Raw genomic sequence first — 68,540 nt, forward strand, 5'->3', positions numbered from 1 at the left:
CCAGATTCTGGTAATCTGTCAGCTGTCTACACAAACCAAGAAAAGAACCAATACTTAGTTACAATAGGATCCCCAAAGTAGGTAGTTTTACTGTGTTTTATATCCTACATTGAAAACTGCCTTAGTAGTCTTGACATGTAGGTGGCATCAAAAGTTACTATTTGTTTATTTTTTTCCTCAAAGCAGTTACTGCAACTGATGTTAAAGGTCACAATATTTGACAGACCCATCATACCAAACCTATGCTGATACTTTCAGAACAATTTTCTAAATACTTTCTACATACAGGCTAACCTCATAAATATCAGTTAGCATTAGATAGCAAGTCTAGGTTATGATGCTTTATTTAGAAATTTTACAAATTATTTTCTCCAGAATCTTTATGTACCATAGAAAATATATGAAAATAAATTTTATTTTTTTGCATTAGAAAGAATGACTAAAATGATGACCAACAGTTTAGAATGACTAAAATGATGACCAACACTCTTTCTCAATTCTTATAAAATTGACCAAATTTTATTATTTTAGGAGAGCAATAGCTACCCTTTATACACCATAAACTTTCTTATAATAATTATTTTTCTTTTATTGGTTTTTTATTTACATTTCAAATGTAAATTCCCTTTCCCAGTTTCCCAGACAGAAGTCCCCATCCCATTCCTCTCCCCTTCTTCTTTAAGGGTGTTCCCTCTCCCCAACCACCCCACCTTCATGCCCCTCCAACATTCTCCCACATTGGAGTGTCCAGCCTTGGCAGGACCAAGGGCTTTTCCTTCCATTGGTGCCCAACAAGGCCATCCTCTGCTACATATGCAGCTAGAGCCATGGGTCTGTCCATGTATATTTTTGGGTAGTGGTTTAGTTCCTGGGAGCTCTGGTTGGTGGGCATTACTGTTCTTATGGGGTTGCAAGCCCCTTCAGTTCCTTCAATCCTTTCTCTAACTCCTCCAATGGGGACTCTGTTCTCAGTTCAATGGTTTACTGCTACCATTCGCCTGTGTATTTGTCATGTTCTGGCTGAGCCTCTCAGGAGACAGCTCTATCAGGCTCCTTTCAGCATGCACTTCTTGGCTTTATCAATATTGTCTAGTTTTGGTGGCTGTGTATATATGGGCTGGATCCCCAGGTAAGGCAGGCTATGATTGGCCATTCCTTCAGTCTCTACTCCAAACTTTGCCTCCATATCCCCTCCTATGAATATTTTTGTTCCCCTGTTTAAGAAGGAATGAAGCATCTGCACTTTGTATGTCCTTCACTTGAGCTTCATGTGATCTTTGGATTGTATCTTGGGTAATTCGAGCTTTTGGGCTAATATCCACTTATCAGTGAGTGCATAAAATGTATGTTTTTCTGTGATTGGGTTACCTCACTCAGGATATTTTCTAGTTCCATCTATTTGCCTATGAATTTCATGAAGTCATTTTTTTTTGATAGCTGAGTAGTAATCTATTGTGTAGATGTACCATATTTTCTGTATCCTTTCCTGTGTTGAAGGGCATCTGGGTTCTTTCTAGCTTCTGGCTATTATAAATAAGGCTGCTATGAACATAGTGGAACATGTGTCTTTGTTGTATGTTGGATTATCTTTTGGGTATATGCCCAGGAGATGTATAGCTGGGTCCTGAGTTAGCGCAATGTCCAATTTTCTGAGGAACCTCCAGACTGATTTCCAGAGTGGTTGTACCAGCTTACAAATCCACCAAGAATGGAAGGATGTTCCTCTTTCTACACATCCTCGCTAGCATCTGTTGTCACCTGAATTTTGATCTTAGCCATCCTCATTGGAGTGAGGGGGAATCTTAGGGTTGTTTTGATTTGCATTTCTCTGATGACTAACAATGTTGAACATTTCATTAGGTGCTTCGCAACCATTCAATATTCCTTAGCAGAGATTTCTTTGTTTAGCTCTGTACCCCATTTTTAATAGGGTTTTTTGGCTCTCTGGAATCTAACTTCTTGTGTTCTTTGTATATATTGGATATTAGCTCTCTATCAGATGTAGGATTGGTAAAGATCTTTTCCCAATCTGTTGGTTGCCATTTTGTCCTAATGACAGTTTCCTTTGCCTTACAGAGGCCTTGCAGTTTTATGAGGTCCCATTTGTATATTCTTGATCTTAGAGCATAAGTCATTGGTGCTTTTTTCAGGAAATTTTCCCCAGTGCCCTTGTGTTTGAGACTCTTCCCCACTTGTTTTTCTATTAGTTTGTATCTGGTTTTATGTGGTCCTTGAACCACTTGGATTTAAGCTTTGTACAGAGGAATAAGAATGGTTCAATTTGCATTCTTCTACATGCTGACTTCCAGATGAACCAGCACCATATGTTGAAAATGCTATCTTTTTTCCACTGGATGGTTTTAGCACCTTTGTCAAACATCAAGTGACCATAGGTGTGTGGGTTCATTTCTGGGTCTTCAATTCTATTCCGGTGATCTACCTGCATATCTCTGTAGCAATACCATACAGTTTTATCACTATTGCTCTGTAATACAGCTTGAGGTCAGTGATGATGATCCCCCCAGAAGTTCTTTTATTGTTGAGGATAGTTTTCACTATCCTGGGTTTTTTGTAATTTTAAATAAATTTGAAAATTGCTGTTTCTAACTCTATGAATTTGAGTTGGAATTTTGATGGGGATTGCTTTGAATCTGTAGATTTCTTTTGGCAAAATGGTCATTTTTACTATATTAATCCTGCCAATCCATGAGCATGGGAGATCTTTCTATCTTCTGAGATCTTCTTCAATTTCTTTCTTCAGAGACTTGAAGTTCTTGTCATACAGATCTTTCACTTGTTTGATTAGAGTCACACAAAGGGATTTTATGTCATTTGTGGCTACTGTGAAGGTTGTTGTCTCCCTAATTTCTTTCTCAGCCTGTTTATCGTTTGAGTAGAGGAAAGCTAATGATTTGTTTGATACCCAGGCACTTTGCTAAAGTTGATTATTAGGTTTAGTAGTTCTCTAGTGGAAATTTTGGGGTCACTGAAGTATACTATCATATCATCTGCAAATAGTGATATTTTGACTTCTTCCTTTCCAATTTATATCCTGTTGATCTACTTTTGTTTTCTGATTGCTCTGGCCAGGACTTCAAGTACTATATTGAATAATTAGGGAGAGAGTGGGCAGCCTTGTCTAATCCCCAATTTTGTTGGGATTACTTCAACTTTATCTCTATTTAGTTTAATGTTAGCTACTGGTTTGCTGTATATTGCTTTTACTATGTTTAGATATGGCCCTTGAAATCCTGATCTTTCCAGGACTTTTATCATGAAGGGGTGTTTAATTTTGTTTAGTGCTCTCTCAGCATCTGATGAAATGATTATGTGGTTTTTTTCTTTGAGTTTGTTTATATAGTGGATTCCATTGATAGATTTGCAAATATTGAACCATCTCTGCATCCCTGGGATGAAGACTTCTTTTTTTTTCTTTTTTCTTTTTTTTGGAGCTGGGGACAGACCCCAGGGCCTTGCGCTTGCTAGGCAAGTGCTCTACCACTGAGCTAAATCCCCAACCCGGGATGAAGACTTCTTGATCATGTGTTTTGGATTCAGTTTGCAAGAACTTTATTGAGTATTTTTGTGTTGATATTCATAAGGGATACTTGTCTCCAGTCCTCTTTCTTTGTGAGGTCTTTGTGTGGTTTGGGTAAACACATAATTGTGGCTTCATAGAACGAATTTGGTAGGTGCTCTGTCTGTTTTTATTTTGTGGAATAGTTTGGACAGTATTGGTATGAAGTCATCTATGAAGGTCTGAAAGATTTTTGCACTAAGCCCATCTGGTCTTGGGTTCTTTTGTTTGGGAGACTTTTAAAAACTACTTCTATTTATTTAGGCAGTATGGAATTGTTTAGATGGTTTACCTGATCTTGATTTAACTTTGGTACCTGGTTTTTTTTCTAGAAAGTTGTCCATTTCCTCCAGATTTTCCAGTTTTGTTGAATACAGGCTTTTGTAGTAGTATCTGATGATTTTTTGAATTTCCTCAGATTCTGTTGTTATGTCTCCCTCTTGATTTCTGATTTTATTAATTTGGATACCTTCTCTGTGTCCTCTGGTTAGTCTGACTGAGGGTTTATCTATCTTGTTGATTTTCTCAAAGAACAAGCTCCTGGTTTTGTTGATTCTTTGTATAGTCCTTTGCATTTTTACTTGGTTGATTTCAGCCCTGAGTTTGATTATTTCCTACCTTCTACTCCTCGTTGTTGTATTCCCCCTTTTTCTTTGTTCTAGAACTTTTAGGTGTACTGTCAAGCTACTGATGTATGCTCTCTCCTATTTCTTTGTAGAGGCACTCAGAGCTATGTGTTTTCCTGTTAGCAGTGCTTTCATTGTATCTGATGAGTTTGGGTATGTTGTTCCTATATTTTCAGTAAATTCTAAAAAGTCTTCAATTATTTTTTCCTTGACCAAGTTATCATTGAGTAGAGCACTGTTCCACTTCCATGTATATGTGAGCTCTCTGTCCTTTTTGTTGTTATTGAAGACCAGCATTAGACTGTGGTGATCTGATGGGATACATGGATTATTTCAATCTTCTTGTATCTGTTGAGGCCTGTCTTATGACTCATAATATGATCAGTTTTGGAGAAGGTACTATGAAGTGCTGAGAATAAGGTTTATTCATTTGTTTTAGGATGAAATATTCTATAAAAATCTGTTAAGTCCATTTGGTTCATAACTTCTATTAGTTTCTCCATGTCTCTGTTTAATTTCTGTTTCCATGATCTGTCCATTCATAAAGTGGGTGTTGAAATCTCCTACTATTATTTTGTGAGGTGCAATGTGTGCTTTGAGCTTTAGTAAGATTTCTTTTATGAGTGTAGGTGCCCTTGCATTTGGAGCATTAATATTCATGATTGAAAGTTTATCTTGGTGGACTTTTCCTTTGGTGAATAGGAAGTGTCTTTCCTTATCTTTTTTGATAACCTTTGGTTGAAAGTCAATTTTATTTGATATTAGAATAGTTACTCCAGCTTGTTTCTTGGGACCATTTGTTTGGCAAGTTATTTTCCAGGCTTTTACACTGAGGTAGTGTCTGTATTTGTTTCTGAGGTTTGTTTCCTGTATGCAGTAAAATGCTGGGTCCTCTTTACATATGTAGTCTGTTATTCTATTTTCTTTAATTGGGGAATTGAGTCCAATGATGTTAAGAGATAGTAAGGAATAGTGATTGTTGTTTCCTGCTATTTTTGTTGTTTGAGGTGGAATTATGTTTGTGTCTCTATCTTCTTTTGGTTTTGTTTCAAGGAGATTATTTTCTTGCTTATTCTAGGGTGTTGTTTTCTTCCTTGTGTTGGAGTTTTCCATCTATTATCTTTTGTAGGGCTGGATTTCTTTTTCTTCCTCCTCCTTTTCTTTTGAGCATCTAATGATCCTTTCCAGTTTATGGCATTAATTCCTTCTCCATTGTCCCCAGAATGAAACTATTTGCAGGTGGCAAAAATTATGCCCCTCTGAGAGCACTAGACCATCATAGTTAATGGCTGCGAACAAACTGAAGAAAACCCACATCCCAGACCTTGTATTAAAGCAAAGAAAACATACATAACATAATTGGGTTTTTAAAGAAAACAAAATTCCCACTACAGTGCTTCATGTGTAAGGATCTGGATTCCAATCCCTAGAATCAGGTTAAAAGCCTATGTAGTAGCCCGAGTCTTTAATCCTAGTTTCTATAGTGGGGTAGGAGAAACAGATGGGAGAATCCGTGGATTCTTGTGGATAAGCTAGTCTGGCACACTCAGCAGTGAACATGAAGAGCAGTGTTTGAAAAAAAGTGGCAGTTAAGTAGCAAGGACTGGCTCCTGAGGTTGTCCTCTGATCTCCATGCTGAGGTATGTGTATACCTGCACTCTCACACATGTTCATGCACATTCCCTGTACACCAAACCTGCAAATACAAAGATAAAACAAAAGGGTTCATTCTGTTGCTTGAAATTGGAACAAGTTTAGATGTTATGATTTCAGTTATTCTCGTGTCTTGGAGAGAGAAAAAGAAACAGTATCTGTTCCGTCAGAACAATGAGAGGAAATAAATCTAACACATCAGGTTGTGGAACTTCATGAAGCAACATTAATGATGTTGTTGTTGCAGGATCAATGGAAAATGGATGTAGCTGGAGTGGGGACCCAACTAGTTTGCCCAGTCACCTGATTCCAGTTCTGTCTCTTCAGGCTAGTACTGTGCTGGAATAGGAGACAAGATGGGTAGAGTTTACTCCACCTCAGGGTCATATCACATCATCACCTGCTGGTTATTCTGGAACTCTGTTTTGCTATTTCAGTTGAATTTTCAGCTTGGTAGAATAAAATTCTTCTAAATAGAACTTTCCTGTAGTTTAAATAACTTATTTCTCCTTGTTTTTGAAAATGAAGAATGAGGACATCCTAAATGGATGGAACTAGAAAATATCAACCTGAGTGATGTAACTCAGACCCCAAAGGATATGAATAGCATGTACTCACTTATAAGTGGATATGAACCAAAAATGTACAGAATATCCAAGATACAGTTCACAGAACTCGGAAAGGTTAACAAGCCGAAGGGCTCAAGTGAGGATGCCTCAATCCCACGTGGGAGGGAGAAGAAAGCAATCATGGGATGGTGGAGGGAGGATTCTCAGTGAAAAGGGGGATAGGGAAGGGAAGAGGTGGACATGAGCAGGTATTAGGTGGGGGAGAAATGACTGAAGTCCTTAGGGCCAGCAGAAAGAATGGAATCAGACAACCTTGGGAGGTAGGAGGTAGGGGGACCTTCCAGAATGTACCAGAGACCTGGGAGGTAAAGAGATCTTCAGACTCAAAAGAAGAGACCATGGATGAAGTGCTCTACCATGGGGAGAGAACTTGTAGAGCTCACTTCCAGCAGAAATACACGGCATCAAGTGAGAGATGGGGTTGCCATCTGACAGTCAAAAACTCTGACACATAATTGTTCCTGTCAGAAAGAAGTGCAGGGAAAAAAATGGAGAAGAGCCTGGGGCAAAAGAGGTCCAGTGACATGCCCAAATAAGACCTATCATGACTGCCCTCCAAAAGATCCAATGAGCAGCTGAAAGAGTTGGATACAGACATTTATACCCAACCAATGGACAGAAGCTGCTGACCTCTGTGGTTGAATTAGGGAAAAGCTGGAAGATGAAGAGGAGGACCACCCTGTAGGAGGACCAGCAATCTCAGTTAACCTGGATCCCTGGGATCTCCCAGTCACTGGACCACTAACCAGGCAGCATATACCAGGTGAGATGAAGCACCCAACACATATATAGTTGAGGACTTCTGGGTCTGGGTTCAGTCAGAGAAGATGTATCTAACCCTCAAGAGAATGGAGGTCCCAGGGATAGGGGTTAGGGAGGATGGGATGGGGAGGTGGGGACATCCTCATGGAGAGGGGGTTGGGGTCAGGAGAAGGATAAAATTTAGAGTGTAAAAAAAGATTAAATAAAATTTTAAAAATTAATTATTTTTATTTAAACTCTTCTCCCAGATTATACCAAATAATAGAGGAAGCATCATCTGAAAGAAGACGTAGAGATTTATATCTATCACTAAGTCAGATTTGTACAAATATCAGCTCTGTTTTCAGAAACGGGGATTTCTACTGAGTGATTATATTTTATAAATTATTATTCATATCTTTGAATTCCCCTAACTTTTCACACACTTCAGGGCTCCTGCATTTATTTGTCTTGAATGAATGTCAGTTCATGCTTTTTCAGTTTAATTGATTGATGATCCTTGACTTTTCTGCCTAAGACATTTTTGGTTTTTTTTTCTTGAAAGTCATTTTGAGGTTAAACATGCTGTATATTTAGGGAATGAGGTGTTCTTCAAGTCAGTTATTGTATCCTGACATATAATTTGTATCTGGACATTTCCTGTCCTAAAGTTTACTTGAAAGCACATTGTTCAAATATAACTCTATTCAGGCAAATAAACTTCTATATTTAAAAATACTGTTCATGGTTCTTCAGAACTTTTAAGTACACAGCACTGTAGTCATTGAGTGACACAATCTTTGTTTATTCTACAGCCAGGTTTGAGTCTCCTCAGGGAGAATACTTTCAATATATCTCACCCAAAGGCTCGGGGATCTTTGAAGAAGAGGAGGCAGGAAGATTATAAAAAATGGGTGTGGTGATAACTTGAAGGAAATAGTGTCTTTCAGACACAACAGGGCAGATGTGCACTTAAACTCACAGGGACTGTAACAGAATACACGAGACATTTACAAGCTCCAGCTAGACAAAATTCTAGCAAGAAGTGGTAAGGTGCACATGTAATAAAGGTACTAACTCAGCAGTTATTGGTATATTTGATTGCCTTAATGATGAAACCACTGATAGTTGACCATGAAGTATGGCTATCTCAATACCAAAAATAAGTAGACAGTACAAAATGGGTTTAATGAAAAAAAGATGATAAACAAAAAGTAATCTCTCAGTTGGAAGAGAGAGTGAATAAAGTAGCAAGTAGGGAGGATTAGCTGGGGAATAATCTGTTGAAATAGATCATGTGAAATTCTGAAAGTATTAGCCAAAAGATGCACAAAAATAATTTTAAAAATTCTGCCTGATAGTTCCTGATAACCTGTGTATTTTGTTCCATGCCTTTCATTACTTTTACAGATTTATCAGATATTTTGATCTGTACCAATCCAATTAGTTTATGTTTTCAAAATTGGCATGTTTATAGGTTAAATTTGTTAAAACATTTCCTCCTTGCAAGATACGTATTTGAAAACTAGTAGCCTTCAGAAAATATGGAAGTCCTAGATGGGCTGAACAGAAACTTCACATATTTTTCCCATGGACATGTCAGTTACTTCAATAAATGACAGAAGGTTATGCACCAAACATGTTACATTAACATGCCTAATGTTGAGCCTCTCTTTTCCACTGGTGCCCAACTGTTCAGAAGCCCACAGTAGATCTTTTGGTTTTGAGTTTTGTAGATAACAAAGGTTTCTATGAAGAGACTAAAGGAAATTTTGATGGGAGATTCAAAAGAAAGGAAAGCGTATTTATCCAGAAGTTCAGTCACTAAAAAGAGTTTGTAATCATCAAAATGTTTTTCACCTTTCACTCTCTACTTTAGAATGTGATGCAGACTCAATTGTTACAAACAAGAGCAAGCAAGTTATTCATAAGCCTTGATTTAAAATTACGTTAATTAAAACATAAATACACTATTCCTCCCCTTACCTTTCCTAAAAATGAGGAGTGAAACATTTAGGTTTGAAAATACTTGTAGCATGTGGTCATGACTCAGTAGAATCTTGCGTATCTACTGTACAATGATGTTAACAAATTCTGACTTATGAAATTACAAATTCAATCTCAGAAACACCAAAAACCCACCAATTGATTTTTGCTAATTAAGAGTATTCAGGCTCCTTTAAGCAGTTGTGTCCACAGAAATGAAAGAAATAGCTCAGAAAATAAATAGAATTTTGCAACAGCCTAGCAGTTCACTAAAGTCTGAGCCTGTGTGAACTCAACCAGCTCTGTGTAAGGTCAAAGGCCTGTAATCCCAACCCCAGCCCATTCTCAGTCTTTCACCACAACCTTGGTTTTCTCTCAACACAAACTTGGACTTTCACCTAAAGCCTGAGACCTTCAAGTACAGTTCTTTCATAATGCATACCATATCAGACAGGTCAATGTGAGGTCGGAGAACTGCAACTCCAGCACACTATCCCTCCCCGGGCTCTAGGAATTCATCTACTATGGGAATTCTTATGCAAATCCACTTGCCAAATTGAGATCACCTGACCTACTCTACCAGCAAAATCTCCATGTGTCTTCTTAGGACATCTAGCCTTACAGAGGCCAGAATGCCCTCTAGACCAAGCCAAGAACTCACACAGCTCAGTGTCACATGGTTACTCTAAACTGTAGAATCTACTTGTCTACCTGCTTCCAGTCTTCAAGCTCTAGAGCCCAAACCACAGCCTGATCTGGAGCCAGAGCCAAAGCAATTCTTCCATCTAAAGCCAGAGCCCCACACAGGTTTGAAACAGTTGTCAGAAATAGCAGTGACACAAAGTGACTGCCCATCCCAGAGGAAACTCTCAGCAGTAAAACAACCTCAGAGCTAAGGTAAGAAGGTAAGAGTCAATGAAAGAAGCCCAGTAATCAGGAGCAGACAGCTGGAGAGTGGATGGGAGGGTAGGGTAGGCTGGGAGGAACTTGGAGGAGTAGAAGGAGGTGAAACTGTAATCAGGACATATTGTTTGAGAAAAGAATGTCTTAAATAAAAGAGGAAACATTCTTAAAAGAGGAAGAAAAAAGAATGAGGAGGGGACAGTTTGATATCCAAAAGGTTATCAAATTTTCTTTTCAAATGTAGAATCATGATCTATTTTCCATATTTTTTAGGAGGAAGTATAACTGTAATCATTTCTAAACCTATTTTTAATGATGGTTCTTAAATGCTTTAACCTCCCTTGTAGCCCACCACCCACCGAAGAACGGATACAGGTTCTTTGGAGCAAGTCTCATCTCTGTTGTCTGGAAATCAGCAGTTCAGTTCACAGATTAGCAGCGGCTGCTCAATCCACTCACAAACACTTTACGGATATACTAGCAGTCCAGTTTGGTTAGAGTCAGAATAGCAAACACAAATCAGCAGCGGTGGCATGACCTAGCAGGGACAGCCAGGCCTTGGCAGGAGGGACCAAGAGGGACACCAGGAGAAGTTCTCAGCTGTGCCTCTCCTGAGTGAAGATCAGTGAAGACTCGAGACCCACAAGTATTGCATAGCCAGCCATATAGCAAGCCAAGCTCTGTCTCAGTAACTGTCCGGCGAGTCCTATTTATACTCTCCAAACATCATTTGTCCTCCATGGGACTTACCTCAGCACATGCATCTATCTCAGCTGACATCACTCTGCCAATCAGCCTGAGTGCGAGGAAGCAGCAAGAAACTGCAGCACACCCCCAGAAGTTTTTTGGTCTATTTCTGTCTATGGCACCTTGACAAATGCATCTCAGCTACACAATGTAAGTTGGACCATCATGCATGTCGTTAGCATAGAATTCTTTATCATGTGTCCTTTCATATGCTTGCTTTAGCACAACATCCTCTCTCCTGTATCTGCTTCAGTGAAACATTCCCTCACAAGTCTGCCTTAGCCTTTCACCTGTGTCCTCTTCAGGAAAACACTCCTTCATGTGTTTGCCCCAGCAAAGCACGATCCAACTGACTTTCCAAAGAACCCTTAAGTTTCTACTTCAAGGAAGTGTGCCATGGGGGGTGGACTTTGATGCTTCAGAAAGAAGCTCAAGGAAGGTCCAGTGTCTCTCTCTTTCTGCTGCCTGTGGATCTGGATGTAGAACTCTAAGCTACTTCTCCAGTACCATGTCTGCCTGTGTGACACCATGCTTTCCAGCATGACAATGGGCTAAACCTCTAAAACTGTAAGCAAGCCCCCAAAGAGCCTGTCTTTTCGCAGCAATAGAACAGTGGTTAAGACAATGGGGATCACTGGTGCCTGCCACTTTTGATAAATACCAACCCAAGAAGGTCTAGAGAGCCTAGAGACTCTAGACACTGCAGGGATAGAAGGAAGAACAGAGCAGGGCGCCTTGGGAAGGAAGGGTGTCTGCAGAAGGTGGCATCCAGAACACAGTACATGAGATGGGCCAGGAGGTGCTCTTTCACAAGGTAACTTCAGCATGGACAGATCCAAGTGAACAAGAAAAGAAAACAAGTGACAGGAGTTTCTTCCTGGCCCAGCCTCTGGTTAGAACAATTCCACAGTGCCATGTGGCATATGTTGCCTGTGTTTCTTCTGCCCCTTCATGCAGGAAGGCCAAAGGATAAGGAAGGCTCACCCACAGCACAAACACTGACTAGTCCAGGTAAGATATTTTCTAAGTCACTTTAGGGAGATGTTTCCTCAGCTTGCTCAGGCTTGCGCTCAGTGGGGATTAGATGGGATCACACCCAGAAAAGCCCAATTCCTCTCAAAGACTGGCATGGAGGGGGATGGAGTGAGAGAGTGGCAAACACTCCCCACTATCGAATAGAAATCTCTTCTTAAAACTCTGGTAAACACTATAAACTCCCCCGAAAATACACATTTGACCAGGACCTGTTTTGTCTGCAGTTAGTGAATAGTCTTTAGGAACCTACGGAACCGGGATTTGGGTACAAGTGCTAGGAGACAGGATAAATAGCTTTACTGCCAAATATTCACATGCCTGAAGGAACAATGTGTTTATGGACAGGAGTCAGCAAACTACTTAAATAGAAACAGACCAATATAGGATGGCCCTTTCAAGCACTGCAGAGGGAGTGGTACCCTGACCCCTAAGCCCCTGCATGTGTCCCTGGCAGCAATGGCTTGGGACTACCATGGACGTATTCAGTAGTCTTGGCCTGATGTCTTCCTCTTTTCTCTTTGTGCATGTTTATATGTATGCATGTTGGTGTGTGTACATATGCATGTGTACACATTGTCATGAGTCTCTGGAGGTCAGAGGTCAACTTTGGATGTTCCTCGGATGCCACCTACCTTGTGTTTTGAGATGGCGGTCATTGCACTAGCCAGAAGTTTGCCAAGCAGGCTAGGTTAACTGGCCAGGGGTCCTGTCTCCATCTCCATGTTTGGATTACAAGCAAACATCTGCCACCACCCCCAGCTTTTTTATAGGGGACATAGGGCATGGGGAACGGGTGGGTTGGAACTCATCTTGTATACAAGCACTTTTCTGAATGAGCCATCTCCCCAGCCCCTGATGTCATCTTCCCTTTTTGCTGCATTGAGCATCAAGCCCACTGCTGCAGCCATTCATCCAGGTGAGTGCTCTGACTTGAGCTACATCCCCAGTCCCATTGGCCCCATAGCTGTATGTAACTTAAGGCTACTTAAACCCTTGCTCCAGATCCCCAATCAATCTCTCCATAGCTCCTCTGCTGAAGAGCGGAGGATGCTCTGGCTGGGGGCAGGCCTTCTTTCTGGTCTTCATGCAAATGACCCACTTTTTAGTAAACTAGCATTCTGGCTCTGTAGGATAATCTAGGGGTGTGGCCAAACCCTCTTCTTTTCACCCCTAGGGATCAATTTGTTTATGCCTCTGAGCCTTCTTGGGAGGTAGCCAGTAAACTCCAATATGCTGAGACTGAGATTTCACTTCTTATTAAATTCCTTTGAAATATCTGGGGACTCTTCTTTTTTTTTTTTGATTCCTTTATTTTTTTTCTGTTTTCTTTTTTCTTTCTTTTAATTTTTTCTTATTAACTTGAGTATTTTATTTACATTTTGAATGTTATTCCTTTCCTGTTTCAGGGCAACATCCCCCTAATCCCCCTCCCCCCCCCTTCTTATGGATTTGCCCCTCCCCACCCTCCCCCCATTGCCACCCTCCCCCCAACAGTGTAGTTCACTGGGGGTTCAGTCTTAGCAGGACCAAGAGCTTCCCCTTCCACTGGTGCTCTTACTAGGATATTCATTGCTACCTATGAGGTCAGAGTCCAGGGTCAGTCCATGTATAGTCTTTAGGTAGTGACTTAGTCCCTGGAAGCTCTGGTTGCTTGGCATTGTTGTTCATACGGGGTCTTGAGCTCCTTCAAGCTCTTCGAGTTCTTTCTCTGATTCCTTCAACGGGGGTCCCGTTCTCAGTTCAGTGGTTTGCTGCTGGCATTCGCCTCTGTATTTGCTGTATTCTGGCTGTGTCTCTCAGGAGCGATCTACATCCGGCTCCTGTCGGCCTGCACTTTTTTGCTTCATCCATCTTGTCTAATTGGGTGGCTGTATATGTATGGGCCACATGTGGGGCAGGCTCTGAATGGGTGTTCCTTCTGTCTCTGTTTTAATCTTTGCCTCTCTATTCCCTGCCAAGGGTATTCTTGTTCCCCCTTTTAAAGAAGGAGTGAAGCATTCACATTTTGATCATCCGTCTTGAGTTTCATGTGTTCTAGGCATCTAGGGTAATTCTAGCATTTGGGCTAATAGCCACTTATCAATGAGTGCATACTATGTGTGTTTTTCTGTGATTGGGTTACCTCACTCAGGATGATATTTTCCAGTTCCGACCATTTGTCTATGAATTTCATAAAGGCATTGTTTTTGATAGCTGAGTAATATTCCATTGTGTAGATGTACCACATTTTCTGTATCCATTCCTCTGTTGAAGGGCATCTGGGTTCTTTCCAGCTTCTGGCTATTATAAATAAGGCTGCTATGAACATAGTGGAGCACGTGTCTTTTTTATATGTTGGGGCATCTTTTGGGTATATGCCCAAGAGAGGTATAGCTGGGTCCTCAGGTAGTTCAATGTCCAATTTTCTGAGGAACCTCCAGACTGATTTCAGAATGGTTTTACCAGTCTGGGGACTCTTCTTTAAGGGAGTAATTAAAAGCTGCAGTATCTACATGAGTATATAAAAGATAACACACACACACATAACACACACAAAACACACACACACACACACACACACACACACACACACACACACACACGGAATATTTTTGGGAATGGGGTTTAGACCTGGAGATTTAACCCAGAGGCCTTACACATGTTAGGCAGAATCTTTTATCTCTGGACACATCTCCAGCCACCCCATAATTGGGCCAGGCTTGGCTTGAACCTGGAATCCTTCTGCCTCAGGCTCCCAAGTAGCTGAGGTGCTACAGGCCTGTGCCGCTAAGCCCAGATTCCCTACAGTATTCTATTTTACTTTAATATATATTTCTTTATTTGCACATGCGTGTGCCCACTTGTCTGTATGTGCACCATATATGTGAAAGGTCAGGCAGGTCCAGAATTGGGCATCAGAACTCGTGGAACTGGAACCATAGAGAGTTGAGAGCTGCCCATTGTGGGTGCTGGGAACAGAACTCAGGTCTCCTGCAAGAGCAGCAAATGCCACTAACCCCTGAGCTGTCAACCCAAACCCAACTCTCCATGTTTACTTTGGTCTCCCAGGTTTGCTAGAAAGTCACCCTGTACTCCAGGCTGGCTCCTAACTTTTGAGACTCCCTCCTCCCTGGCCTCTCACATACTAGGATTGTATGTATGTATGTGAGCCACCAGGCCGAGGTTGTTTAAATTTTTTTTTTAATAAGCCTCTGTATTAGGGAAGTGACCTCCTCTAAGATCCATACATGAGGCTAGAGGTGTAGCTGGTTGAGGAAGGGTTTGCCTAGCATGCTTGGCTCTCTGAGTTTCGTCTGCAGCACTGTATAAATTGAAGAAGGTAGTGCTCAGGGCTTAGACACAGGAGGATTCAAAGTTAAAAGTCGATCTTGACTATATATTAAGTTCAAGACCAGTCTGGGTTAGATGAGACCCTGTCTCAATACCAACAAACAAACAAACAAACAAACAAACACATGTTGAAACTATAACATTATAGCCTGATATGATGACACTCAGGGGTGTAGCTTTTGGGGAGCAGTTTGGTGAAGAAAAGATCACGGGAGCACACCCTAGGATTGTTTAGAGCCCTTGTAGGAAGAGGAAGGGATAGGAGATGTAACTCAGGGGAAGACTACCTGAAGGAAAGGAAGAAAAGCTAATCTGTCTTTCTACCACGTAAGGGATACCACACAGCAGGAAGATGGCAGCCATCCAAACTGGGTAGCCCACTAGGAGCCAACTCAACACATTTCATTTTGTGGAGGGTTTGCTTACTCATTTGCTTTATTTTTGGTTTTTCAAGCATGGTTTCTCTGTGGAGCCATAGTTGTCCTAGAACTTGCTTTGGAGACTAGGCTGGCTTCGAACTCAGACATCCTCGTACCTCTGCCTACCAGTGCTGGGATCAGAGGCATGCATCACCACACTGGGCTTCAACTAGGCTTGAGTTTGGCCTTTCTAGACTTGCCAGCAGTGGACTTCAGTGACTGTTTCTGCCTCCTGTCTGTGTTATTATGTTACTGCTGCCTGAGCTGAAGAGAGAGAGAGCAGCTGTTTATCACAAAGTAAGAGGTGGGGTGGGAGCTGTAAAATGTGAGAGGGGAGGAAGAGGGGCCAAGATAAATTAAAACCCAAAACAAGAGAAAATAAGGACTTCAGGCGGAGATGCAAAATGGAGAATGTTGTGGTAAGATTAAAAAGGAACATTTTCTATCAGTTCTTGTGAGCTGGATCCACTCACCCCAGGTGCTACCCTACCACAAGGTCAACAAACCGCCCTCTTCTGGCTGTCTCCCTTTAGCCGCTCCTTCCATGTGGTTTCCACCACTACACACCACACACACACACACACACACACACACACACACACACACACACACACACACACACACACACACACACATCTCCTTCTGCAGGCCCTTGCAGGCAACTGAACCAGATCCACATGCTTAACTGCCTCTCAGCCATTTCTTTCACATGCTGTCGTCTTTAGCCTGGTTCCAGAAACTTGTAATTTAGCAATTAGATTTATACATTGAATTCCCGTTCCACAATACATACATACAAATTCACTGCCAATTAATAAAGATTTAAACTGCCCTCCAAGATAAGACAAAATCCACCCAGTCCACCTGGACCTAGCCCATCCTACTGTGGTGTCTCCTTCTTGATTCTACTTTTCATATTTTAATAACAGATATTGGTCAATAATTTTCTCAGGAGTAAATACAGTCCAAGTTTATTTGCATCTACTTTCTGTAGTTTATGAAGATTCTATGGTAAATTATTTCCAAGATAAATAAATAAAACACCATAAGCCAAAGACATTATTCCTGGTTTCATCAGTTCTCTATGAATGATTCCAGGGCTGAGAGAAGAAGATATATCATCTTACAGATGATAAACTTTGCTCTGATGCATGTTCAAAGCCTGGGACCAATAAGATAATTATTGCAACTTCTAGGACAATTACTCAGCTTTGAGGAATTAGTTAACCATTGTGATGACTACCTTCTAGTTGACAACTTGACTGTATCTGGAATAAACCACAGTCTAGAAACGTAAGGCACAACCGTGACCCACATCTTGAGGCTGGAAATAGCACTCCTTTAATCTAGATCTTGAGGCACACCTTTAATCTGGGCCATGTCTTCGGCTAGAGGCCTACATAAGAACAATGGAAGAAGCAAGGCTTTGTTCTTCTTTGCCTGCTTGCACTTACTTTGCCAACACATGTGTTGGCGCCTATTTCTTCAGGATTCCAGCTTATACAGAAGACCAACTGAACCACCCAGCCTCCTGGGACGGAGCAACTACTTGATTCTTGGACTTCCTATTCACAGCTGGCCATTATTGGGTTAAGTGGACTGTGCCCAGTAAGTCATTCCAATATATTCCCTTCCTATAGAGAGATTCATTCTATGAGGTCTGTGACTCTAGAGAGCCCTGACTAATGCAGCTGTGGATGGGACCCAAGGACGAAGATCTCACTGGGCATGTTTTGTAAGGCTGGGTATAACACAGTCATATTGTCTACCAAGTGAAATCTCATTTCTTGTTTGGCAATTTATTTTATTGCTGTAGGCTTTTGGCTGTTTTCAAGGGTCTGGATAGTGTTATTTAGCCAACATCAAGTAGATCATTGATGTTTCCATAAGTGAATGTGAAACTTCATACTGCCACACTTTTATTATTATTTTTTTTTTGGTGTTTTTATGGAAGTTGCATTTACTTGAAGTTGTACTTTATTATTATGAAAATGAAACTAAATAAGAGGATACTTATGTCACGTAACATGGAGGAATAAATCTGGGGCCCAACTATGAGTTTCAACCTACTGAATAGCATTAATGGTGCTAGAGGGTACCTTTTTATGCTCTCAGAGGAGAAAAGTGATCGTCAATAAATATCACTCAGCTACAACCCTGAAACCTGCAACAGTAACCTGCCTGCAAGACATAGTTGTGGAACAGTGGTACAATTGTTATGGAAGGAGCCAACTATGCTTTGTTAGAATTAAGGCCTACTCTACAAGTTCTAACCCATACCTGACACTGTTCGTGAGGCCTAGAACTTGGGACTAGATAGGTCCTGGGAACCAGGGGGAACTTACAACTCTTACTCTGCTAAAGCAACATAGCATTAGAATGACTCTGAATGAAATATCGCTATACCCAAAGATCAGGCCCTTGTTCAACTTTCCTGTCACCTCATGGGTCCATACTATTTCCGTTGTGTCTCACCCCCCAATCCAGAACTCTATTATTTAGATGCTGTGGGGGAAGCCAGGCACTGCGGGTCTGTCTTTCCAAGAATTTCTCACCTTCCATACTGAGAACAATGAACTACATGCAATGAGTCACAGGCCAGATGAGCCCTCTCCTAAATACCTGCTGAGTGCAACTTCCCTAGGCCCAAATGTCTCTACCCACCACTTCCCCATAGGTTATCCCTTCCTAAACTCTATCCCCAGGCTTCCACAGAAGTTAATCTTTGGTCTCAATGATTCAAAAAGAAACAAACCACACAAGAAACACTGACAATCCTGACCAAAAAACTTTATAACAAGCGTTCTTTCAAAGTTTGTTGAAAATGTAATGATTTATGTTCTGGGGTGGTGGACCCAGCTCTGGATGAAGGTCAGGCAGCTCGGGCTGAGCAGAAGTGACAGAATATGTCAACTCAGCAGCATCTGGGATGTAATGCCCATTAACATTCGCACTGGGGACTTTGAGACTGTGTGGAGAAATCGGGTCACAGGTCGCCACATTAAAATTCATCAGAAAAGGGATATTCCGGGTGTCCCTGGCCACTAAAAAAGAAAAGAAAAATGTAAAACATTAACACTTGGATTTATTTCTATGGTGGCAAAAGCAGAAATCTATGACGTTATCACTCGAGTTGACCACGTTGTTTTCCTGCCAGATTGTGGAATATGCTATTTTTTTCATTTTCATAAACTTGACTATGAAGAAAATGTTTTAAAAATATTATAACTGAAAATTTCAAATTAAATGTCCTTGCCAAGATCAGAATGATATAGGGAAACAGACATTCACAAAATGCTCCTTTCTTTTGGCTTCTACAGTCAGTCTGCCAAAGCACAGAGGCAAAATCGGGCCACATTTCATTCAGCCAGTAAAGCCGTAAAGGGAATATCCTGTTATTGTGAGTCTGAACATTAGCCATTACACAATAATGTGGAAAATGCAGCTTTTAATTCATTCATTTTTATGCACTACCTGTCAAATGCAACACATTTTGTTTCATTCGGATAAAGAATGTCATTGATAAGATAGATTTCTCTGTCTAATGAGCAAGGTTATCAGATAATTTGTAGATCTTTATGCCTTAGCAAGCTTAAAAACATAAACTGACAAAAATCATTACTTACTAAACTATTTAATAGGTGGCCGGAATTCCTGAGTGTTTGCCACTCCCTGACTTGCCACCCACTGTCCCATGTTATCCTTCATTTTGGTCTATTAATAAATAACACATTTAGCAATGATAGTACATGTTTGTCTTTGCAAACCATTTACCCCTTTAATACCATGGCCTCCGTGGGGCAATATGTGTCAAAACCTGGCGAGAAACATTTTTAGTGACTGTCTTTAATCAATGAGGTGTTGCCCCTGCCCCAATTATTTTTCCCTTGGTTTTACATCTCTTTCTGCATAACTTTTATATTCAGTATTAACATTTTTAAGTCAAAAATGAAAAGTAACAATTGTTAAAATAACTATATTAATGGCAGCTTTCAAAACACCAATGAAGTTTTTGGTTTTCTGAACAAGCATTCACTGGAAAGGAAAAGACACAAAGTAAAATAAATTGTGGCATATTAATCAGAGTGACTTACAATGGAGCAGGTGCATATCTTAAATTTCTGTCCAGGCTATCTAGGATTTTCATATCTTCTGAAGGCAGCTCAAATTCAAACACCTGTTGAAGAATTAGCAACACTTTAGGACACTCCACATTTGCGATTCTCAAAACCCAAGTGAATCACATTTTATTCTGGAAGGCGATTTTTTAAAAATATACAAAACATGTTCTAAAATGTATTAAAGATGTCAAGAAAGGTACCCAAGTATTCAAAGTATGTCAGATAGCAGATTAAAGAAACAATTTTTCTCACATGATGAAGCAGCACAATATAGACAAAGGGAGCTTCAGCTGATGCAAATTTGATGCTATTCAAAGACCACAGAGATGGTTTCCAAGGACACTAAAGCAATTTTCTGAACCATAAAATTTGAATATTTATGTGAATGCAATCAGCTTTCTATAATCCACATGATGAACTGTCAAAATATTAACAATGGTCTTTACAACACAATTTCATCCAAGAATTAGACAAGTATTAATTTTATAATTTCCAAGGAACAAAGGGTTTGACTTGTAGAGGATATCCTCCATGAATATAAAATAATTTTTACTAATTTTTTAAAAACTAATCCTTTTCTTTCTCTAAAAATTAGTGGTAAATAAATACAACAGAGGAAGGTAGGGAGAGATAAGGAAAACAGAAGGGGAAATGAGAAGGGAGGAAGGGAGGGAGGGAAAAGAGAGGGAAGAAAGAAGGGAAGAAGGGAAGAAAGCAAGCTGAACTCTAACACTGGATCCACCTAGTAAAAAGCAGTGAGTGAACTTTTCTTCAGATTTTAAAGAACTAAAGAACTGAGAATACAGTAAGTCATTGTTTTTGATAGATGAGTAGATGTACAATATTTTTTGTATCCATTCCTCTGTTGAAGGGCATCTGGGTTCTTTCCAGCTTCTGGCTATTATAAATAAGGCTGCTATGAACAGAGTGGAACATGTGTATATGTTCTATGTTGGAGCATCATTTAGGTATATGCTCAGGAGTGGTATAGCTGGGTCCTTAGGAAGTGCGATGTCTAATTATCTGAGGAACTTCCAGACAGATTTCTGGAGTACTTGTACCAGCTTGCAAATCTACCAACAATGGAGTAGTGTTTCTCTTTATCCACATGCTCCACAGCATCTGGTGTCACCTGAGTTTTTAATCTTAGCCATTCTCACTGGTGTGAGGTGGAATCTTAGGGTTGTTTTGATTGCATTGCCTGGATGACTAAGAATGTTGAACATTTCTTTAGGTACTTCTCAGCCATTTGATATTCCTCAGTTGAGAATCCTTTGTCTAGCTCTGTACCCCATTTTTGGTTTTGTTCTTTTTTTTTTTTTTTTTTTTTTTTTCCGGAGCTTGGGACCGAACCCAGGGCCTTGCACGTGCTAGGCAAGCGCTCTACCGCTGAGCCAAATCCCCAACCCTTCTGTACCCCATTTTTAATAGGGTTATTTGGCTCTCTGGAGTCTAACTTCTTGAATTCTTTGTATATATTGGATATTAGCCTTCTATCAGATGTAGGATTGGTAAAGATCTTTTCCCAATCTGTTGGTTGCTGTTTTGTCCTAATGACAATGTCTTTTGCCTTGCAGAAGCTTTGCAGTTTTATGAGGTCCCACGTGTCAATTCTTGATCTTAGAGCATAAGCCATTGGTGTTTTGTTCAGGAAATTTTCTCGTGTCCATGTGTTCAAGGCTCTTCCCACTTTTTCTTCTATTAGTCTCAGTGTATCTGGTTTTATGTGGAGGTCCTTGATCCACTTGGACTTGAGCTTTGTACAAGGAGAAAAAATGGGTCATTTTGCATTCTTCTACATGGTGACCTCCAGTTGAACCAGCATCATTTGTTGAAAATGCTTTTTTCCACTGGATGGTTTTAGCTTCTTTGTCAAAGATCAAGTGACCATAGGTGTGTGGGATCATGTCTGGGTCTTCAATTGTATTCCCCTGATCTACCTGCCTGTCTCTGTACAAATACCACACAGTTTTTATCTCTATTGCTCTGTAATACAGCTTGAGGTCAGGGATGGTGATTCCCCCTGAAGTTCTTTTATTGTTGTGGATAGTTTACACTATCCTGGGTTTTTTGTTATTCCAAATGAATTTACAAATTGCTCTTTCCAACTCTATGAAGAATTGAGTTGGAATTTTGATAGCAATTGCATTTAATTGCTTTCAGCAGAATGGCCATTTTTACTATATTTATCCTGCCAATCCACGTGCATGGGAGGTCTATCCATCTTTGGAAATCTTCAATTTCTTTCTTCAAAGACTTGAAGTTCTTGTCATACAAATCTTTCAGTTGCTTGATTAGAGTCACACATAGGTTTGTAGGTTATTTGTGACTATTGAAGGTTGTTATTTCTCTAATTTCTTTCTTAGCCTGTTTATTCTTTGAGTAGAAGAAGGTTACTGATTTGTTTGAGTTAAATTTACACCCATCCACTTTGCTGAAACTTACCAGGCTTAGTAGTTCTCTGGTGAACCTTTTGTGGTCAATTAAGTATACTATCATAATATCTGCAAATAGTGATATTTTGATTTCTTCCTTTCCAACTTATATCCCTTTGACCTCCATTTGTTTTTGATTGCTCTGGCTAGGACTTTGAGTACTAAATTAAATAAGTAGGGAGAGAGTGGGAGCCTTGTCAAGTCCCTGATTTAGTGGTATTGCTTCAAGTTTCTGTCCATTTAGTTTGAAGTTGACTACTGGTTTGCTGTATATTGCTTTTATTATGTTTAGGTATAAACCTTGAATTCCTGATCTTTCTAAGACTTTTAACATTAAGACCTTAAGGGGTGTGAATTTTGTTAAATGCTTTCTCAGCATCTAATGAGATGATCATGTGGTTTTGTTCTTTGAGTTTATTTACATAGTGTATTATGTTGATGTATTTGCATATATTGAACCATCCCTGCATTCCTGAGATGAAGCCTACTTGATTATGATGGATGATCGTTTTGATGTGTTCTTGGATTCGGTTTGCAAGAATTTTATTGAGTATTTTTGTTTTCATATTGATAAGGGAAATTAGTCTGAAGTTCTCTTTCTTTGTTGGGTCTTAGTGTTGTTTAAGTATAAGCATAATTGTGGCTTCATAGAAGAAATTAGCTAGTGCTCTGTCTGTTTCTATTTTGTGGAATAGTTTGGACAATATTGGTATGAGGTCTTCTATGAATGTCTGATAGAATTCTACACTAAACCCATCTGGTCCTGGGGTTTTCTCAGTTTGGAGACTTTTAAAAACTACTTATATTTCTTTAGGAGTTATGGGACTATTTAGATGGTTTACATGATCCTGATAGAACTTTGGTACCTGGTATCCGCCTAGAAATTGTCCATTTCTTCCAGTTTTCCATTTTTTTTTGTCAAATATAGGCTTTTTTAGTAGATCTGATGATTTTTTGAATTTCCTCAGATTCCGTTGTTTGTTTCTCTTTTCATTTCTGATTTTTCTTAATTTGTATATACTCTCTGTGCCCTCTGGTTAGTCTGGCAAAGGTTTATCTACCTTGTTGATATTTTCAAAGAACCAGCTCCTGGTTTTGTTGATTCATTGTATACTTTTTTTGTTTCTACTTCATTGATTTCAGCTCTGAGTTTGAATATTTCCTGTCATCTGCACCTCTTGGATATATTTCTTTCCTTTTGTTCTAGAGCTTTTAGGTGTGCTGTCAAGCTGGTAATGTATGCTTTCTCCAGTTTCTTTTTGCAGGCACTCAGAGCTGAGTTTTCCTCTTAGCACTGCTTTCATTGTATCCCATAAGTTTGGGTATGTTGTGCCTTCATTTTCATTAAATTCTAAAAAGACTTTAATTTCTTTACTTCTTTTTTGACTAAATTATCATTGAGTAGAGCATTGTTCAACTTTCGTGTAAATATGGGCTTTCTTTTGTTTTTGTTGTTATTGAAGACCAGCCTTAGTCCGTGGTGACCTGATAGGGTACGTGGGATTATTTCTATCTTTTTGTATCTGTTGAGACCTGTTTTCTGACTGATTATATGGTCAATTTTGGAGAAGGTACCATGAGGTTCTGAGAAGAAGGTGCATCCTTTTGTTTTAAGGTGAAATTTTCTATAAACATCTGTTAAGTCTATTTGGTTCATAACTTCTGTTAGTTTCACTGAGTCTCTGTTTAGTTTGTTTCCATGATCTGTCCATTGCTGAGAGTGGGGTGTTGAAGTCTCCCACTATTACTGTGTGAGGTTCAATGTGTTCTTTGAGCTTTAGTAAGGTTTCTTTTATGAATATAAGTGCACTTGCATTTGGAGCATTAATGTTCAGGATTGAGAGTTTGTCTTGGTGGATTTTTCCTTTGATGAATATGAAGTGTCCTTTCTTACCTTTTTTGATAACTTTTGGTTGAAAGTTGATTTTATTCAATATTAGAATAGCTACTCCAACTTGTTTCTTGGTACCAATTGCTTGGAAAATTGTCTCCAGCCTTTTATTCTGAGCTAGTGTCTGTCTTTGTCATTGAGGTGTGATACCTGCATTCAACAAAATGCTGGATCCTCTTTACATATCCAGTCTGATAGTCTATGTTTTCTTTTTTATTGGGGAATTAAGTCTATTGATGTTAAGGAATAGTGATTGTTGCTTCCTGTTACTTTTGGTATTAGAAGTGTAATTATGTTTGTGTGGCTCTCTTCTTTTGGTTTCTTTGCAAGGAGATTACTTTTTTGCTTTTTCTAGGGTGTAGTTTCCCTCCTTGGGTTGGAGTTTTCCATCTATTATCCTTTGTAGGACTGGATTCGTGGAAAGATATTGTAAATTTGGTTTTGTCATGGAATATCTTGTTCTCTCCATCTGTTAATGGAGAGTTTTGCTGGATATAGTAACCTGGGCTGGCATTTGTGTTCGTTTAGTGTCTGTATGACATCTGCCCAAGGGTCTTCTGGCTTACAGTCTCTGTTGAGAATTCTGGTGTAATGCTGATAGTTCTCCCTTTTATGTTAATTGGCCTTTACTCCTTACTGCTTTTAATATTCTTTCTTTATTTTGTGCATTTGGTGTTTTGACTATTATGTGATGGGGGGAATTTCCTTTCTGGTCCAATCCATCTGGAGTTCTGTAGGCTTCTTTTATATTTATGGACATCTCTTTCTTTAGGTTAGGGAAGTTTTCTTCTATAGTTTTAATGAAGATTTTTACTTTCCCTTTAAGTTCCCTTTGCTCTCTTCTATACCTATTTTCTTTCTTTTTTTTTTTATTATTATTAACTTGAGTATTTCTTATATACATTTTGAGTGTTATTCCCTTTCCCGGTTTCCGGGCAAACATCCCCCATCCCCTCCCGCTCCCCTTCTTTATGGGTGTTCCCCTCCCCATCCTCCCCGCATTGCTGCCCTCCCCCGAACAATCACGTTCACTGGGGGTTCAGTCTTAGCAGGACCCAGGGCTTCCCCTTCCACTGGTGCTCTTACTAGGATATTCATTGCAACCTACGAGGTCAGAGTCCAGGGTCAGTCCATGTATAGTCTTTGGGTAGTGACTTAGTCCCTGGAAGCTCTGGTTGGTTGGCATTGCTGTACATATGGGGTCTCAAGCTCCTTCAAGCTCTTCCAGTTCTTTCTCTGATTCCTTCAACAGGGGTCCTGTTCTCAGTTCAGTGGTTTCCTGCTGGCATACGCCTCTGTATTTGCTGTATTCTGGCTGTGTCTCTCAGGAGCGATCTGCATTCACATTTTGATCATCCGTCTTGAGTTTCATTTGTTCTAGGCATCTAGGGTAATTCAAGCATTTGGGCTAATAGCCACTTATCAATGAGTACATACCATGTATGTCTTTCTGTGATTGGGTTAGCTCACTCAGGATGATATTTTCCAGTTCCAACCATTTGCCTACGAATTTCATAAAGTCATTGTTTTTGATAGCTGAGTAATATTCCATTGTGTAGATGTACCACATTTTCTGTATCCATTTCTCTGTTGAAGGGCATCTGGGTTCTTTCCAGCTTCTGGCTATTATAAATAAGGCTGCGATGAACATAGTGGAGCACGTGTCTTTTTTATATGTTGGGGCATCTTATACCTATTTTCTTTAGGTTTGATCTTCTCATTGTGTCCTGGATTTCCTGGATGTTTTGGGTTAGGAGCTGTTTGCATCTTACATTATCTTTGACAGTTGTGTCAATGTTTTCTATGGTATCTTCTGCCCCTGAGATTCTCTCTTCTATCTCGTGTATTCTGTTGGTGTTGTTTGTGTCTATGACTCCTGATCTCTTTCCAAAGTTTTCTATCTCCAGGGTTGTCTTCCTTTTTGCTTTCTTTATTGTTTCTATTTCCATTTTTAAATCCTGGATGGTTTTGTTCAATTCCTTCACCTGTTTGCTTGTGTTTTCCTGTAATTCTTTAAGGGATTTTTTGTGTTTCCTTTTTAAGGGTCCTATTCGTTTACCTGTGTTGTCTTGCATTTCTTTAAGGAAGTTATTTTTGTCTTTCTTAACATCCTCTATCATCATCATAAGATGTGATTTTGAATCCAAATCTTGCTTTTCTGGTGTATTTGGATATCCATTATTTGCTTTGGTAGTAGAACTGGGCTCTGATGATGCCAAGTAATCTTTGTTTCTGTTGCTTAGGTTCCTGTGCTTGTCTTTCACTATCAGGTTATCTCTGGTGTTAGCTTGTCTTGCTGTTTCTGTCAGTGACTTGACCTACCTGTAAGCCTGTGTGTCAGCACTCCTGTATACCTGTTTTCTCTCAGCCAGATCTCAGTACAGAGAGCTGTGGGGCTGGGTCAGCTCTGGGCACAGCAGAAACTGGAAGGGTCCTGTCTGAGAGTGCTCCTATGAGTCCTGAGGCTTCTAGGCAGGTTGCTTGGAACAGAAGAATTGGTCTTACCTCTGCTTTCAGGTGTGTCAGCACTTCTGATGACTGGTTTTCAGCTCTGGGAGTAGCAAAAACTGGAAGAGTCCGGCCCCTAACTGCTCCTAGGTTTCTGTGCACAGAGGGCACAGAGGGCACTAGGTGGGTTCCTCTTGGGCCAGGGATATGAGCAAAAGTAGTTGTCTCCTCTGAGCTCTCAGGATTGTCTGTACTTCTGAGAGTCCAGTTCTCTCCCCCATGGGATTTGGGTACAGAGAGCTGTGGGACTGGCTCAGTCCATATTTTCAACTCTTAATTAAAATATAATTACATACTTTCACTACCCCTTTTCTCTTCCTCTCTAGAAGTCTCACATATATCCCTGTTAGTCTCTCCCATATTCATGTTCTCTTGTTCTATCACTACATATATACAAATACACACACACACACACACACACACACACACACACACCCTGCTTAATCTACTCAGTATGTAAATATATAAAATATCCAATAAAAAAGAAAATTAAAGATCATCTGCATAGGCAAATCTTCAAGAAAAAAATATTCACTTAGTCAGTGAAGCAACTTCACAAGAAATAAATACATCCACATTACAATGTATGAGTATAGGCCCGGAGAGAGGGCTCAGTGGTTTAGATCACCAGCTTCTCTTTCTGGGCAAGTTCGATTCCCAGTGCCCACAGGGCAGCTCACCACCATCCACAACTGTAGTTCTAGGACGTATGATACCATTTTCTGCCTTCTGCCAGCAAGCACCAGGCACGCACAGCTATATAGATATATATGCAGCCAAAACATCTATATACATAAACTTAAAAATGAGTAACAAAAATAAAATAAAAAATAAAATATGTGACTATGCAGGCAGAGTACAAAATAAAGCAACAATAATCATATCAAAATAGCTATCCACACTTACAGTCTCATTTCAGCAAAGTGCAGAGATCCATTGCAAAGGAGCTGTTCACAGTGCATGTCTGACTTAATGCTGGATCCTAAATCTGTGTGCTCTCTCTAAATCTAAGTCTATCAAGTTAGCTTGACATTTGTGCTTAGTTCAGAGCACTTCTGAATGCAAATGAAATTTCACATGTTTAGGAAATGCTAAGGAGAGTGACTCAAAAAACAAAAATGCCTTGAGAGATTTCAAAGAAGAAAATAGTGGCGAGATAGTGAGACAGTGTATAGAGTCCCAGATGTCCACGGACTCCCTACTCACCTGTATGTTCTCTTTTATCTCATTCTCTTTGTAACTCTGGGCAAGAACGACAATTCCACGTTGAAGTTGGTAGCGAAGGGCAATCTGAGCAGAGCTTCGCTGGTGCTTTTTTGCCACATCACAAAGAACTGGATCATTCAAGAGAACTGGGGAGCTTGGGTCTACCCTGGAAGAAGAGGCAGAAATCTTTAGTTTCAAAAGTTGAGAGTCTTTAGGAGGCTTTGGAACTCATAGGGTACCTTCTCAAATCCAGGTGTCTTCAGAGGACTCCTTGGACCAGCTATATTTCCACCATTGAGATCTCCCACAAAATGCAAATTCTACCCTCTCTCTGAGCAAGTTCAAACTGAGCTTCTGAAATTTGAGTTTATAGTACTGGAAAGACTTCCCCAACTGGTGTTTGAAGTAAATGTCTTACCATCGTTTAGGTCGTTGAGATCCAAGAGCACAGTAGGCAACTAGAACAATGTCCCTTGACTTACAGTAGTTCAACAGCTTGCTCTGGTTCAGGTAGAGATGGCATTCCACCTTTAGATGGACAAAGATATATGATTATATGAGCTTCTAACGTTAATGTAACAGAGAAACATTAAAGGTAAGTACCTTAATAAGAAAATGTAATGTGTTTAGTTCATCAATATAATTTCCTCTGTGTCTTTAACACTTAATTTCATTTCTATATTATCGATATGACACAAAATAATTTTCCTGTGACAATCCAGTTCTATGAATCATATCTTGGAGTTTAATTCTGTTTTGCATTACAAACAGAAAGCATAGTGTTGGCTTGAAGATGCCTCTAGAAATCACTGAGAAATTTAAATATAGGCATATTCAAATTATGTAAGAGAACTATTGTTAATGTCTCTAAACAGAAATGTAACAATGTCTGATAACATCTTCATCTTGGGAGATGTTTTCTACGCTCTCTGAAGGTGAAAATCAAAGGATGTGCTTTGAGGAAGTTCATAAGAATGTTGCAGTAATAAGGCAAGGGACATGGTGCAGTGGGTTAAGATCTTTGCTGCCAAGCCAGAACTGAGATTGCTCCGTGAAACCCACATATTATCTTCTGTCCTCCACATATCTACCATAACACACGTATACACACACACACACACACACACACACACACACAAACATAAACACACACACATACAAGCATAAACACATACACACAAATGTAATTTTAAAAATTAAAGAAAATACTTATATTTCTGTTTTACATTTAATTTGTATTTACTATATTATTACATATTTTACATGGTGTATATATTATATTTTTATAATTATTTTTTGGTAATCTTAAACATTTATTGCTTCTCTGTGGTACAAACATTTAAACTCTTGTGTATTACATCTTTTCTCTTTGTTTTTTTAAATTGGATATGAAATATTTATATAACTCTAATTAAATATTTTATACCATAAGTATAATTCAAATAATATAAATATATGTAAATGTATACTTAATATATATTACAAAAATAGATGTATATTCATTTTATTTAATTAAAAAGTAGTAAAAAAAGTATGTATATATACATATGTATATATATATATGGAGGTATATTTTCCAGATCAGGATGAATCTACTTTTATCCTTAAACACGCCTACTGACAACTGCTTCCAGAAACACTTTAATTCTTCACATTCTGTACCTCTTGGGCACAGTGGTATGCCCTCATTTTCACAAAATTTTAATAATCCAAGACTATATTTTAGAATCTCTAAGTATCACTGATCTTAGAATCTTCTTTTCTATGAAAATAAGATGAATTAAAAAGCGGCAACCAGACTGGAGGCATCAGAATAGAAATAGGAAATGTGAGGTAAAAAGTTCTCACCTGGTTGCACACAGGCTTGTATTTGAGGCCCGGCTTATTCAGAATTTTCTCCAGCTGCCTGCGGTTAAAGTTGGACACCCCAATGGACTTGGCCAATCCCGCATCCTTACACTTTTCCATGGCCTAGGAATGAAAGAGTTATTTTGTTTGTTTGTTTGTTTTTGTTTTTGTTTTTTGTTTTTCTACAGAAATTCTTCATTTTATTTATGTGAGTACACTGTCACTGTCTTCAGACACACCAGAAGGGGTCACCAGATCCCATTGCAGATGGTTGTGAGTCACCATGTGGTTGCTGGGAATTGAACTCAGGACCTCTGGAAGAGCAGTCAGTGCTCTTAACCACCGAGCCATCTTCCCAGCCGGGAAGAAGTTGTTAAGAGTTGTATTTTTATCAAGATAGTTAAAAGAACAGTATCCAACTCTTCACATATAGCTCATTGGCGGAGCCCTTGCCAGAGTGTGAAAGACCCTGAATTTGATCATCACACTAACACTGAAAAAGTCGTCCTGGGGAGACACTGACTGAATGATCCCTGGCACTGAGCGTGAAAAAACCAAAAGACTAAAGATAAACAGAGGAAGGAAGTGTCAACCATACAGAATCCCTGGGTCCCCCCTAAGAAGCAGTGATGACCACACTGAGTATCATGGTAGAATCTAGTCATTCCTGTTGTCCTGAATACCCCACTTCCCACTATAATGTCGTACGAACTCCAATAACACAATCTGTAAACATGAAGAAAGCCTACACCCATAGGCACATTCCAATATTCTCCTATACCCGGTGGTCCCTCCCTCACCTCCGTTGTTCCTCTTCCAACTCACCTCCCATGTGGCACAGAGATCCACTGTGTCAAATAATGTTTTCCCATTCTCATCTACTGGAAACATATCTTCCCCCGGCTGGAACAGAAACAGTCTGCATGTTGATCTGAGTAAACATGGGTGTCTCATAGGAATAGCTAGAACTGGAACACTAAATATTAAGCAGAGCATCATTCTACATATTTATATTTACAGAGTGATTTGCATATGGAATTATAAGGAGTATTTTTAGGTGCATGATTTAGTCTCTTGAATAAATCATGTATTTTTAAATATCTATTATTATTATTATTATTATTATTATTATTATTATTATTATTATTATACAGTATTCTCACAGATCTGCCTGAGGTCTCCTAGCTGTTATCTATTATTTTGTCACTTCTCATTGATACTTCTGTGTCGGGAGCCATTTTGCCTGCTTCTGTGACAGCCTGTCTGGCAGAGTCAAGTCAGGCCAGGGTCTGCTGGCAGATTTCCTGGCCTGCTGATACATAAAACAATAAGAGAGGATACACTTGAAGCTCAAGGAGGGGAGCTGAATGTTCTGTTAATCTTGGAGGAAGGAACAGGGAGGAATAGGGAGGCCTCCGGATGGGTACAGATATCGAATATACACCAGCCATTGTCTCTGTGGGTGGTGACATTGTATCCCACGATGCTGTAAAGTATATAAAGCCTAAGAGAGCTAAATTCAAATCTGCTGCAGCACCGACTGGACAGTCCTCCCATTTCTAACCTTTGTCTCTGAGTCTTCTTTTCTGTCTTTTCTATAATCCTCACTCCTGCCTCAGAGGACTGTTCAACTTTGTACTGGCAGGACCAGTACACAGTATCTGCTGAGGTATTTCTCTATCCCTGAGAAATTCGGTAGTCATACAAACTTTCTATTATTTCCAGCAATAATGAATTTGAGTCCTGACCCTGGCCATTCAGGGGTCTTTCTCTATCTGGGCAAAAGGCAACTAGATTCACTAACGATGTAAATCAGGGTGATATTCAATACTAATTTTGACGGTAGAAAATTCACAGATGCTATAAGAAGGTAATAACCCAGAAACTTGAACTATCTGAATGTCACAAGGAAAAACTGAATAAAATCCAAATATCTACTAATGCAATATAAGAAATGCTTCAACAGTGGCATTTTTGAAGATCAGTTCTAAATCTATAATTCTAGAAATTGTTTGGGCTTCCCATGTTATGATCTTTTGTCTAATCTACATCAAATAGAGTATATAACACAGCAATTGAGATTACAGGAAAATATAATAGAAACCTTTCTTGATCATTGGGAAAAATAGTAGCCCCACCCTTGCCAAAGTTGATCAAGTCTGGTCATTTAAATTGCTTACCTTCATTTGCATTGGATAATGTATAATATAGAGGTCAACATAATCCAGTTGGAGGTTTTTCAATGATTTTTCCAAGCTAGATAGAACCATCTCTGGTCTATGGAAAGTGCACCAAAGCTACTTGCATAAAAGAGTGAAAGTAATGCTGGATTAGTAAATTCTTCACATGTGGAGGTTTTGTGTTACATAATAGCGATACATTTTGTACTATACAGAAAGTACTAATAAATAAATTTTTTTGTTCTGTGGCTTCCATTAATGTGATTTATCCATATCATCATCATTATAAGATGATTTCAATCTTTCAAAAATGATAGAAATTTTCTCAAAAGATCAAACTCCCATCAACTAATAATAATCTTCAGCCTCTGTATTGTATCCTACAGAGATAAGAAACCGATTATTTATCTAATTATTCAATCTTCTCTTCCATTAAGGAATTGGCAGCCTATACCATTGAACAGAAGAACCATGTGAATGTTCTAATCTGTGATGGATACAAGTACATTCACTTTAATCATTAATATGAAAGTTGCTTTTTATTGCTATTTGATATTTAAAGGTAAAAAATAGTTTTTGGAAAACAACATATTGTAAAGTTATCTAGGAGATATAAAAGTCACAATGTCATAGTTTATTGAATCCACAGCCCATGATAAAATATAATCAAGGCTTGGAAAAACAAAGGACTTTGAACTATGCATATATAGATAGTAGGAAGCCATAATCTTTTTGCTTTTCCCGTTGGAACTCACCTATGAATTATATGCAATTAAGAGTTGAACAAGAATGTATATTTTACAGATTAATAATCCAATCAAGTAAGTGTTTGCTTGCTTATATTACATTTTAACTAATCTGTACACCTAAGCACTGCACACACAATACCTTTGTAGTGATGAATATATCTTCTCTTTTCACAATGCCAGCTGCAATCTTGCTTTTAATAGCCTGCCCTACATGGTTTTCAGTTTGGTACACATAGGCAGTATCAATATGGCGGAACCCAGCCTCTATAGCTAAATGGATAGCCTCCAGTGGCTTATTTTCAGGAACCTGAAGGAAGAACAAAGGAAGTATTTAAAGACACAAAGGGGAGTGGCACAAGTGGATCCGATGGTCAGTTCTCTAAGGTAGAAGGAATTATACATTCTGAGGGCATTTTCATACTGCCTTAGTGCTTAATAAGAGTCTTGCTCCTGTCCACTGAAATTCCTGTCCACTGCCTGTAAAATAACAGAATCTACAACAGGAATTGTGAAGATCAAATACACAAGAGTGATTCAGGAGAATCATCTTTTCCTCATATCTCAGGTTAGGTGAGCTTTTGAGGTAGTGTTAATTTCACTGGGTCTTTCCTGGGTAATCACCAGAAGTTCACATCCATGACCTTTGCATACCCACATAGCAATGGTCCATCAGTGACATCAGATCCCCTCAAATAGACCTCACATTCAGTGATTATTCTAGAAAGGTTTATGGGGCTGAGTATATAGGAATAGTCCTGTTACAATTTATGCAGTGGGTCACAGGTACAACAACACAGAGGAAAGGTTCTTGGAACAAAACAGAGAAGAAATACAAGTTTAGTGCTAGATTATCTGTCTTCCCCCTTATTTTCTGCATCCAATTGTAACAATATATGGGAAATCTCATCTGTTTAGAGAGAGCTGGTTGTTCCTCATTTTGTAAACAATTATCCATGTTGGGTTGTTGGTCCTTAAAACAGAAGTTACTTTATTTAGTGAAGATATAACCTGACTTAAATTCAAAATTATTGCCTACTTTGCCAGATTTGCGTAATGCTGCAAACAGTCATATGTTAAAGAATAGAGTCAAACCTCTTTTGCAATTATATTAAAAACTTCAGAGCAGAGCACGGTACACTACCTTGAATACCAATGCTCCCAAAGCAGAGGAAAGTCGATCTCTGTGAGTACAAGGTCTGCCTGGTCTACAAGTTCTTCTCTCCATGAAGTTATAGTCAGTGAAATGGTGACTCTCAGTGCACAGCCCTGAAGCCTCCTCAGGTTGTCTTGCTGCCAACCTACTCAGGCTGAGTCTTCGTGACACTTGCCTTCTCTTTCTTTTTCTAAATTATATTTTGGATTAATTTTATGTGTGATTGTTTGCCTTACATTATGCCTGCGAATTACATGCAGTCTGTGCCCTTGGAGGCCTATGTTGGATTACTAGAATCATGGATGGTTGTAAACCACCATATGGCTGCTGGGAATCGAACCCTGGTCTCTGCAAGAGCAACCAATGCTCTTCACCATTGAGCCAGCTCTCAAGCCTTGCCTCTTTCCCTTTGTGTAGTCCACTTTTATCCTATAAAGTAATTAAGTCTCATCATATTTCTTCACTCTTGCTCTTTGAATATTTCTGACATGGTAAATTGCATTCAGGGCAGTTTGGCCATTGGTACTCCCTACATATCTTTGTCAATCTTAGAGATAAGAAACGTATGAATTCAAAGTTAAAGGAATAATTCACTTATTTTAAAATTCCAGAATCTAAGGAAGATTTGAAAATATGAAATTCCTTCCAGGTGTGCAGACTCTCCTCTTTGGTCACTTCATTTCAGAGAACCTTCTGGACTACTGCATTCTACACTGAAGGCACAGTAGCAAAAACCAGCCAGCATGTCACCCTTACCATTTCCACCATCATCCCTTTGCAGTGTCCCCTCAGTCCCCACAATTGAAAATCATAAATGGAGGATTTACTTAACCCAAGTGCAGCATTATCTGTGAATTTTACTGACAGCTCCCCAACATAGATCTGCAATAGTCCTTGGACATTTTACAAACATTCACCATGCTGATTTCCCTAAGTCTTATATTATTTAATAGGGGAAAATATACAAACAGAGGAAGCCCCTCCTCCCTCCTCTGCCATTAGCAGAGAATCAAGGAAGGTGATGGTGTTCTGGACTGGTAACTGATTCTTCTAGCAAGCCAAGACCAATTATTGAAATTATTGGTAAAACCTTGATACAGAGCAAAGTCAAACTATCTTCTACCTTGCACAGTAAAACAGAACCAGTTGATTCCCACAGAGTCACATAGGAAGTAAGTGACTTGACAGCTTCATCTCCTCTACCCACCCTCAGACAATTGTCTGTTGACCTATCCACCACAACACTACTATTCTTACCTCTTCCGGTTTGTAGGTGCCAAAGCCCAATGCAGGAATGAAGTGGCCATCGTTCAGTTTTACAAGTTGCTGTTTGGAACTCATTGCTTACCACTCTTCTTTCTAAGCAGGTTCTGCAGCTCCTGAACATTTGTAGAACAATTAACTTCTTGGCTAATGGATAACCAGAGGCACACCTCCTCTAATGACAATAATCAGTGTTATCCTATGATTAATGATTAAACAATACTTATGGCTGTGTAATGGTTAACTAGTGACAGGTTAATGGTTAACCAATATAAAAGGGAAGATAGGAAATTTAGAACTACTTCACCTGTGACTTGGTACCATTCAGATCATGGTACCAAGATAAAAGAGAATTTGTGGTGAATCATTAATATCCATGATTTGTTTTAATTAAACTTTTCTTTTTGATGTATGAATTACTGTCAGTTTAAGGGACAATCACTAATTGTTTTCAAGATGGAAATCTTGCAGGGATGGGAGTGTCTCAAGTCTCTCCTTGTTTCAAGCTCAACAGCACTCTAAGTTTTTATGCACAACGATTGAGCAAGCAGTCTAGCATTGAAATTTAGCAAACAAGAAAGCAAGGACAGACTTCAGAATAAAAGCACACCAAGCTGGGCAACAGTGGTCTTGATTCTGACAGGCACAGCTTTCTCTCTCTATTGTCTCTTTCCTATATTTTTCTCAGTGTAGCCACTTTTAGAAAAGGGGTCTTTATCTTTTGAAAGTCTATTTTACCCAAAACTCAGTGTAATAAATAAGAGATAGAATTTAGATAACCATAAAGTTGAAAAGCTCACTAAGAAAAAGTGTAACACCACTAGGCACACACTCTCATACGAGGACATTCCTGAAGGCAGTTTGACCTTATCCAGGTAAAGTCAACCATCCTTGCCTGTTGTTCTTTCTGTCCTATTTGGGAAGCCTAGCACTGACTCCGTGAGAGTGAACATAGCCAAATGTTATAACCTATTTCATCCACCACCAGCATCTATAGAACCTACTGAGGGCTCAGATTTATTCCAATTAAAATGACCATTGCCGTGGTATAATAGCCCTGAGTGTACAGTAGGAGCACTCATATTTTGGTGATAACTACCAGCTGTCTAATTGTACTTAAGACACACTCAACAATGGGGAAAACAGTCCTGGTGTTGAAATCCTAGTCAACTACCTAGGACGAGTGAAATCATAGACCTTTGAGCCGAACCTATAACCACCACTTTATTAAACCATTATAACACATAACTACATTCTAAATACTTGTTCTTATTCTCAAAGTTAAATGTAATCTGTATTCCTCATCAAGAAAACTTCTCTATGAAGCAGATTTAGGCCATTATAGAGAGAAAATCACAAGTAACCAACACACGCACACACCACACACACACACACACCACACACACACACACACACACACACACACACACACACAAACACATCTGTGGAGCCCAGTCCAAACTAACATATTTACAACATAAGTCTGGTACATAAGCCTCAGGTGTTACATAAGACTCCTTATATCCTGATTTGAAGACACCATTGGTCAGCTAGCCTCCTCTCAACATTAGGCTCTTGAAAATTTTAGGGAACAGGGTCAGTGGTTCACTTCCTATTCCTTGCAGGGTGAGGGCACGGTCACAAGGAACATCCAGATGAGGAAGCATAGACTTCTCCAAAGAAGGTAAGGTCAGTGAGTCTTCCAAAGAAGGTGATTGTGATGGTCAAGATTAGCATCACTCAGTTACCAGCAGTTACATTTTGGGGATAGGAAGTTTTGAAGACACCAGTTATAGTAAGGTACTAAATAAAACAAGGATCAAAGACACAAGACAAAAATCAAACATGAGAAAGATTTTGGGAGCCTGTTTGTATACGTAACACATAATTTATTTTTTAACTTAAAAAAGACTTGTTTCCTTTAATCCAGTGTAGGCTATGATGTGTCTGATGTGGCCCAGGAGAGGTGTACACTTGAATGCCAGAAGAGGGTATCGGATCCAGCATACATGGTTTTAAGCCACCATGCTGTTGCTGGGAGTTGAACTAGGGACTCTGGAAGAGTAGCCGGTATTAAATCCTGAGCTGTCTCTCCAGCACAAAGATTTGCCTGGAATCTTTGAAGGTGCATTGATGCTTTTTTGCATGCATGTGTGTTTCTGTCAGAATTCCAGATCCTCTGGAACTGGAGTTACTGACAGTTGTGAGCTCCGATGTGGATGCTGAGAACTGAACCCAGGTGCTCTGGAATAGCAGCCAGTTCAACAATACCTTTTGAATAACTATTTAAAAAAGTAATCTGTTGAATTCTGGAACAAACCAATTTGATTGCCCACCAAAAGAGGGTCAGGGACTGAATATGGACAACAACATGAGAAATGAGAGGCTATCCAGGCCCATCCCTGTGTAAATAATGTTAGAAGAACACCTGAAAATATTTTATGGGAATCAAGAAAGGATTTATCTGGTGAGGCCAGAGGTTAGAGTGGGTGGAGGAGATGAAGCTGTCAAATTACCTACTTCCCATGTGACTCTGTAGGAATCACCTGGTTCTGTTTTTTTCATATTGATTATTGGTTTCATATGATTCTGAGTGTTACTGAATGTTATATTCTGGGAGGGTGTGGCCATTATAAGAGCTCCCAAAGACCTTGAACAATGAATTATCACACAAGAAAAGGCACACACACACACACACACACACACACACACACACACACACACACACACACACAGAGAGAGAGAGAGAGAGAGAGAGAGAGAGAGAGAGAGAGAGAGAGAGAGAACAAAACCCACTTGTCTGCTAATCTTTTAATTGCAGATTGGGACATGAAATGTCTGTCCCAGGGAAGGACTGCGAGAGATGATTGCAAATGGTTACTTTTGCATGGAGGGTCAAAAGCAAGGACAGAGAAACTACTGGTGCCTGCTGGACAGACTTGCTGATGAGTGATAGCAGGCTGCACCCAGGACCCTTGTGCTACCACCACCATGCAAAGTATTTCCCAGACATGAAAATGGGTATCAATGAGCAACAGAAACCAGTTCTTTCTCAGCTCAGAGTGATCACTGCTGTCATTCATAAATAAGACTTTCAGAGAGTACACCTAATATTGAAGGGCTACCACCCTTTCAAATTTCAAATAGTTTAATGACCTCCATGTTGCAATAAGACCAGATTGTACTGAATTTCATTCCCCACAAAACTTTTTAATTAATATCATTTGTAAGTGCTAAAAAAAGAAGAGACTAGCTCACATGATAAAAACTTGATATTGTGATCCAATCTGCATCTTTTGCAGAAGTTGGAATTTCCTTTAAGGATACAAATAAGAACAAAAAAACCTTTTTCTTTCTTTTTTCCCTTGCAAAGAAGATCAAGCAGGATGATGGTAGTGCATTTAACATAAGAGACTTAAACATAAGCCTCTATTTTTATAAGTTGCTATTTTTTTCAATGCCTGAAATACATGTCAATAATTGTAGTATGGTATTTATTTTGGCTTCCATTTAAAGACAAGTCTTTTACCCCCAGTTCATAGTAGAGTCAGGCTTTATTGCAAAAGGAAACAGGTTGCCTTGCCCCAGTTCTTCAGGGTGGAGCCTAGGGGGTATCCAATGGGATAGGATAGGCCTGATTCCCCGTCTTACAAATAGAGGAAAAATGAATCAGAAAGGTAGAGGCACCACCTCAAGTGAAGTGACCTTGTCCACTAAGCAATCCTCCAACTGTGGTTGGGGTCACATATTTGCTATGCCTGCTCTAGCCTCCAGGGGGCAGTTCTGGATCTCTTTAGGTGTCACCAGGGAACTTCCTCTTGAGACTGAACAGTGACCACTCTCTTGATCCTCAACTCTCTCCCATCATGCTTGGCCTATCCTTCCTATCATCGACCAGCCCATTCAAACATAAGCTCGATGATCCGAGTTTCTCCTTCAAAATAATGGTCTCCCTTTACAAGTGATTAGACCTAGTGTTTGAGCTTGCCAGTTTACTCACAACTTAGCTGGTACCCTGTCGTCAAACAATGGGGTCCCTGCTTTGTTTAGGGGTGAGGATTTAATAGGCTTTTTAAGGAATACACACAAGCTGGGAGCATGGCTCAGTGGCATAGTCTGTGGCTAGTGTGTACAGGGCTCTGGGCTCAATTCCCATTACTTGAACTCCTGAGGTAGCTTGGTTGGTAAAGACAACTTCTGTGGAAAACTGGAAATCTGAGATTGATCCCGCAGAGCTCACATAAAGATGGAAACACAAAACCAACCTCCAAAATCATTCTTTGACCTCTCCATGCATGCCATGGCATACATGAGGCATAACCACCATGCACGTTCAGACACAAAAGTAATGAACATAATATTAATTAAGAATAATAAAGTAATTTCAAAGAAAACCACAAGTATCTGAGCAATAGGAGTAAGAATCCCCCTGTAAGGGATGAAGGCAGTTAAGGGTCAACAACCTTCAAGTTTCCTAAGGCTATGCCAGGGTTTCATAAGAAAGGGAGGTTGCTTGGTTAAAAAGACATTACATTCTGCAGCTCTGAGAACAAAGATCCTCCAGACCTCATCCTTATACTTAAAGACTTGTATCTTTCCCAGGTAGCAGATTGCAGCATCAGAAAAACCAGCTCTGGAGACTTTTGACATGAGAGAGGAAGGAAAAGGGTTTCATTTGGGCAAAGGCTGTAGGAAAAGGAACAAGTCGAAGTCCTTGTTTATTCCAAATTATCAGTAAGTATCACACAAAGAACAAACCAAAGGCAGCTGTCCTTAGGTTGTTGTTTCAAAAAAAATGACAGAAAAAAAATAAAAAGAAGAGGAGGAGGAAGAAGAGGAAGAGGAAGAAGGAGAAGGAGGAAGAGAAGAGGAAGAAGAAGAAGAAGAAGAAGAAGAAGAAGAAGAAGAAGAAGAAGAAGAAGAAGAAGAAGAAGAAGCAGCAGCAGCAGCAGCAGCAGCCATAGCAGAAGCAGCAGCCATAGCAGAAGGAGTAGAAAGAGAGAAAGAAACCCACAGACTGGGTGGCAGAGGCAATTAAAAATGGATTATAAGTAGTGACAGAAGAGAAAGCAGAGAGGGAAAAGCACTAAAGCTAAAGGAGTCTCATATCAGATAAAGCAACAAAAAGAAAGTTACTCAGTACACGTAGGAAACATGAAAGAAGTAAGAAGAGACAAGTAGCAAAGAGAAGCAGAGTCCTTGGGATGGGTGGGCTAGGGAGGGGAGAAAGGTCCCCTTCAGCTAAAGATACTGAACCTGTATTGAGCACCAGATGTCCTGGGGGAGGTCTCCAGCTTTACTCTTGGTTCTTCTGAATTCCAATGTGAATAATGTAGATGGAATGCACAACAGAGAGAGCAGCCAAGAGTTTCATATTAGAAAACAAGGAAGTAAGACTTCTCTTCAGAATAAGAGCAGGCTGAACCCAGCAGCAATGCCTGGAGCCTTGCAGGCAGGGACTTCTATTTCTCCTCTAACACTTTTTCTGCCTCTCTTCCAGCGAGGACACTTCTAGAAAAGAGGCTTTGTTTAGAAGCCCATTTTTCCTCTGTATAAAAGAGTTGTTGGAAGTTCAAGAATATATATAGGATTTTAATTACACATAAAATTAAATAAATTCACTGGGCATGCTTCCCTGGGCATGCCTGTTTAGGCTGACCCAACAACTACCAACTATTTTTATTTATGTCCTGTTCATGGGTATAGGCATGGACTTGTCCCTCCTGCCTAAATTTTATGTTTGTTTAAATTTCAAATCTTTTTGCCATAAAGAAGTGGCTATATATTTAGTCCAAACAATTTTCTTACTTTTTCTAGCTGTAATTTCAAGGGAGGAGCATCTTGTTACCTAGTGAACCCAATAATCACAGTCACAGAGATTTTTCTAGGCGCAAAACATCCATTAGCTCCCTTACCATAGAAGCCAGAAAGCTGCTGGTCCTTTTAAGAGTGCCTTGTGCAGACAATCAGTCCCTAGCAGGGCTTCTGCAGCTGTGCTGGACTCCAGGACTCCAAAGGCCAAAGGCCAAAGGCCAATTGAGACTGCTGCTGCTCTTTTGTTTTGAAAATGAGTTAAAACTAAATTAACAGTTGATTGACCAACCATTTTTTCTTTGGAACATGAAGCACAAAACAATCAAACAATGAAACAAAAACAGAGACATGGACAGATTGGTGCGCCAAGGACAGACAATAGACAGAGGGAAGAGAACTAGATGTCCCGCCAAAGGGACCAGATATCTTACCTAAGGGACCCAGAACCAGAACTAAGCATTCCTCCAGTAGGAGCCAGAGAGGAAGCAGGATGTCTTCCAACCTCCTCCTGTCCAGAGGAGAGCTCTGAAACAGCTTACATTCATTTTCCTTCTCTTTCACCAAAGTATCCTTGGATAGGTGGGAAGGAGTGCTCTTCTCAAACTCATTCTCTCTCTCTCTTTCAAGTCTAGAGACTTAACTATCTCTAATTGGGGTACAAAGACTTAAAGCATCTATGAGAATTATCTTGGCTCCTCTAAACACACACACACACACACACACACACACACACACACACACACACACACACACACCATTTTACCACTACCTTGTCTCTTTTTACAAGGTTTATTCACTACTGTCCCAAATCTTTACCTTCCTTTGTGCACTTCCTCCTGCAGTGTTCTTCACTGTGTCCTGCTTACTGGAGCTCCAACATTGAGGTGCCATTTGACTAAGCCTGCTCAGTCAATCAACAGGTTCTCCAGGGTAGGAGTAAGAAAAGTGACAATTAGACAACACTGTAGTATGACCCCAGCCAATTCTGAGGCTCAAGACAGTTTATTTTTTCCAGTCTGTGTTTATACCACCTTTAAGTACATGCAAAATAATAAGATCATTTCTGGGTCAAGGAACAAGCAAGGCAATAAACAAAATCCTTTAAACAACTTTCTAGAAGCTGGTCAGGATGACCAAGGCAAAAGGACTGCCACACAGACCTCACTAGAGCATACTCTGAGCTTTGCATTAATGCAAATGTACATGTTCTTAATCTGAGCCTATTTCTTGAGTCCTGGACAAAAGTCAGATTCCCACCTTGAGCTTACTTCTTTTGTCTTGGCCTGATGTCAAATCTCTGCCATGTTTCTAAAAGTGGCCCCCAAAAACTCTCCACACTTGATTACACAATACAAGAAACAATGAGCCACAACTACAGGTCTCACAGAAGCTATGATATTCTAAAGAGTTACTTTGTCCCTCTGCAGCTATCAGAATATTAAAAACAATGGACCACAAGAAGTTAGAATTCCCCCCAGCAACCTTACACTTGGAGAAGGAAGGGCTGAGATTATGGGATTAGCCAGGTGACAAACCTTGTCAGCAGGAGAAAGATTTATGATATATTTAGAACATCTTTCAGGAGAGTAAGACCATATCTTGAACCACAGTAAATAGTTTTACATGCTCCACACAATGTTAGTAGTCATTTCACCTGGGCCAACAGAGATGGGATGTAAAGATTTTCCCATCTCTGTCTCCTACCCAACTATAGAGACACTGGGATTAAAGACTCAGGCTACACACAGGCTTTTAACCTGGATTCTAGGGATCTGAATTCAGACCCTTATACTTACACATGTACCACTGTAATTAGAATTTTGTTTTTTTTTCTTTTTTTCGGAGCTGGGGACCGAACCTGGGGCCTTGTGCTTGCTAGGCAAGCGCTCTACCACTGAGTTAAATCCCCAACCCCTTGTTTTTCCTTTAAAACACAGTTATGTTATATGAACATATTTTTTTGTTTTAATCCCAGGTGTGGAATGTAGGTTTTCTTCAGTTTGTCCACAGCTATTAACTATGATTTTCTAGTGCTCTAGGAGGTGCATAATTTTTGCCAGTTGCAAATAGTTGAATTCTAGGGACATTGGAGAAGGAATTAATGCCATAAACTGGAAAGGAGCAATAGGTACTCAGAAGAAGAGGAGGAGGAGGAAGAAAAGGAAGGGTGAGGAGGAAGAGGAGGAAGAGGAGGAAGAGAAAGGAGAAAATGGAAGGAAGAGGAGGATAAGCATAAAAAGAGGAGGAGAGAAAAGAAGGAGGAGGAGAAAGAAGATGGGGAGGAAGAAAACAAAGTGGAAGAAGAGAAGAGGAAGGAGGAGAAGGAATGAGAAGAGGAAGAAAAGGAAGAAGAGGGAAATGAGAAAAGGAGGAAAAGGTGGGGGAGGAGTAGGAGGAGGAGGAAGGAGAAGAAGATGATGAAGAAGAAGAAGATGATGAAGATGAAGAAGAAGAGGAAGAAGAAGAAGAGAAGAAGAAGAAGAAGAAGAAGAAGAAGAAGAAGAAGAAGAAGAAGAAGAAGAAGAAGAAGAAGAAGAAGAAGAAGAAGAAGAAGAAGAAAGCAGCCGCTGCTCATTCTACTACTCCTGCTACTGCTCTGCTGGCTGCTTCTGGTTGCTGTTGCAGTTTGACAAGAAGTTGGGGATATCCTGATGGACAATGATTAGAGTAGGCCCAAGAGACAAAGTCCCTAATCAGCAGAGAGCAGCCTATAGAGGTCTACTCCCCCTTTCTAACCTTCTTTCTCTCCTATCTACTTTTAAGGAATTGGGAGGGATTAGGGTGGAGAAAAGATCAGAAGGAGGTAGAGGTATAAGAACACAGTAAAATAATTTAAAGTAAGCCAACAAAACATTTTATCCACAGAGCCATCTCCTCAGCCCACAAAGCCTCCTCCTAATCAGGCATGCACTGAAACAGTCAGATATCTTACACTACATGCTCACAGTAGTACACACAGAGAGGGCATTAAAATGACAATTGAGTGTTTCTGACTTTTTGACTCTCAAGAATCCAAGTTGAAAATTGAAAAGAAAAATAAGCTTTTCAACTTCCCTTACTTGGCAAGTACATTCTTGCTTAGTAATTATTATGCTTAGTCATGACAGTGTAGTGAGAACATTGCAGGAAAAGAGCAGTAGAGTCATGATTAGATGTAGAATGATTTACTACTGTTGTAAACTGTGTGCAAACTGAACCTTAGCACCAATTATGACTTTCACCTGTTCTACAGCTATCAGAATCTATCAGTGTGGTCAAATCACAGAAGACTATGTAATGTGAGAGCTCGTAAAAATAATTCATAGAAGAATTGGGAAGCATTGCATGGCTGTGAATGTTAGAGCATTTGTATAGGATTTGAAAAGTTGTCATAATGTGAAATAATTGTAAGTGGAGCATATAGATTTTACATCAATGAAGAATGTTTACATACATGAATAAGGCTTTTAATGAATTTTTTCAAAGAGCAGGGAACATGTTATCATCCACGGTCACATTGTTATATTGTATGTGTGATAAAAACAAGAAGGCTTGAAGTTTTAAGCAGTCATTATTTCTGAAGTTTTGGAGGGTACGTGGTTGCTTTATGTACTATTTGCTTTCTCAGGAATTATAAACACATTTTATCATGTCCAATTCTAAAAATGGTTTCTTTACAAACAACTAGGTAAGTCTGCGAGCAGGAGAAACAGTCTTTCCCAGGGAAGACTATACTAATTGGTTATACTATACCAAATGGTAAGTCTCAAAAAAAGTGTATACAAGTAACAATGTATAGACTCAGAAAAAGGTATTTATGTATTAATAAATATATGTATATATTAATATATGTATACAACAACAATTTTAAAAAAGTATGAATTTGAAAGCGAGGAGAGAAGGCGGCATATATGGTATATGAAAAGGCTTAGAGGAAGGAAAGGAGATGGTACTAATTATATTAAAATCTTTAAAACATGGATGAGAGAATATTAATATAATTTTTATTGATTCTTCGTGAATTTCAAACATGCAGCCTAATCACACTCATCTCCTGGTCCTTCCATATCTTCTCTCTGTCCTTGTAACATCCCCCACTATAGAGCATAAAAAATAAAAGATTAAATAAAAACCATGGAAGCTGTGGTAAGTTGCACTTAGTCACACAGTATACACTTTTGCCCAACCAGCATTTCTTGCAAATGTTCATTACAGTGAGCCATTGCTCTGGTCTAAGGCCTCTGGTTTTTGCTATACTATCAATACTGAACCCTCACTAAGACTCATCTCTGTTATCCTCCTGTTGTACTGAGTCATGAAGATCCTGCCACTTTAGGTCTGCAGAACTGGCCCCTTCAGAAGCTCCAGCAGCTCATAGACAGAATAGATGTTGGGGTGGGTCAACTTAAAGTCCTGGATCTTGGCCTGGATCTGGGCTAAGCTAGGTTGCTTAGCCTGTCTGATTTCTAGTGTCTCTACCACCAGAGTCATCTCTCCCACTGATCCCCGATGCTGCAGGCCATAGATCCAGACATGGCCTTCAGCAGCAGCATGGGCCTGGACACCACCATGGCCTCAGGGGGCAGAGCAGGCTATTCACGTAAGGCTGTTTCTCACTACTGTGATCTCTCCAGTTGGACCTCTCTTCATATCACACAAAACACTCCACCTCTACCACATACTTGCTCATCACAGAGACGCTGAATGTGTCCCTGGCAGTCTTGTAGTAGTCTGCACCTATAGGTAGCCTCTCAAAAAATTAAGCTAAAGAGCTTATCCTTTAATTATGAGAATGAATGGAATTTCCCAATCAGAAAATGGCATTTTTAACTCTATGTCAACTGTGTTTACTCAATACCACAAACTCAGTGTCCTTCTGCCTCCTCCATCACTTCTTTGTTCATTATTACACTCCTCCTACTTGCTCTCATAAAGGCAAATGTGGATTTTGATAACTCATAATCCTTTTTCCTGAACTCCAGCACATTCCCACCATTGTACACATCCATGGAGATCTGAATATTTTCTTTTTAAATCCTGGTACCCTTTCATCTACTTAGACATTATACTATATACCAGTACCTCCATTTGAATGTCCTGGACCCAAGAAAAGAACTGGAACATTTTGCTCCGTGTACAGCAACTTCAAAGTTGCTCTATCCTGCCCACAGTCTACACTGGTAAGTTCTCTTCTTTGTAGAAGCTTGAGGATATGGTGAGAAATAAAAAGCAAATGTTTCAAAAATTTAAATGTGATTGCAAATGGGAAACTGTATCCCATAAGTAAGGGTCTTTATTATGTAGTTTATATAAATTATTAAAATTCTTATAATCTTATATGATAAACTCTTAAGTTTTCTTCTGTCCCTAAAACTGTGTCTGTATCCAATTATGCCTTCATCAAGAACAATTTTTCCATGTACACAGCAATAAGTTGCTGTCCTATTACTTTAGTTCCAAGAGATTAAAAAATAAACATCACTATGTTATACACCTAAAAGTATATATACCTTGACGTCATTTCTAGGTAGAGCTATGATCAACTCTCTCCTCTTGAAGTCCCCCATTTTGACATTTATTGATCCTACTGGGCTATTTCTCATGCCCTCTCTTCAGCATAAATTATCTCATGAATTTCTGTGTTCAGTTCTAAGATCCTAATGCTGAGCAGGTAAAGAGCCCTTATACTGTTGGTTAACCTTGCCATGTGTGCCTGACCTTCTGGACTGGGAATCTTGAACTATGAAACTCCTGGACTATGTGCAGTGTGTTCTCATTGAATCCTCGAGGCCTGCTGACTCATAAATGACTATCAGCCATTCACTGAAATGAAAACACCACCTTTCCCTATTGTGAAATGTTTATAAATCGGAATTGTTTCCAAACGCCACCTAATTTTTTGTCATATGATCCAAGAAACATAACAAAAAACAAAAACAAAAGGACAAGGAAAATATTTTTGAAGACAAAATTTTATATTTCAGAGCATCATCAAATAATTTTCCTTTTCTTTGCATCCATTAGCTGGAGCTTCAGCTGAATGTGAGTTGCTGAGCCATCCAGATTGATCCAAAATGATGTGTCCATCCAGCAGCATCTAGGTTACATCATCAGCATCACTGTCCACACATAGAGATGGCAGGCAGAAATCATAATTAGTTCCCCATGTTAATATTCCTCTGAAAATGGATATTCTGGGTGACCAGCAAGACTAAATAGGAAACAAAGACAAACATGAGCCCCATTGTCTGTATCTGCAATGTAACAATGTGACATCTAGACAGCCGCAATCAAGGTGAGAGCTAATCATTTCATTCTCTGATTAGGTGTAGAATAAGAGAGTCTCAAGTCATTTACAATGTTTCATCAAAAATGTTTTTAAATATTTTCTATATCTATATCTATTTATCTATCTATCTATTCTTAATTTATGTCCCTTCACCTAGAACAGAAAACACAAAGACCAGTGTTCATAAATATTAATCTCTCTTAGTTTCCTTTCTGTATCAATCAAAGAAAGAATTGCCAAAATATTTTTCATCTTTAGAGGGAAAAGCATTATGTTATCTTTAGTGCAATACAAAAACATCCTAACACATACATTGAAGCCTACCACTTTCACTTCCATTTAATTCTCAGTAATCCATGAATGATTCACTCACGTCCATGATCTACAATGTATTGTATTAGATTGAGTTAGAAAAAGAATGTGTGTAAAAACAATGGGCTTGAAAGTCCAAGGAACTATCAGCAAAATGGGTAAACTGCTATATATGACTAACAATCCAAAATATGCAATGATAAAAATTATTAATTTGTAAAATTTGAGAACACACACTTATTATGTATAGCATTGATTCAATCACTGAGTTACAATTTCCCTGTGCTTTTATTGCTCTCTATAGTCACAAATACATTAATAATGATAATTAACATATACACCCATTTTATAGTGTAGATATTCTAATCCTCCTTCAAGCATTATCATATTTATTTCTGCTGAGAATAAAAACTTCTCACCAGCAGAAGATAGGTAGAATGTAGATAGATAGATAAGTAGATAAACAATGTTCGATAGATTATAGATGACAGGTTGAGATAAATATGCACATATATGTACATATATGTGCATTCTATGTTTGTCATCATTATTAATCTATGATGTAGGATACTTGATTAAACTATGAAACTCGTGATTTTGTCGTTTACTGGAAAAAAACATTTTCTAGTTCTGATGAGGCTCAGCTCTAGCATTCCATTAATCCAAGTGCTTTCCGCTTACTGTAAAGAGAATTAAATAAAGCCAACCATAGGTCAGAAGGCTGAGCAGGCAACTAGCTGAAAGGAAGTGAACATAGAAAAAAAACCATATAGAGCAAGAGGAAATCAAGAGGATAGATAGAGAGATACAGAGGAAGTGGAAGTGAAAGGACATTCAGTTTGAAGGACTTTTTGAGATAGCATCAAGGAAAGCTTCCTTTTGAGGTCTCAGCTGAGGAGGAAGGTCAACTGGATGCTTGTTCGGCTTCTCTGAGCTTGTAGGATTTCACCCCAGCATATAGCTCCCAAGTCTTCATTGGTAAATTGAAAGATGGAGATTTTGTTAAAAAACAATATTTGGTGGCCCAAATGGGGATTGAACCCTGAACTCTCAGATTGACTCCCTGTCAACTGGTTGTTTGCTCTGCCACTTGACCTATGGTTGACTTAGTTTAATTCTGTTTACAGTGAGCAGAAAGCTCTCGGATTAAAGGTGGGTGATTTCCAGTAAACAACACAATCTTGGGGGTCACAGCATGATCAAGTACTCTGCAACAAGCCTGCATCCTGTATCAAATCTTGTTAAGATCTTCATGTGGCTATTTAACTTCTTAAACCTTTTCTGGAAGATTCTCTTCTTACTTTTGAATACGACTTTCAAAACCTTCTCTGTGTTTTGTGCTGTCATGTCTGCATTTCAGAAACCAAGAAACAAATATTTTATTAACTATCTCCATGGGAAATGTGCTGACAAATAGGGCATTTAGTTTCTGAATCTGCATGAATGGAAGAGGGAAGAAAGTACTTGAAGTGAAACACATTGAGCTGAGGTGTTCCTCAACATTACTTACAACTCTGCTGAGAGATATCGAAAATTTTTGTTCAGGCCATCTAGTGTTTTCATGTCCTCAGGAGACAACTGAAATTCAAAAACCTGCCAGAAAAGTACAAATATTTTAGCATTTGAATGACTCACATATTATGTCTCAAGGGCAATGGAAGTAGTACATTCCTAAAATTGAAGAACATTGTTTACCAAAACATTCATGGTTAGTCAATACCAAGTAAATTAAAGAAATTGCTTTTGAGAGATATTAAATTTGCATAACACCACAGACGAGATAATCTCAAGAGTAGCTTGGAAAGAAAAGTAGATCACATAAAAAGACTATTATACATAGTTTCCAACATATTTAGAGCAAATTTTTGAAATACGTCAAACAAATCAGTGTCTTCAATGGGGAGTTAGATTTCTGTAATTCATCAATAAATAATTAAAATATAAACAATGCTTTTTCAATATTGTGCAAGTTAAGACTTATCCAAATGAATGAATGAGCAGGCTTTTAAAAATGTTATTGTTGATATTACAGCATAAACCATTGTTGTTCTGTTCAGGAAATATACCCCCACCCTGCCAATGTGTTTTAGGATCTTTCCCAAGTTTTCCTCTATTAGATTCATTGTATCTGGATTTATGTGGCGGTCCTTGAATCGCATGAACTTGTGCTTTGTACAAGGAGATGAGAATGGATAGATTTGCATTCTACTACATGCGGACCACCAGTTGATCCAGCACCATTTGTTGTAAATGCTGACTTTTTTCCACTAGATGTTTTTGGCTCCTTTGTCAAAGATCAAGTGACCAAAGGTATTTGGGTTCATTTCTGGATCTTCAAATCTATTCCATTGATCTGCCTGCCTGTGGCTATAACAATACTGTGCAGTTTTTAATCACTCTTGCTCTGTAACATAGCTTGAGGTCAGAGATGGTGATTCCCACAGAGTTTCTTTTATTATTGAGAATAGTTTTTGCTATCCTGGGTTTTTTGTTATCCTAGATACATTTGAGAGTTGGTCTTTATGGCTCCAACTAGATATGCAATAGAGGATTGCCTATTGGGAATCACTTGGAGGGGAGCATTCTTGAGAACAGTTTATGGGGAAATAACAAACTCTTGATAAAATACTGAAGTAGAATCATTTGTCTAACAAGCAAAAGGATGTGATCTCAAACAGGAAGTAAAAGTGTGAAGGCTGTAGTAAGTCCTCTTTGTTCATGAGAAGAAATCAAAACTAATAAAACTTGGGAAGAAGATAATTCAGCAACCACTTCTGAATTACATAATAAATGCCATTGAGACTACAAACGCAGCAGACTGATTATAATCCACAGTTCTTGGTCTGCACGCCATTGAAGTATTCTATCTCCTTCACCCACGGATGTGCTGTCTATTCCTACCCCTTGAAACCTGGCTGCTGTGTAACTTGCACTGGACATTTGAACTTTACAGACCCCATGATGGATCAACTCTGTGTTTGTCATAAACGGTTTCTCATTGCCTTGGTTTAGAGGTAAGCGCAGGAGTAAACTCTGGGAAACATGTCAGTCGCATGAAGCCTATATGAAACCAAGGAAGAGCTCAGTCAGTCATCTGAGCTTGAGAGGCCTCATCATCCCAAAAGCATGTATAATCGTTCCTCAAAGATATGTGAAGGGACTCAGTGTAGACAGATAATATTCACTAACTTCAGTCTAAACTAAGGCAAATTTTTAAATTAATGAACACTAAAATAAATAAGAATTCTATATATTAAATTTCTATGTAAAAGTAGTTTCTATAGTAACGGCTAATATGTTATAATAAAATATATTTACTTGGGTTGGGGATTTAGCTCAGTGGTAGAGCGCTTGCCTAGCAAGTGCAAGGCCCTGGGTTTGGTTCCCAGCTCTGAAAAAAAAATATATTTACTTGACATTTTAAAAGAATAACCCAAGTAAATGCATGTAACAGGAACTTACAATTGACCAGCATATATGTACATATGTATGTATGTATGTACGTACTATGTCTGTCGGTATGCACCTGCGTATGCTTGTGTTTCTGTAAGTATATATGTAGGCATGCACGTGTATGAATATTAGAATATTTGAACATGCAGGGAAATAATATAACAACCATAGAAATTATAAGAATGATGATTTCTGAGGCAAAATCCGTAATTTCAGAAAATAAAGAATTCCATGGGAAAAGGGCAGACAGTACTTTTTTGACAATGCAAACCAAAGTCTACCTTTTTTCCAACACTAAATCTGTCAAGCCATGGTGACTTTATGTCATAGACATAACATTTCTCATATCTCAATGTACTTGAAAAGTCACATGCCTAGGAAATGCTAAGAATATGGGCTTGATATCAGAAAAGCTTCGATAGATTTGAAGGAAGCAAGCATATAGAAAATAATGTATAAGAACACTAAGGAGCAGAGTTCATCACCTGCAAATTCTCTCTCATCTCATTTTCTTTGAAACTCTGGGCGAGGGGCACCACCCCACGCTGAACCAGGTATCGAAGGGCAATCAGGGCAGGGCTTCGTTTGTTCTTTTTAGCCACATCACAAAGAACTGGATCATTCAAGAGAACTGGGGAGTTCTGGTCCACCCTAGAAGCAAAGGAGGAATGAGCTCACAAGGCCAAGGTTTTGGTTATGTTACAGTATTTCAAACCACAGTAGAGGGCCCATTCTAGCCTGGGTGTGCATATGGTTATGTCTATCTTTGTCAACTGGACAAAATCTAGAATCACCTAGAAGATGAGCCTCTGGGATTCCTGTGTGAGACTATCTTATGAAAAACTGATATGGAAAGACCCATATTAATTTTGCCTTGGCTCATTTCCCTGAGCTAGGGATCCCGGACTGTATAAAGGGAGAAAGTGATGTGAGTCTTGGTGTTCATCATTCCTTGTTTCTTGATGCTAAGGAGAAGTGGTCACCTGTTTCAAGCTCCTGACACCTTGACTTCCTGGCTTTATGGTCTGTGCCCTTCAATTGTGAACCATAAGTCCTTTCTCCCATAAGTAGCTTTTACCAGAGTATTTTATCAGAGTAACAGGAAAAGAAAATAAGATGCTGCTTCACAAGGTTTTTCTAAAGAAAGATCCCCATCTCCCTGGGAACTGAGTGTTGGGGTACTAATTAACAGTCTTCCTTCAGATTTCCTGTTTGAAACTGATTACCATTCTTTATATCGCTGGGTTCCCAGAGCACCATAAGCAACGAGAACAATGTCTTTTGACTTGCAGTAGTCCAGTAGCTTACTCTGGTTCAAATAAAGATGACATTCAACCTATGATAGAATGTGATGAAAAGATATCGGATTTCATCAAATGCTCATATTATGATGAATAAAAATGCCAAAGTCAGTAAAGTAAAATAAAGGAATTATATGTAATTGAACACATGAATTAAACAAATCAAACTGGTACAAAATTTTCTTGAAGGACAGAACTAATTTGGGAGCATTCTTCTGATAACATTTGACTGGGTAAATTTTTGTGTCAAAAACAATAGTTAGTGGATAGCAAGAAAGATCATTGTGTAAAGACACCAGCTCCTCAGTCTATTAAAATCCTGAGGATGGACCATAATAAAATGTCAAGAAGCATAAATTCTATGCAAGTCCTGGCCACTGACTAATTTCTGTTTTCCCCTATTTTTTTTCAATAAATTATCTGACATCTACTCATTATTCTTATTTCAAGGAGAAGTTCACTTTCCCTGCGCTCGACTTCTGCCTGATGGACCAACACTAGATCTCCACATCAGGTGGGCATCATTGTAAGTCTTACTTCTCACCAATACTCTAAGGGTCCAAGGTGGAAGTCAGAAGTCCCCAAGGATTCAAAACAATGAGGCTGCTCTTAGAAGTCTTTTTCCACAAGATGGACACTTGGACATAGGGGAACTAAATAGGCATCAGTAGTGCAGAAGTGAGGAAAAGCATGTGGTATGGAGAGGGGATGTGGATCCTCACCTGGTTGCAGACAGGTTTGTACTTCAGTCCTGGCTTGTTTAGGAGTCGCTCCAGCTGCTTGTGGTTAAAGTTGGACACCCCAATGGACTTGACCAACCCTGCATCCTTACACTTCTCCAACATCTGGTGAGGAGAAGGGGCAATAAATGGTCATCCCTATGATTGACCACATGGATATAAAGAGAATGTTGACCAGCTACAGGAAAAATTATCCAGACTTAGACATATGATTCAGTGGTAGAACACTTGCCAGTGCGAAAAGACCCTAAGTTGATCGCAGGCACTAATGCTGGGAGGAGGGTATTGCCCAGGTGATCAGTGGATTTAAATCCAAAGAAGTCAAGATAAGGCGATAATGAAGCAGAAGGTGTCATCCAAAGAGGAGTTTCTGCAATATCACTAGACTTCATGGATATTAGTGTATAAGGTGGCAAAGTACCCAGATGCCTCTTGCCCTGTACCCTTCTTCATTTCACCCCCTTACATTTTAGGAATGAATTCCCCCTCTTCTTCTCCAGAAAATATTTATGAGTAAAAGTGAATTTCTTTGCCCAAGGAGTAAATGACCTGATTCTCCCTATGTCCACTTGCTTTATTGTTGTCTTAAGAAGTACTCACCTCCCATGTGTCACAGAAATCCACAGTGTCCAATAGACTTTTCCCGTTTTCATCTACTGGAAAATCATTATCCCCTGACTGAAAGAGAATCAACTTAAAACAGTCTCACGAAACATGTACCTTGTCTACGGTAATGTGTTGAAGACTATCTTGGAGCAGTTGGAAAGATAGTTCGGTGACCACTGGCTGCTCTTTTAGAGAACATGGGTTCAATTTCCAGAACCTACATAGTTGGTCACAACCATCTGTCATTCCAGTCCCATGGGATCCAATGCCCTCTTCTGGCTTTCGCATGCACCAGGCATGCACATAAGGAACAGACATCCAAGCAAGAACAACTCCCATTTACAACAAACTAAAATATGCTCTTTAAAAATTTTTAAGGAATATCTTTAAAATAAGACAGTAAGCAGCCATAAGTGAGTGAGGCGCCAGTCTGCATACTGTGTTAAACACTGATATGCATGTAGACTTGCATTATCTTTGGAAGCCTGGTCTGCTGCATTCACTTCTATTAATTGGATCAATAATTAAGTGTTTTCTTTCTTGTAATAATTTTAATTTTGAAATTATAACATAGTTAATCATTTCTCTTCTTCCCTTTCCTCCCTCCAATCCCTTCCATGCATGTCCTTACTGTCTCTCTATCCCATCGCCTCTCTTTCTTTAACTGTTACACACACACACACACACACACACACACACACACACACACACACACACATATGTGCATATAATGTCTACACCTAAATAATATTTTTGAATAACTGAATGAGACCTCCTATTTGGCTTCTATTCTCTTGTCTCTTCTTTCCTTTAGAAAAAGAAAAGGCTCCATGTTTTCTGGGAAACCCGATCATTGCAGAGCATTGAAGTACAGCAAGAATTTATATCACTCCTGACCCAGGATTAGTAATAAACATGAATACATATGTGTCGAGAGACAGGCATGTGAGCCAAGGATGGGTAGTTGGGACCTTACACAGGATAGATTTCTGTAAGAGCAGATGCCAAAAAGCTACTAAGTGTTAATGACCTTGAAGCTGAAACTGTCTTGAATCCACTTTTCATCACCAAGAGGGAAAACAAGAACAGGACCTACGCAAACATCTAGTAATGCAAATGCAAAAGATATGTAATACAAGTTTTCCTGGAAGTTACTTCTAATCTGTGATTCTGGACATTGCTTGGGCACCTCATTTCATAATCCAATATAGACTGTGGAACCTACTCAGAAGTTTAGTAGCCCATAAGTTACCTTTGTATAAAATTATAACAGAAATTTATCTCAAACATCCCTAAAAATGATATCGATGCCCCGCTGAAAAGATGTGTACATTTGACAATAGCAATCACCTACCTTCATAGGCACTGGGTAATGCATAATGTAAAGATCGGCATAATCCAGTTGAAGATTTTTCAGTGATTTTTCCAAAGCAGGCTTGACCAGCTCTGGCCGAAAGCAAGTACACCAAAGCTACAGATGTGGAAGAATGGAAGTTGTACTAGATTAATAGATCACCTGAATATGCATAGTCATTTATCCTGATGCTGAAATATTTTCTGTATTTGAATGAAATTTATAAGCGTTCCTGTAAGCTCAGTGTTGACTCTTCTGTAACAATGAGAACTCATCTACAGTTTTTGGGTTAATGTTTGCTCATTTATTAAACAATGTAAAAATTACTTAAATAAAATCCATACTAATAAAATAATGTTCAATAACTAAATTAATATTGCATAGAGTTAAATCTGCCTTCACTTTCCTTTATTCATGTATACAATTGACACCTTTAACCAACTTCTGATTCGGTAATATAATTTCCTCTGTTTTACTATGTTTTAATCATTTGCATACTTGTATACTATACCTTTGTAGTGATGAACATGTCCTCTCTCTTTATAACCCCAGCTTTAATCTTGCTTTGAATGGCTTGTCCTATCTCCTCTTCTATTTGGTATGCATAAGCAGTATCAATATGGCGGTACCCAGCATCTATAGCCAGGTGTGCAGCCTCCAGTGACTTACTCTTGGGAACCTAGGGAGGAACCGAAGGATGTATTTAGAGATGCATGTTCTGAGAGATAGCTCAAAGAGAGCCTAGATGGGAGCTTGTTATACTAGAAAGAACTTTGTCTTTTAAAGTCTTCCTAAGATGACTAGGAAGAGTCTAGTACCCCAATCTTTCATTCCCACATCCTATTCTTTTTATTTTCTTTTTTTCGGAGCTGGGAACCGAACCCAGGGCCTTGCGTTTGCTAGGCAAGTGCTCTACCACTGAGCTAAATCCCCAACCCCCCATCCTATTCTATAAAACACAATGAAATCTCCAGATATATTGTAATTGTCACAGAAAAGTATCTTTAGAGAATCAATGTTTACCCATAATTTGTCCCATGTTCAGGCTAATTAGACAAAATTGCTTTCATGGGATCTTTCTTAATTAATGCAAGACTTTTGCATCCAAGAACCTCCTTATACCTGTGCAATCCTGGCTACTTACTGGAATGTATGGATCTCACCCTGAGTTCAGTGGCCTGCTAGAAAGTCACACTAAACTTATGTAGCAAGATGACTCAGCAAACTGAACACAAGGAAGCCTGCTTGGGGCAGGACGCAATTACACAGACACTCCTTCTTGCTCCCAGCTAAGACTCTGTTACAAAAGGATGAGAAAGCAAAGATCACAGATTCCAAGAAGGCCAGGTTAATAAGAGGGACTTGGACAGAAAAAATGTCCTATGTTTCTATATATCCCTTCGGTTTGTCAGACAGACATAAATTCAGGCATACAATATCCTCCCCTATGAATATATCCTTATTCAAATTAACTTGCTTACATCATATTGGACATTCTTCATTTGCAGTGTCAGCCGCTTTAACCAAAGATTACTTGTCTTAAAGGGACATGATTACCATCTTTCCAGCCACAGACACCAAACCACTACACTGTTGCTGATGCCCAGAAGTACTTGCTGACAGGAGACTGATAAGGCTGTTCCCTGAGAGGTTCTACCAGCACCTGAACAATATAGATGCAGATACTCACAGCCAACCATTGGACTGATCCCAAGGACTCCAATAGAAGAGTTAGGGGAAGGACTGAAGAAGCTGAAGGGAATTGTAACTCCATAGGAAGAACAGTATCAAATAACTGGACGATCCAGCAATCCCAGGGAGTAAACCCTTAACCAAAGAATATATATGAAAGGGAAGCATGGCTCCAGATATATATGTAGCAGAGGATGGCCTCATCTGACATCAATGAGAGGGGAAACCCTTGGTCTTTTGAAGGCTTGATGCTCCAATGAAGGTGGATGCTACAACAGTGAGGTAGTAGTGGGTGATTAGGTGGGGGAGCACCCTCATAGAGACAAAGGGTTGGGAGAAGAGGGAGGATGGAATGGGTGGTATGTGGAGGGGTAACCGAGAAGGGGGATATCATTTGAAATGTAAATGAATGAAATGATTAATAAAAATGAAAAAGAAAGACATGATTAGAATTAAATCTAAAATTATTTCCTTGGCTGCCATATTTGGCTAATGATATGACTGGGCTTTTGTTAAAGGTTTAGGGTGTGGGCTGGGGAGATGTCTCACTCAGCCACACTCTTGCAAACAACTATGGGAATCTTAGTTGAGACCCTCAGGACTCTGGTAAAGCAGAGTAAGGCATGCAGTCCTAGTGCTTGAGGGGGAAGCATCAGGGTGAGCCCTGGAGCTCACTGGCCTGTCAGGACAGCTGACTCACTGATTTACAGACTTGGTGAGAGACTTGGCCTCACAAGAATAAAGTGAGAGCAATGTTGGTTGGTATTCTTTTTCTTTTTTTATGGGCTTGCACATCCGTTCAGACAACCAGAGCTCTCAGGGACTAAACTACTACCCAAGACTACACGTGGACAGACCCATGGCTCCAGCTGCATATGTAGTGGAGGATGGCCTTGTTGGGCACCAATGGGAGGCCCTTGGTCCTGCCAAAGGTGGAACCTCCAGTGTAGGGGAATGTCAGGGTGGGGAGGCAGGAAGGGGTGGGTGGATGGGTGGGATAGCACGCACATGGAAGAAGGGGGGGATGGGATAGGGGGATTATGGATGGGAACCAGGAAAGGTGATAACAATTGAAATGTAAATAAATAAAAAACATATCCACTAAAAAGAAGGAAGAAACAAAAGTGAGAGCAGTAAAGGATAGCTTTGATGTCTAGCTCCTCATATGTTGTTTATAAGCACACAAATGCATGTACAATCATACAATGCTTACAGGGGCTTGAAAAGTCAATCAAGGTAACTTTTGTGATCGTTTTAAGAATCTCTACAGTTATCTTTTCATAATAAAAACAGTGACTACAATTCTGGTTTCTACCACCAGTTCTGGAAAGTGGCCTAGACTTATCCAAGAATAAGGCCATCCTGTGAGTGATCAACCTGAGGCTCCAGTAGTGGCCTTAACCTGTTTTTTTTTTTTTTTGTTGTTGTTTTTGTTTTTTTTGTACAACTTTGCAAAATTAACAAATCCTATTCATATCTCCAGATTACTCTGGAGTCAAACAGGAAGGAGATGGATAAATTTGAAGTCAAGGGGAAAGTCCTTTAGCACACAATAAAATGGTCTTATGAGGACTAGAAAGTAAGAAAGTCCTTCCAGGTTAGCAAACATTCCACCATGATGTTTTTTGTACTGAGGACAACCATGCTCTAAATCCAACCTACACTAATGAATACAAATAATTCATAATTATCTTTACTGGGCCCTCCTCCCCATCAAAATGATGCATTATAAATAACAGTAAGTATCCCACAGTTGAGAGTTAGACATGGCAGACCTCACTTAGTTCTGGTAGAACCTGCACTGTGAGATGCTGATGGCTACACTGAAACAAGCCGAAGTATTTCTCAAATATTTGCTTCATGCATTACTCTACAGAAGAGGTTCCCAATTTCCAATGCTAAGACCCTATAATACAGTCCTCATTTCACGGTGATCCCTGGCCATACAATAATTTTGTTTCTACTTCATGACTGTAATTGTGCTACTATTATGTAGTATAAGGTAAATATCTGATAACGAGGATATCTTATAGGCAAACTCTGTGAAAGTCCAAAGGGTTTGCAACCCACACTTGAGAATCACTGATCTACAGGATGCCACCGGAGTTACCATGTTCCTTTCCCTGCATCTTGCCTTTTTGCAGTGAAAAACGGTGTCATAGGTTGTGGACACAAACAGAGACTCCCCTCTGATTCTGCAGCCAAGAATGCTGATAGGCAATCTGGTGACTTTCTTCTCTATGAAGCTGTGAAACATGGCCATAGGAAAATCATAGTGTCCGGAATTGCTAGGTCATGGGTCTGTCCCTTTAAGCCCAGAGTTCACAGCCAAGTTCACTCTTACAGATGGCAGGCCCCAAATGAGAACAGTAAACTCACAGGCAGGCCTAAGCCAGACAAGTAAATCCAAGGAAAAAAACACAGCCACATCGTGAGAAACCCAGATTCCCCACTCACAGCCAAAATAGCAGGGAAGGTAAACAAACTTTCTCCGTGTCCCTGAAGTTGCTTGACTGAATTAGAGCTAATGTCCCAATGCCACTGAGGCATGTACCCTGTACCTCCATTATATGCTGAACTAGAACGCACCATCAGAGAAAATGTTTTAAGAGTTTGGCCTTCCCTTTGTTCCCCATTAAGCTTGTCTCCCTACTGACTCACCAGGAGCAGGGATCTTTCCTTAGAGAAGAGCAGGCATGAATATAGATCCTGTTCTTCTGCCTAAATCCTCATGCTCCCTACCTAGGGAGCCAGCTCAGTCTCTTACCCACAGCCACCAATCGCAGCTCTTGCTGTAAGCTCTATTTAACAAGAATAATCAACAAGTCTGGACACAATCAGACACGATGCAGAGCAAACCTAAGTATCTGCTCTCTTGTAAATGGCTTAGCTTTAACCTGGAGATGCTGAGAGTCCTGTATTCTTACCTCCTTGGGTTTATAGGTGCCAAAGCCCAGGGCAGGAATGAAGTGGCCATCGTTTAGTTTGACACAGTGCTGTTTGAAGCTCATTGTCTCTCCCTCCCCTGGCTAAGCGTGTCCTGAATCTTCTGGTGCCCTGAAGGGGAAGTAGATAAACGTCATATATCAACTTCCTGTCTAATGCTTAACAAGTGACACTCCCTTTCTGGAAGTTAGCCACGCCTTCTCACTGACTAATGTTTAACCATCTTTACTCCATAGCTAATGATTAATCAGTACTACTGTCTGGCTAATGGTTAACAGTACTGTTGTATGCCAACTGTTTGAATACTGCGATTGTCTGTCTGATAGACAGCAAAGAGAAGGGAGGAGTCAGAAATTTAAAGCAGTATTCACATGTAAAAAGTCACTCATTCTCATATGAAGGATGAACTTCAAATAATGTACTATATAATGATAAAGCATTTGTTTTCTGCAGTTTTTCTCCTTTTTATCTCATATACTATATATTATTAGAGAAGAGATTGGAAAAATAATTTTAATACTGAATACACTTATTTTCATTTGGCCATGATGAAGCCTCTACATGATCATGCATCATTGAAAATAATGGGTTACTGCATGCTATATAAACATAAAGAACAGAGAAGCCACACTGAGCACTTAAAGTGACAGGGACATAAACCACCCACACATATTTCGACCCAAAATTTGTCCAGTCTGCAAGAAATGCAGGGACAAAGGTGGAACTAAGACTGAGGGGATGGCCAAGGAATATCCAGCACAACTTGAGAGCTATCCCATGAGCAAGCATTAATCTATGACACTGTTAAAGATAATTTGTTACACTTGCAGACAGGAAGCTAGCATAACTGATGTCTTTGAGGCTTACCCCAGCATGTTAGTGAGACAGATTCAGAGACCCACTGCCAAGCATTGTATGGAGCTCAGGCACTCTTGTGAAAGAGTCGGAAGGGAAGATTAAGCATCCTGGAGGGAATAAAAACCCTATATTAAGACCAAGAAAACTAACAAACCCGGACCCTTGGGGATTTCAGAGACTGAACTACCAACCAAAGAGCATACTCTGGCTGGTCCTAGCCCCTTCCCCCCACATATGTAGTAGGTGCAACTCAATCTTCATGTGGTTCCCCCAATAACTGGAACACAACTGTCCCTAAAGTTGTTACCTTTCTGTGGAATGTGTCCCTGTAACTGGGTTACCTTGTCTAGCCTCAGTGGGATAGGATGCACCTAGCCTTGTATAAACTTGATGTGCCAGGGTTGGGGGATACCAGGGTACCTTCACCCTCTCAGAAGAGAAGAGGAGGGAAAAGGGACTTTGTAAAGGATTGGCGTGGGGTTATGTGGATTAGGGTGCAGGGACAGCAATCAAAATGTGAAGTGAATAAATAAATTAATTACAGGAAACAATACCTCAAGAAGTAAATTTAGTCTTCTCAAGTTTTATAAAGATAAAAAAGAGATCAACAACTAACCTTGAAATCCTTATTCTTCTCCCTGCAATTTTTTTCCTGAATTTTTCTATTGTCATTGTTAGAAGTGTAATCCTGAAGGACATAATAAAGGGGACAGCACAGACTAGTGCTTACTGGTTCATAAACAGTTGGCAGCTACTAAATTTTTTTCCTGCAAAATGAAACACGGCTTAAACATTACTATTGCATTCATTTCTTAGACCAATTTAAAATATTTGCTTCAAATATTAAATACTTGTGTTTATATATGCTGGTTATACCAGAAGAATGTGTTTAATTACTTGATGATGTAATAACCAGCATTCATGTGAAACCTAGTTTTTTATGTGGGTGTTGGGATACAAACATTGGTCCCAGGACTTTGCTTTTAACCACTGGGCGATTTCTCCAGTCCCTGATTTTAGATAACTATGATAGGATGTTAAATGGTAGATCAATATTTTATAATTTATGTCCTCATCCTACAATTAATTACAAAAGTATTAAATTGAAAATAATCAAATTACTATGAAATTTAGAGTGGGAGAATAAATATAAAGTAAGTATTGATGTTATAAGTTTTTTATTCAATTAAACCTAGAATGCATAGATTTCCACTAAAGCAACACATATGGGAATAGAATACATGATAATTTTTAATATCAAGTTGCCATCTCATGTGCATTACATTCAAGGCAGCCTGAAATTTATAAAACATTTTTCAAAGAAACAATTACTGTTATTAATAACTTTTCTGTATGCTTTCCAATATTCTAGAATTAATGTCTATCAATTTGGAGTCTGAAGAAGGTGTTTACTAAGAAGTACATAAGGACAAAAGAGATTGCTTGGCTCTTAAGAGCATCATATTCTTTTCCAGTGGACCAAGTTTGCTTCCAGAAACTTCTTGGTGGCTTACAAAGTTCTTTTATACAGGGACCTATTGCCCTCTTCTGGCCTTCATGAGCACTACATGCATGTGGTTGACAGACACAGGAGGCAAAATATCTATTCACATAAAAATTCACATAAAAATACCCACCTAAAAAACGTCAACCCAAAATTTGTCTTGCCTACGAACCATGCAGGAACAGAGATGGAGCAGAGACTGAGGGACTAGCCAAGCAATGACTGGACTAGCTTGAGACCCATCTCATTGGCAAGCACCAATCCCTGACACTATTCAAGATACTCTGTTATGCTTGCAGATATGAGCCTAGCATGGCTGTCCTCTGAGAGGCTCCATCCATCTTGGAGCTCAGGGTGTCTTCTGGAAGAGTTGAGGGGAGGATTGAGAGACCCAGCGAGGATAGGAACTACATAAGAAGGCCAATAGAGTCGACTAACCTTAACACTGGGGAATCCCAGAGACTGAACTACTAGTCAAAGAGCAAGCCTGCCTGGGAACTTGTTCCCACCACCCACCACATAGCAGATGTGCAACTTGGTCTTCATGCAGGTTCCCCAACAACTGTACCAGGGACTGTCCCTAAATGTTGCTTGCCTGTGCATCCTGTTCCCCTAATTGGGCCACCTAGTCTGGCCTCAGTGGAAGAGGACACATGAAGTGACTTCATGTGTCACAGTGGGTTAATACACAGGAGTGGTCTGCCCCTTTCTTATGGGAGAAGGGGAAGAGGTAGAGGTACTGGCTACATGTGGGTAGACTGGGAGAAGGGTGCAGGTTGCAATCAGTGTGTAAAGTGAAAAACTAATGAACATTAATAAATAAACTATAGTATTTTAAAGAACCATTAAAAGTATCATATTTCATTTGTGCCTAGTTTCTGCTGTGCAGCATATCTGTAAGATCCATTAATGTGACTTAAAGCACCTGAAGTTCATTCTGTTGTTGCTTAGTAATGTTGCATTTGTTTACATGTATGCCACATATTATTTGGACCTGCCCCTACTGAGGGAAACTTAAGCTAATCTACTTTCTGCACACATGAAAATTCTTTTTAATTGTATCACGATATACCTTTTGATTGTCTTGGGAGAGATAGATAGACAGATAGAGTATAGTTTCCTTTGGAAGTAGATGTGGATATTCCATATCTCCTAGCGAGGCCAATCTTAAATATCATTACCAAAAGGCACACACTCCAGACCACATGATTCTGTGCTACCAATTACAACGTGGTGAATGTGAAGAGCTTCAATGAATAATGATAGTGAAAATGATCATATCTGTCCAGGCGAGACAAGACTTCACTTTTCTCACGTGGGAGCATGTATCATTTCTCATTCACAGCCTCTCCTCCATTTGCCTCCAGGGTGAGAAAGGAGAGTACTACAGTTAGGATCTGAGTTGAAGCTCCTGCAGGATCTGGCTTTTCCACTTCCACTGCTTGGTGACTCCTAGCTAATCTCAACCTTTTGGTGATTCCTTTACTTAGGAAACATTCTGATTCTTCCCTATCCCTTCTCAAACAAAAAAGAGAATGAGCCTATTAATGGACTGAGTCCTATTGTTTGTGGCATGAACATTATTTTTTAATGCAGATGTTTCAAATACCTGCCTAGCAGTACAACTTTTCCAAGCTAACATGGAAAGTCTTTGGGAAGAGTGAGATCAACTGGAGTTCAGAGGAAACTTGCAGACCACAGTATGACCTTTGCTCTGCCCTGTGACCTGGCCACAGTGAGGCATGTGTCTGTAGTTTCTTACTGAATAACAAGAAGATTTATGTTTGTATACTTTTATTGGCATTCTTCACCTCAGAGTTAAGACACATTAAGTTAAGCACATTAGTTAAGTGCTATTCTGTTTTGAGTAATGACTGTGACAAAAAAAAGAGTTAGGTGAAAGCATCTACATATAATCACAGTACTCTAGAGGCAGACATAGAAGGACACCTGGAGACTGGTTTCCCAATCAGCCTGGTCTCATTTGGAGATTCCAGGCCAATAAGAAATGATCAAAGAAAGGTGGATAGAGCTTTAAAAATGACAAACACCTTGACATCTTGCTTCTACATTAATTTTTGTCTGTCTCTTTCTGTCCCTCTGTCTCTCTGTTTCTCTGACTCTGTCTCTCTCTGTCTCTGTCTCTCTCACACACACAGACACACAGACACAGACACAGACACAGACACAGACACACACACACACACACACACACACACACACACACACACACACACACACACACACGGTCATATGTATTGGCCATTACTATATCTGAGGGACACAAATAACAAGTTGTGATCATAGAAAATATATTCTATGAAGAAACAGCAAAAAGTCTCTCAAATCCTGAGAAAGACCTAAACGTAAGCAAGAGAGATTTATAACTGATGATATGTGACTAAAAAGACTCTACAACATAACAGCAATTTGATTGCCAATAACTCAAAGTAAAGTAAAATACTAAACCTGAAAGAAGAGAGTGTCAAGTTACATAATTCATCAACAATTTGGTTTGGTTAAGTTTTGGTTGTTTTTTAGCAGAAAATTAAAGTATTTAAGCTAGGTATAATAAATTGTTGTGAGGCATAATTTAACATGTCACAAACAGGACAACTTTCAGTACATGTAAGCAGTAATCCTTGATTTGCTTCTGTGAAGGACAAAGTTATTCATGATGTGAAATTTTCAGTACTACATATGGGAAAAGTTCCCATGCAATGAAGACTGAGAAAGGAGATCTCATATGGCAGCCCCTTTCCTTCTAACAGTTATTCTTGGATACATCCCTAATGCACTTGTAGAAAATGATGCTGGGTCCTACTCACTTTACTGGTTAGGAATATACTAAAACATTTTGACAATAAATTCTAGCTGGAAACAAAGAATGCATATAAGGATAACTTTGGGGACTGCCTCTGTGTCTGCAAGACAGAAGACTCACTGATAACATTTGCTAACAAATTTTAAAGTGGAAAGTCTTCAAATAAATTGCCTTCTAGGAAATACAGTTTTAAAATGAGAGAGAACTTAAATGAGTTGTATTTTAACACATAAACAGTTATTAGGATTGCTTATTAAGCTCTACATTTAAAATAAATGAATATATTTGAATTAAGTTTACACCAAAAACCAAAACTCACCAAAAACTATAGATCTAATACTATAATTTTTTTTCTTGGTGAAATCATGTTTTATACATGTGTACATAAACACACAGTGTATACCGACGTTCAAAGTACAGAATGTGTCTTCACTTTTTCTCACATTATCTGCCATTTTGTGCCAATGGCCCAACCAATCTATTCTTCATTTAATGCATGAGCAGGATAATTGCGTCAGAAGTCAATACAAGTAGCTAACTTATTAACATCCCAGCTACTCTTGGGATCCAATTGTACTCTTGGGATGGAATCAAAATGCGTTTTTACCCACTGAACTGGGTGATTCATGCCACATGCAATGACTTTCCCAGTATCTTTGCTTTCTTTGAGTTTTTCTATACTGGCAAATGACCCAAATCCTAGTTCAGAGGGACATTTGGGAGAGTTAATCATGAGTTTTCCATTCTTAGAAGTCCTTCAGCCTCAAAGGACCACTAGTTGATGATCAACTTCAAGACATCCACATAGACATACATTCAAGTATTTACTGTAAGTATCTGTTACCAAGGCTTAAAATTTTTGATATAAAGGTTTTCAATGAAAGAACACTGTAAAGTCTAAGAAATAAAAAGCTATGGACATGAACACTGAAGAGGTGAGACACTAACACTCAGTTCTTTTCTGAGGACATAAAAAACAATCTGCTTTATCCTCCACAGTCAGCATTTGAGAATGCTAAATGTCCACAGAGAAAAGTCAGTAGGGTCTCAGGTGTCTTTTGTTTGAAACTAGGCATGTGAGCACTGTGTGCCTAACTTCTGCCAAAATCTCAGACTCTGTGTGGAAAGCAAGTGTACTGTGTAAAAGTCTGGCCTTTTATATTTTTTAAAAATATTTTAAAATGTTTTCATGTGGTGTTTTGATCATATTCTTCTCTGTCTTCTAATTCCTTAGGGAACATCACCACTACCAACCTACCCAAATTAATGTTCTTTCATTTTCTTTCTCTCTCATCGAAATTAAAAATTAAAAAAAAAGTCCAGAGTGGGCAAAAAAAGGGACAAACAAACTTTTACAAAAATTAACAATACAAAACTATCAGAAAAAATATATACATGTGTGCATGTAGACACACACACACACACACACACACACACACACACACACACACACACACACTCAACAACAAAACATGGCATCCATTATGGATACCATTTTGTTTTGGCCAACACCACCTAGGCATGGGGACTATTATTTTGGAGTGTGGTTAGTCAGGTGATATTCAACTGGAGAATATAGATTTCCCCTTTCCCAGCAAGTATCGATTGCAGATAGCTTTTTGGTTCTGGGTAGGACTTTGTGTCTATTTCCTCTCCTCAGTGCTGGGATTTTGTCTTGTTTTAACTTATTTAAGTCTTCTGTATGCAGTCAGTCTCTGTGTGTTCACACATGTACCAGTCTTGTGTCTGGAAGATAGATTCCTTAAAGTCATGCTCCCTCTCTGGCTCTTACGATCTTTCTTCCTCCTCTTCCTCATAGATCTCCACACCTGAAGGGAGGGGGTTGATAAGGACATCCTATCTGAGCCTTAATGCTCCAAGGTCCTTTAATCTCTCTACGTTGTGTACCAATGACCTCAATGTAAGACCAGATTCCCTTTACCAGATATAAGATAAATTGAGAAGTTAGTTTGAACTCTCTGGCACAGGAAAGAACTTTCTAGATGACACTATTGGCACAGGCATTAAGAACAATTGTATGTGGGATCTCGTGAGACTAAAAAGCAAAGGGGTAAGCAAGAATGGGGCTCCATGTTACCTGATATTCTCTTTCATCTCCTATTATTCATAAGTATGGGTCAAGCAACCACTCCATGCTGTACCTGTGCGAAGGACAATAAGAGCTGGACTTTGATTGTGTTTTTGGCCATGCACAAGAACTGGAGCCATTCAGAAAATGGGGCATTCTTGTCCACCCCTAGAAGAAAAGGCAAAATACTGAACTCCAGAAGCTGGTGTTTGGTTTCCCCAGGGGACTTCAAACATCAAAGAATCTCCCTCTGGACCAGAGGGTGCCACAAACTTCCCCTGAATCAGAAGAATCAATATTACATGAGGAAGACTCTGTTGTTTCTCTGAATCAGTTCAGAGTAGAATCCTGAAAAGGGAGGATTATAGAAATAAAGTTATAGCAACGACCCTATTTACCATATCAGTGTCAGGTATGGCTCAATAACCAGTTGTGGCACACATACTGCTATAGCTTTGCTTGTACTTTAGCTGGCCCAGGAGTAGCACTATTAGAAGTTGTGGCCCTGTTGGAGTAAGGTGTGTCACTGTGGTGTGGACTTTAAGACCTTCATCCTGGCTGCCTGAAAGACTGGTGTTCTGCTAGCAGCCTTCATATGAAAGTTCCTTTCAGCTCCTCCTGCACCAGGCCTGCCTGGATGCTGCCATATTCTAACTTGATGATCATGACTGAACCTCTGAACCTGTAAACCAGCCCCAATTAAATGTTGTCTTTTATAAGATTTGCTTGCCATGGTGTCTGCTCACTGGCAGTAAAATCCCTGAACTAATACAAATACCTTGCAATAACCAGTAATTCCATAATTAGACTTAGACCCATGAAACAATAAGAAAACCTTGTCCCATACATAAAACCTAGCAAATTAATCATTTCTAATAAGTCATGGATATTAGAGAATTTACAACTATTACTTTACTAAAATACATGAAAAACCTCTATTAAAATCTAAACATCTGTCTTTGTACCCACACATAAGTGTTATCTTCCCTCCTCATCAAAGAAAATTTTCTTTGCCACAGGTGGAGACCACTATAAGCTTCACAACCAATCCAAAATTATGGAGCCCAGTCCTGTGGATCCATCTGCAAAAATACTTCAGGCACAAAAGCACAAGAACCTTGCAGAAGAAGGGGCAGGATTGCATGAGCCAGAGAATCAGGGAAGCATATAAAACTGTTTAACCTAGTAACTTTTCGAAAGCTACATCCATAAGTTTCTTAATGGGACTGCCAACTATGAACTAAATGGAGTTCAATGACTATATCACACTGGATGAAGAAAATCCCTGAGTCCTCAAACCTACACTTAAAAACTTATATGGGTAACTGAGGAAAACTGGGAATAGGAGGTGGCCTTCCCCAGGGAAGGCACACTATTTTGTTGTCCAGTGTCAAATGATCAACTCTAAATACATAATAATTAGTGAAAAGGGGCCATAGATTTGAAAGAAAGAAGGAAGAGCATATTTGAAGGGGATTGGTGAAAGGAAAAGGAAAATGTTATAATTAAGTTACAATTTTTAAATAATGTTTTTGTGCTTATTACCAATTTATAGGGACACTGAGACCCCCAGGCTGCCAAGCAACAAGACAATGTCTCTTGACTTGCAGAAATCCGGCAACCTGCTCCGGTTCCAGATAAGGTGACATTCTACCTGGATGAACAATATAGAAATATATTGTACTATAGAAACTCATTTAATACATTTTTATTCTCTCTCTCTCCCCCTCTTCTCTCTCTCTCTCTCTCTCTCTCTCTCTCTCTCTCTCTCTCTCTCTC

The 68,540-nt window shown here is 39.3% G+C and overlaps 2 protein-coding genes across 3 annotated transcripts; both read right to left on the bottom strand.

The window, feature by feature from the left end:
* Positions 1-18,421: 18,421 nt before the first annotated feature.
* Positions 18,422-48,987, bottom strand: LOC116883173 (aldo-keto reductase family 1 member C1 homolog). 2 transcript variants are annotated; one of them, XM_032884209.1, is made up of 10 exons: positions 40,257-40,915; positions 34,995-35,116; positions 32,724-32,891; positions 31,836-31,952; positions 30,481-30,558; positions 29,656-29,778; positions 28,226-28,335; positions 27,808-27,973; positions 19,741-19,823; positions 18,422-18,690 (listed from the first exon to the last, which is right to left on the bottom strand). In XM_032884209.1, the coding sequence occupies exons 2-10, from the start codon at positions 35,076-35,078 to the stop codon at positions 18,648-18,650; spliced, it is 972 nt and encodes a 323-aa protein (XP_032740100.1). In that variant the 5' UTR covers positions 35,079-35,116; positions 40,257-40,915; the 3' UTR covers positions 18,422-18,647. The 2 variants fall into 2 exon arrangements, with proteins under 2 accessions (XP_032740100.1, XP_032740099.1); XM_032884208.1 differs by lacking the exons at positions 18,422-18,690; positions 19,741-19,823; positions 27,808-27,973; ... (2 more) ...; positions 30,481-30,558; positions 40,257-40,915 and adding an exon at positions 48,905-48,987 and having other exon boundaries at positions 30,789-31,952.
* Positions 46,748-59,624, bottom strand: LOC116883172 (aldo-keto reductase family 1 member C13). The gene is made up of 9 exons (XM_032884207.1): positions 59,468-59,624; positions 55,360-55,527; positions 54,849-54,965; positions 53,489-53,566; positions 52,871-52,993; positions 52,074-52,183; positions 51,333-51,498; positions 48,905-48,987; positions 46,748-47,004 (listed from the first exon to the last, which is right to left on the bottom strand). The coding sequence occupies exons 1-9, from the start codon at positions 59,549-59,551 to the stop codon at positions 46,962-46,964; spliced, it is 972 nt and encodes a 323-aa protein (XP_032740098.1). The 5' UTR covers positions 59,552-59,624; the 3' UTR covers positions 46,748-46,961.
* Positions 59,625-68,540: the final 8,916 nt, after the last annotated feature.

Source organism: Rattus rattus, chromosome 14, assembly GCF_011064425.1.
Source record: "Rattus rattus isolate New Zealand chromosome 14, Rrattus_CSIRO_v1, whole genome shotgun sequence".
NCBI lineage: Eukaryota > Metazoa > Chordata > Mammalia > Rodentia > Muridae > Rattus > Rattus rattus.

What these genes read in the sequence shown, in the direction of transcription:
- LOC116883173 (XM_032884209.1), bottom strand. Translation starts at nt 35,078, where the DNA reads ATGAGTTCCAAACAGCAACTTGTAAAACTGAACGATGGCCACTTCATT. An exon ending in AGATAAAAGAGAACATACAG is followed by an intron (nt 19,824 to 27,807) that starts GTGAGTAGGGAG and finishes ATTCTTCAACAG; the next exon opens with GTGTTTGAATTTGAGCTGCC. An exon ending in AGATATGCACCTGCTCCATT is followed by an intron (nt 18,691 to 19,740) that starts GTAAGTCACTCT and finishes TTTCTTTTTTAG; the next exon opens with TGGCCAGGGACACCCGGAAT.
- LOC116883172 (XM_032884207.1), bottom strand. Translation starts at nt 59,551, where the DNA reads ATGAGCTTCAAACAGCACTGTGTCAAACTAAACGATGGCCACTTCATT. An exon ending in AGATGAGAGAGAATTTGCAG is followed by an intron (nt 48,988 to 51,332) that starts GTGATGAACTCT and finishes CTTTTCTGGCAG; the next exon opens with GTTTTTGAATTTCAGTTGTC. An exon ending in CGATATCTCTCAGCAGAGTT is followed by an intron (nt 47,005 to 48,904) that starts GTAAGTAATGTT and finishes TTTCCTATTTAG; the next exon opens with TCTTGCTGGTCACCCAGAAT.